General features: G+C 39.5%; 1 protein-coding gene, 1 long non-coding RNA gene and 1 other non-coding gene across 4 annotated transcripts; all 3 read left to right on the top strand.

Annotated features, from left to right (window-relative positions):
- Positions 1-21,165: 21,165 nt before the first annotated feature.
- Positions 21,166-71,813, top strand: LOC131219511 (uncharacterized). The gene is made up of 3 exons (XR_009158229.1): positions 21,166-21,256; positions 24,532-24,572; positions 71,496-71,813. It is a non-coding gene; the product is annotated as an uncharacterized LOC131219511 (long non-coding RNA).
- Positions 31,875-71,813, top strand: LOC131219510 (disease resistance protein RPS5-like). 2 transcript variants are annotated; one of them, XM_058214683.1, is made up of 5 exons: positions 31,875-31,975; positions 38,830-38,874; positions 53,788-53,858; positions 65,481-68,588; positions 71,499-71,813. In XM_058214683.1, exon 4 carries the CDS (start codon positions 65,486-65,488, stop codon positions 68,447-68,449), a length of 2,964 nt encoding a protein of 987 aa, XP_058070666.1. In that variant the 5' UTR covers positions 31,875-31,975; positions 38,830-38,874; positions 53,788-53,858; positions 65,481-65,485; the 3' UTR covers positions 68,450-68,588; positions 71,499-71,813. The 2 variants fall into 2 exon arrangements, with proteins under 2 accessions (XP_058070666.1, XP_058070665.1); XM_058214682.1 differs by lacking the exon at positions 53,788-53,858.
- Positions 49,527-49,633, top strand: LOC131219714 (small nucleolar RNA R71). Its single transcript, XR_009158360.1, has one exon. It is a non-coding gene; the product is annotated as a small nucleolar RNA R71 (small nucleolar RNA).
- Positions 71,814-72,089: the final 276 nt, after the last annotated feature.

Below are 72,089 nucleotides of genomic sequence, written 5' to 3'. Positions count from 1 at the left end.
CCTTCCAATCCGCCCGGCTAAACGGGCCCTAAATTGGATCCTTGCATGAAATTTATCGAAGCAAACATTAAATCGAGCATAGCATGATATTGGGGCAAAAATTTAATCGAGCGAACATGATATCGAGCTAGGCAAACATTAAATCGAGCAATCCTAGATGAAATTTATCGAGGCAAACATTAAATTGACCTTATCTATCATGAAATTGAGCTGGAATATTAAATTGAGCGACACTAGCATGAAATTTATCGAGGCAAACATTAAATTGAACTTATCTTATCTAGGCATGAAATTAAGCTGGGCAAACATTAAGGGCCCGTTTGACCGGTCGGATTGGAAGGGATTGGATGGCACTGGAAGGGATTGGAAGTTAAATCCCGGGATTGGCCGGGCGTGCCAAATCCGATCCCAATCCCATGGATCTTAAGACAATCCACCGAACACCATCATTACCTTTAAATCCCATCCAATCCACCCTAGTCCGCTCAAATTTGCCGACGTGTTTGGTTGGAGGGATTGGAAGGGACGGGAAGGTTTAATCCCGGGATTGGTCGGGCGTGCCAAACAGACTGGATATAGCAATCCAGGGATAGAGGAATCCCATGGATCTCAAGACAATCCACTGACAACACCATCATTACCTAAAAATCCATGTCATCCACCTTAGTACCATTCAATCCCTTCCAATCCGCCCGGCTAAACGGGCCCTAAATTGACTGATCCTGGCATGAAATTTATCGAAGCAAACATTAAATCGAGCTGGCATAGCATGATATTGAGCGGGGCAAAAATTTAATCAAGCGAGCATAGCATGATATTGAGCTAGGCAAACATTAAATTGAGCAATCCTAGCATGAAATTTATCGAGGCAAACATTAAATTGACCTTATCTATCATGAAATTGAGCTGGGCAAATATTAAATTGAGCGATACTAGCATGAAATTTATCGAGGCAAACATTAAATTGAACTTATCTTATCTAGGCATGAAATTAAGCTGGGCAAACATTAAGGGCCCGTTTGACCGGTCGGATTGGAACGTATTGGATGGCACTGGAAGGGATTGGAAGTTAAATCCCGGGATTGGCCGGGGGTGCCAAACAGGGTCGGTAATCTGATCGATCTTAAGACAATCCACTGACTACACCATCATTACCTTTAAATCCCATCCAATCCACCCTAGTCCGTTCAAATTTGCCTGGGACGTGTTTGGTTGGAGGGATTGGAAGGATGGGAAGGTTTAATCCCGGGATTGGTCGGGCATGCCAAACAGACTGGATATAGCAATCCAGGGATAGAGGAATCCCATGGATCTCAAGACAATCCACTGACAACACCATCATTACCTAGAAATCCATGTCATCCACCTTAGTACCATTCAATCCCTTCCAATCCGCCTGGCCAAACGGGCCCTAAATTGACTGATCCATGAAATTTATCGAAGCAAACATTAAATTGACCTTATCTTACCTACCATGAAATTAAGTTGGGCTAACATTAAATTGAGCGATGCTAGCATGAAATTGAGCAGGGTAAACATGAAATTCAGCGAGCATAGCATGAGATCAAGTGACCTCTAACATGGAATTGAGTGAGCTTCAAATGGAATTGAGTGAGTTCCACATGGATTGGACCGATCAACACATAAAATTAACTAAGCCTAACACATGAAATTGAGTAAGCCTAATACATGGAATTGACCGAACTTCGCATGCAATGCAATTGTACGAGCCGATCATTTTTTAAAAATATTTGTACCACCGACTACCGTAGTACAGGTCAAATGTAGGTTGAAGAGAAGCCAAGAAAGAAAATGGCAAATGTAGAATGATGATATCTACATGATTCACTAAGATTCGACGAGGAAAATGAGAAGAATAACCTCCGTGCGTCGGTTTATCGTTGAAAAGGAGTGAAAGACTGTTATTTTGAGAAGGGAGTGAAAGCAACAGGGGTTTAAAGGAAAGGAAACGGATTGGCTACTCACCCTGCCACCACCCAATGGCTGTGGTCGGTGGTCTGTGAGGCCCACGATGATGTATGTGTTTCATCCATTCCGTTCATCCATTTTTTCAGTTCATTTTAATCCTTCGTCCAAAAAATGAGAGGGATATAAATCTCAGGTGGACCACACAACAAGAAGATAATATTGATTGGATATTGACAATTACATTTCTCCTAAGGCCCAATGAACTGTTTAATTGACATCTAATCTGTTGATTAGTTCATACAGGCATAGATGAAGGGAAAAAACAAAAATCAAGTTCATCCTATATTTTTATGGCCCTCTAATGGTTTCTAGTGGTTGATGCTCATTCAACACTGTTTCCTGTAACGTGGTACACTTAAGATTTGGATGTACCTCATTTTTGGTCTCATACCATAAAATGATGTGGAAGAATGTATGGACGGCATGGATGAAAAGCATACATCATGGTGGGGCTTACAGAACACCGACAGTCCGCCATTAGGTGATGGCAGGGGGAGTACCGAATCCGTTTCCGTCAGGAGGAGGGGTATTTTCGTCCTGAAATTCCGACTCCGTACGAGGAGGTCCAACTGCGTATTCTAAGTTTGTTTTGCTTCCAAAAAACCGCTGGATAAAAGGTGGGGTCCACAGTCGTAAATTTCTCCCTGTTAATGGTTTGAGTACCGATTGGTGGCGTGAGTGTGTAGTGGTGTGTGTGTGCGCGTGTGTTTAAAGAAATAACAATTTCATTTGAGCCGTTCGTACAACTCGGAGATCGAGGAGCGTCAACGCTCATCATCGCACGACAGGTTCCCACGCCAGCCAAGTCGGTGGTGTATGGTACATCAGCCAATCTGATTGCTCTGCAGTTGTCGTGTATGAAATATTGTGAGAGGATTCTATTGCTAGGCGATTCAAATTATTAATGTGATGGCCCTTCATCCTAGCTGCTTTTGTTTTTGTAGTCCAAAAGCACTTTCCTTTTTCTTTCTTCTTGCCAGGAAGGGAGCAGATTATGTGATACTCGGGTAACACCTCACTGGGTGTTATCTTTATTGTGGGGCCCACCTTGATGATGTGTTGTTTATCTTATCTGTGTCATTCATTCGTATTTTACAGATCATTTTAGTAGGTAGTAAAAAAAAAAGTAGTATATCCATATATCAAGTGGACCACAATTAAGTAAACAATGGTTATTGGACAACCACCGTTAACAAGTTACCAGGTTCTATCGTAAGCAGATCTTAATTTTTATTTTCCATACAACCTATTGATAAGGTTAAACAGGCGTAAATGAAGGGAAAATACAAAGATCAGATTGATACAAAATTTTTGTGGCCTGCAAAAGTTTTTAATGGTCATTCACCACCTTTTCCAGTGGTGTGGTCCACTAAGGATTTTTAGATCAACTTAAATTTTGGTACATCTTAAAATGAGTTGAAAAAATAAATGAATGGCATGGATATACAATGTATTTATCAAGGTGGGCCCCACATAATAAGGTTAACACCCACTAAGGTGTCACCCGGGTAACAGCTAATCCTCACCGTGGACAAAAGTATACAGTAATTAGAGAAATTGACGACTGTGTACCCCACCTTTTATCCAGTGGTTTTCTTGAAACAATAGGGACTTAGAATAGGCAGTTGGACCTCCTCGTACGGAGTCGGAATTTCAGGACGAAAATACTCCCGCCTTCCTTACGAAGACGAGCGCTGACGCTCCTCCAACCGAGAGTTGTACGAACGGCTCAAAAGAGATCAAAGTTACGTGGCCCCACAGCCATGTATTTATTATATCCACAACGTTCATCCATATTTCGAGATCATTTCGGAGCATTATCCCCAAAAAAAAAAAAAAAAATCATATCCAAAGATCAACTGGACCACACCACAGAGAGCACAACGTGAAAATTGATTTTCACCATTAAAAATTTTGTAGGCCCACCATGACATTTATTTTCCATCCAATCTATTCATAAGGCCAGAAAGGTCTTTATGAAGAGGAAAAACAAATTTCATAATGATCCAAAATTCTGTAACCCCTAAAAGGGTTTCAATGGTAGACGTTCAATTCCCCACTGCTTTTTACAGTGTGGTCCACTTGATAGTTAGATCTATCTTATTTTTCGTCTCAAGCTTTAGTATGAGCTCGCCAAATAGATGGGCGGTTTGGATATAACACAGACCTCATGATGGGACCTACAAAAGTAATATTGCAAAAAAAAAAAAAAAAAATCACATAAGGCCACGGCACTACCGCCGGTTTGGCGGCAGGTTCGACGGCAACCGGCGGTAGTACCGTGGCAGTCTGACTTTTTTTTTCTTTTTTACTTTTACATGGAGAACTTTTTCTCCCTTACATTTTTCTCTGATACATAATTAAGTAAATATGTATATATGAGTATATAAAAATATTTTTTTGTCTTTCAATTCATTTCTTTGGCTATTTATTTAACAAGCATATCTCTTAAACTAGAATAATTTACTTAACGTACCACATATGATTTTGGGGTAGGAGAAGCTAATTAAGCCAACTAACCTAATTATTTTCTAAGATTCCATCGGGTCGATGGTCGAAAATTCATTTCATTCAGTTCGTGGTCAATTTCAATCACTTCGCGGTCAAACTGGAAATTCAACGGGGCAAACATGAAATTAAGCGAAGCAAACATGAGATTGAGTGGGGAAAATTAGAAATTTAGCGGGTAAAACATGAAATTGAGCAGGGCAAACATGAAATTAAGGCTGAAAGTCGGGCCGGTTGGTTCAGGTTGGTGCTCAACCCTAACCCAACCCAAGGTTCCTATACCTAAACCTTGACCTAACCTAACCCAATCTTGGGTTGGGAATTCTCAACCCAAGCCCAACCCAAGAGGGCTCGACGGGTTGATTAGGTTGGTCGAGTGTATACATGTCTATTTGGGAGAGAGAAATTCGACATATCTTGTTAGCTTAAGTCCTTGGAAATGACGTGGACAAATGAGACCCGACATCACTAGTGTACCTTCTACACATACAATCCACATTCAATTATAATTTATAAGTAACTAATATATTGATTGGGTTCGGGTTGGGTTAGGCAACCTGAGACCTCAACCCAAACCCAACTTAAGTTTTATCGGGTTGGTGTTTGTATAGCCCAAGCTTGAGATCGAACCTGATATATCCTGCCCGAGCCTAATCCAATGTCGGGTTGGGTCACGTGCCTGGTCGGGTCAACTCGCCCAACTTTCTACCGTACATGAAATTGAGGGGATAAACTAGAAATTCGAGGGACAAACATGAAATCGAGCGAGGAAACTATAAAATCAATGGGCAAACTAGAAAATCAAAGTGAGGCAAATTAGAAAATCAATGGGCAAACTAAAAAATCAACTGGTAAACTAGAAAATCAATGGGCAAACTTCAGCTCCACCCAAAAATAAAAAGCGGGGCAAACATGAAAATCAATGAGGCAAACATGAAAATCACGGGCAAACTAGAAAATCAATGGGCAAACTATGAAATTAGCGAGGCAAACTAGAAAATCAATGGCAAACTAGAAAATCAATGGGCAAACTATGAAATCACCGCAAACTAGAAAATCAATGGGCAAACTAGAAAATCAATGAGGCAAACTAGAAAATCAATGGGCAAACATGAAATCGAGCAGGCAAACATGAAATTCAACAGGCAAACATGACAGTGGGGCGAACTTTACAGATATTTTCATTGCTTAAGCCGATAAATCTAAACTTATTCAATGTTCAAATGGACCACACCAAATGAAATTTTTAATTGAATTTCTATTGTTGATCATTTCTTAGGGGCTATAGAAGTTTTGGATCAAGCTTATAATTATTTTTTCTATTAATCCATGTCTGTATGATCTTATGAATAGGTTTGATAACAAACAAACATCACTATTGGGCCCATTATGGTTTCAATGGTGGAAATCATTATGCCCATTGTTTCCCGTGGTGTGATCCACTTGATCTTTTGATATGCTTTAATTTGGGGCTAAACCGCTAAAATTAGATGGAAAAATGGATGGACGGCGTGGATATACTACATACATTCAATGTGATTTTCATGTTTTCTCTACTGATTTCCTAGTTTGCCCCGCTGATTTTCTAGTTTGCCCCACTACTTCTCATGTTTCCCCCGCTGATTTTCATGTTTCCCCCGCTGATTTTCTAGTTTACCCTGCTCATTTTCATGTTTGCCCCGCTCTTTTTCATGCTTGCCTCGCTCATTTTCATGTTTGGCCCGCTCATTTTCATGTTTGCCCCGCTAATTTTCATGCTTGCCCTCTCATTTTCATGTTTGCCGCGTTGAATTTCATGTTTGTCCCGCTCATTTTCATGTTTGCATGAAAATCATATATGGTATGTTAAGCAAATCATTCTAGTTTGGATCCTTACTCTTGCTTGGGTGGTAGACTCTTAGGAGTTTCAACACCCGATCAAGCGTTCGAGTATCCATAGGTGGTGAAATTCCACTAGTGTGAGTATGTGGGGGTGTGTGTGCGTGTGTAAAAAAAACAAATCATTCTAATTTAGGAGATATGCTTATTGAATACAAGGACAAAGAAATGAATTAAAAGATAAAAAAATATTTTTATATACTTATATATACATATTTATATAATTATGTATTAGAGAAAAATGTAAGGGAGAAAAAGTTCTCCCAGAAATATTTTTCTATCTTTTAATTCATTTCTTTGTCTATTTATTTTACAAACATATCTCTTAAACTAGAATGATATACTTAAAGTACCACAAATGATTTTGGGGTAGGAGAAACTAATTTAGCCAACCAACCTCGTTATTTTTCAAGATTCCATCGGGTTGATGGTCGAAAATCCATTTCATTCAGTTCGTGGTCAATTTCAATCAGTTCGCGGTCAAATTAGAAATTGAGCGAGGTAAACATGAAGTTGAGCAAGGCAAACATAGGTCTACGTTTAAAAGGACATGTATCAACAATCCCATGGATCTTAAAACAATCTACTAACATCACCATTATTACCTTAAAATTGATCTCATCCCTTGGTTGGACGAATTAGAAGGTAAAATCCCGGGATATGCCGGGCGTGCCAAATAGACCCAGTGAACTTGTCCCGAGATATAGCAATCCCATGGATCTTTTTCCAATCCACTAACACCACCATCATTACCTTAAAATCCATCCCATCCCTCCTAATCCCATGGGATTCTCCTGGCCAAATAGGCCCTTACTGGAACGGAGTGAAGAAACGGGGTAAAAACGGCAACAGTGAAAGCAACGCAATGGAAAGAGATGAAAGAAACGAGACTGAAATCAGCGGGGCAAACATGGAATTGAGCAGGGCAAACTAGAAAATCAGTGGAGAAAATATGAAATTGAGAGGGGGAAATTAGAAAATCAGTGGGGCAAACTAAGAAATCAGCGGGGCAAACATGAAATTGAGCGAGGGAGTTAGTACGCTTCCATTGTACTAAGTAAACTCAGTTGGGTTCACATTGAATATATGTAATATATCCACGTCGTCCATCCGTTTTTCCATCTAATTTTAGCGGTTTAGCCCCAAATTGAAGCATATCAAAAGATCAAGTGGATCATACCACGAGAAACAGTGGGGATAATGAGAGAGAGAGAGAGAGAGAGAGAGAGAGAGAGAGAGAGAGAGAGAGAGAGAGAGAAGAGGGTTTGGGGCTTCGGGGCTTTGAGGCTTAGCGAGAGGGAGAACAAGAGTTGAGTGTTTGGGGCGAGAGAGCGGTTTGGGATTTGAGGTCGAGCACGGATTATGAGAGACCTTTGGAGGAAGTTGGGATGCTAGGTGGGGCCCATTGTGATGTTTGTGAGGAATCCACATCGTCCATCCATGATTTGGACTGGTTTGTTCAGTCTCATTCCGGAAAGAGTAGTATACAAAATTTCAATAGGATAATCTTAATATTCTAATTAGTGGCATAAAACTATGCAATGGTCAATGTTCAACTAAAGAAGTGTCTAAGGTTTGAGGGGAGCAACTTTAAAATTTATTTGAGTTTGAGGTGCTGTCACAGTTAGATCCATCAAACTTGCATAGTTGGGCATGGACCTTATGATTCTTTTTGGAAAAATCGGTAAATCCTCAAGTGGGCTCAGTTAAAAGAGTCCATATTTGCAGCTTGGATTGATGTTCTACAACGGGTTTTCCATGCTAGCATTCCAAGATATAGGGATCATGGTTTTGTGAACTTGTCAGCAGGTAGCTTGTTGTAATTGAGTTTGTGTATCACGGATTTGTTATATTGACGAGGGAAGAAAAAAACTAAAGAGAGCATGTAATGAAAAATGAGGTTTCTTTCCAACAGTTGCATATAGGTGTTTGTAAAATCTTAAAAGAGAGATAAGAGCCTCTTAGTATGACTCTTGGTATATAGATAATTTTGTCACTACACCAAAATTGCGAATTTAGAACGATTCTATCTTTGATTTAGGAATGTTTTGAGCTGTTCCAAATTTGGAACTGTTATAACTATTCTAAATATAGAAAAAGGGACGGTGTCGATTTCTCATCTCTTGTGTAGCCCACTTTGAGTTTTAGATCCACCTTATGTTTGGTCTCATGTCCTAAAATGATCTCTCAAAATGGATGGACGATGTGGATTCCTCACAAACATCACAGTGGGCCCCACCTAACATCCCAACTTCCTCTAAAGGTCTCTCATAATTTGTGCTCGACCTCCAATCCCAAACCGTTCTCTCGTCTCAAACCCTCAACTCTTGTTCTCCCTCTCGTTGCGCCTCAAAGCCCCAAACCCTCTTCTCTCTCTCTCTCTGTTTGCATTTTTCAGGTATTTTCTTTACATGAGCTTTGATTTGTTTTCATTTTCTCTTGAAATTGAGGGATTTTTCTTCACTATCTTCGATTTTCAGCTGATGAATTTTCTCTCATTTTCAGCCGGGTGTAGGAGATCATTACTCTCAAAGAAAAGATGTTCAAAGTTTCAAATTCATCAGCAAAATCAAATAGTTTGCCCCGCTCATATTTCAGTTTGTCCCACTGATTTTCTTGTTTGCACTGCTCATATTTCAGTTTGCCCCGCTGTTTTTCTAGTTTACCCCGCTCATATTTTAGTTTACCCCGCTGCTTTCATGTTTCCCCCGCTGTTTTCTAGTTTGCCCCGCTGCTTTTCATGTTTTCGTCACTAATTTTCATGTTTCCCTCGCTGATATTTTAGTTTCCCCCACTGCTTTTCATGTTTCCCCCGCTGATTTTCATGTTTCCCTTGCTGATTTTCTAGTTTGCCCCGCTCATATTTCAGTTTGCCCCGCTGTTTTTCTAGTTTGCTTTGTTGCTTTTCATGTTTCCCCCGCTGATTTTCTAGTTTGCCCCGCTGCTTTTCATGTTTCCCCCACTGATTTTCTAGTTTGCCCCGCTGTTTTTCTAGTTTGCCCCACTCATATTTCAGTTTACCCCGCTGCTTTTCATGTTTCCCCCGCTGATTTTCTAGTTTGCCCTGCTCATATTTCAGTTTGCCCTGCTGCTTTTCATGTTTCCCCCGCTGATTTTCTAGTTTGCCCCGCTGCTTTTCATGTTTCCCCGCTGATTTTCATGTTTCCCTCGCTGATTTTCTAGTTTGCCCCGCTTTTCATGTTTCCCCCGCTGATTTCCTAGTTTGTGGTATGAGACAAAAAATGAGGTATATCCATCCGTTTTTCCATCTAATTTTAGTGGTTTAGCCCCAAATTGAAGCATATCAAAAGATCAAGTGGATCATACCACGGGAAACAGTGGGCATAATGATTTCCACCATTGAAACCATAGTGGGCCCAACAGTGGGCATAATGATTTCCACCATTTACATGCTTGCCCTGCTAATTTTCATGCTTGCCCCGCTAGTTTAGGATTCTTACTCTTACTCGGGTGGTAGACTCTTAGGAGTTTCAACACCTGGTCAAGCGTTCGAGTATCCATACGTGGTGAAATTTCACTAGTGTGAGTGCATGGGGGTGTGTGTGCATGTGTAAAAAAAAGAAAAAACAACATTCTAATTTAAGAGATATACTTGCTTAATAAATAGATAAAGAAATGAATTAAAAGATAGAAAAATATTTTTATATACTTATATATACATATTTACATAATTATGTATTAGAGAAAAATGTAGGAGAGAAAAAGTTCTCTCCGTTAAAAAAAAAAAAAAAACCTACCAGACAGCCGCGGCACTGCCACCTGTGGCTTTTTTTAAAAATTTTATTGTTAGGTTACTTCGTGGGTCCCATCATGATGTTTGTGTTATATCCAAACCGTCCATCTATTTGGTGAGCTCATATTAAGGCTTGAGAAAAAAAAAAAAGAAGATAGATCTAACTATCAATTGGACCACACTGTAAAAGGCAGTGGGGAATTGAACGTCTACCATTGAAACCCTTTCAGAGGTTAATGAAGTTTTGGATCATTATGAAATTTATTTTTCCTCTTCATCCAGTCTTTGTGACCCTATGAATGAACTTAGACGAGGAGGATTTCTCACAAACATCACAGTGGGCCCCAACTTAGATGGGGGAGGATTTCTAATGGTTGATGCTCATTCAACACTGTTTCTAATGGTTAATGTGGTACACTTAAGATTTGGATATACCTCATTTTTTGTCTCATACCATAAAATGATCCGGAAAAATATATAGACAGCATGGATGAAAAGCATAAATCATGGTGGGGCCCATAGACCACGACGATCCGCCATTGACAGTTGGCAGGCGGAGTAGCCAATCCGTTTTTGTGAAAAGGAGGGGTATTTTCGTCCTGGAATTTATCGTCCGTGCGAGGAGGTCTAAGTGAGTATGTTAAGTTTGTATTTTTTCAAGAATATACAATGGATAAAAGGTGGTGTCCACAGTCGTAAATTTCTCCAGAAATAAAGTCGTGGTGTATGGAAAAGTGAGTGGAATCTAAAGTGACTGTTTCCCTTCTCTTCTTAAGCTGTGGTGTATGAAAAGAAAATGTAGGAGGCAAACACACCTACCAAAATAAAAATAAAAAATGGCCTAATGTCAGGGATGGAGAATGAGTAGAATCCAAGGTGATGGTTTCCCTCCACCTCTTAAGTTGTGGTGCCTCATCCACCATTAGGGGTGTACATCGGGGCAAACTCAACTTGACTCGGCTCGGCCACTAGCTGACCTAGCTCGAACTCAACTGGGCTCGGTCTTTGAGCCTGACTGGTTAGCTCGGCTCAGTTCGGTTAGTAGCTCAGGCCAGTTTAAGCCGAGTTCGCTCGTGCAGCATTTTCACAAACACATGGACTGCACCTTCAAATTTTCATTATTTTACATACAACACCAATTGTTTTACCGGTATTTTATCAAACACCTTCTAAGCAACATAAAAATCAAGAAAAAAAGGGTATTTGTTTCATATATATACTTTCCTTGTCGCCAACTATACTTTTTTTTTTTGACCGGTGCAATCCATCAGATTTGATATCTTTCCTTATGGCTTTCATACAACTTCTATCAAATTACCAATTTTCCATTCCATTTTTACCACTAAAGTAAGCGGCGTTGGCGTTCTGTTCACTTCTATCTATAAGAACCTTCATGCATGCTTGAGATACCCCTAGAGCTTTTGCATACAGCTATAGGAAAATTTCATCACAGACGTCAAGCTCGAGAGACTTCCTTGCTTGCACATTCCAATCCACCACCAGTTTTGAAATCTTAGAATTCCTAAGCAATCTGAATCCAGAAATAACTTTCTGCATTTGCTGCTCTTGCTTCCCGCTGCTTCTGATAACTAGGCAATAGAATTGTTGGACTCCTAGAAGAGGAACGCGCTTGGAAAGACTGGATTGATAGTGAGACCGAACACCCAAAACTGAGACCGAACACCCCACCAGCCACACTTCGTTTCGTTGAGTCATTTCATCAAACACTTGGTGAGCAACATCAATATCAAAGTAACTGAGTTACCGAACTGGTTCGATCCAAGTTCAATTCGAGTTGGGTTCAATCCGAATCGAGTTGAGCAGGGGCCAGCTCGAACTCGAACTCTTTTTCGAGTTCAAAAAATCAGCTCGACTCGGCTTGAACTCAGTTTCGAACTGAGTCAAATCGAGCTTTTTCGAGTTGAGTCGAGCGAGCTAACCGAGGTAGCTCGGTTCATGTACACCTCTATCCACCATGCACACATGACTTATATGTATTACCATCCATATTGCTTGTAGGTCTTTAATCAATTCCTCATTTTTTTGCATGGCCATCCAATTGTTCTAGTTTTATGCTGTATTGTGGATATAGTGCACCGGACATTTCTTACCATCAAACATATAAACATTAAATTCAATTAGTCTAAATCCTCCAATTTATTGCAATTGATTGGATGGATAAGATCTTTCATCACTGGGGTTTTCTAAATGTGATCAATGTATAATGTTCTCTAATGACTTAGATGAGCTAAATTAGTAGATTGGCAGATTGCTAGCAATTGGGGGCTATTAGAGGATTCATGAAGCCCCTGATGTGGTCCAATGAAAAATTGGGCTATTAGAGGATTCATGAAGCCCCTGATGTGGTTCAATGAAAAATTGACTATATCCCTAACTTGGTAAAATGAAAAAGCGTCAAGTGCTTCTATTAAATGCAGCTCCATAGTGGGTTCTTATCCTTGCCTCGGTGGTAGATTCTCAGGAATTTCAACATGAGGTATAGGGTTCGATGCCCATAGGTGGTGAAATCTGGCCCATATTTGGCATCTGAATATAGAAAAGATGGAATAAAGATTCGTGCACCAAAAGAATGGTGTGGATGTCATAAAATTATCACGGTGGACACTTGATAGGGTCTTTATTACACAGGGTTATGGCTCAGGATTTCCCAAGTGTAGACCATGCGATACTCCTCTGAACATTCATACCTCATGTACAAAATACCATAATTCACTAATACTCAAGAGAAATGTAAGCATATGAGAAAATGTCTTATATTTTATTAAATTTCCAAACCTAAGCTACTTGCCTAAACTTCTTTGTATCAACCTAACAATACGCCAGAACCTATGTCACATGACGCTCATCCAATAGCTAAAAACTCTATAATTAAAACCTTACTGAAGGTATCACACTTCTTTATAAAAGATTTCACTAGAATTTTTAGATTCTCTACACCCTTCTATGCTTGCTATAAAATTCTACTAATATTTTACATTCTTCTTCCCTTTCTTAAAATTTCCACAAATATCAACAAACTTCTATAGTGAATAAGGTGAGCATGGATTTGCCAATCACTTAGGCCCGTTAGAACGATGGGTCCATGAAATTGGGCTCCCTAATATTACATTGTCCATGAGCACTACATGCCAATCATTTTTTATCCAATGCCTAAAAATGAGCTCGAAAAACAAATGGAGCCGTGGATTTGTCACAAATAATCTGTTGCCCTACCAATGTTTCAATGATGGGTGTTCAACCCTCCGTCTTTCATGGTCATGTGGCCCACTTGAGATTTGTATCTGCTTCATTTTTAGATTTGTGCAAAACATTATGGCGGGCTGCACCAACCATTAGGCAACCCTCTCCCCTACACACTTAAATGTCCAACAACTCTTGTGAATATTCTTTTCGTGCTACCCTTATCATTGCTTACATCAGCCCACCTTGATGTTCATGAGAAATCCACCCCGTTCATCTGTTTTGTCAGCTCATTTAAAAGCGTGGCTCCAAAAATGAGTCAGATCCCAGGCTTAAAGTGGGCACATGATGGCCCAAGATATTTCAATAGTGCTCATACTTTCCCATTGGTTCCTGTTGTGTGTCTCACTTTAGCTTCGGATCTGCCCAAAATTGAGGTAAAGAAATAGATGGATGGGGTGGATTTCTCACAAACAAGCTTCGGCCCACTAATATTTCAATGAATGGCATTAAATTTTCAATCTTTCTTGCGCGAGTTCTCCACTTCAACATTGAAATATCTTCCGACAAAGGAAGCGGATTCACTTGGCCTTAGGACTGACTTCTCGAATCCACGAGGAAAGAAAGCAGAAAATAGAAATAAATTCTAATAAATTCGAAATTGATTGATGAATTATTAAAAACGAGTTCACAACCCTTTAAATAAAGGTATCAAGCAATGGGAAAGAAATCATAATCAAACTACAACTCAAACTCCTAGAATCCGCGACTTACTATAAATAGTAAACTTAATATTTATAGACGGTCGTGATAGTAAGTGTCCTATTTGGCTTCACCAAACCGTTCCCCTAATTATTCTAAGCTCTTTTTACGTTGGGCGCAACTCCTAAAGCCCAACGGATGAAGAGTTATAATCAAACTAAAACTTACTATTTATAGTAAAAACGAAATTAAAACAGGGAAACGACCGTCAATCAAGGGGTTTTTCGCAATTCCGGGCTGCGCAACCTAGCGTAGCTGGGTTGGTTGGCTAAAGTAGCTCGTTCTACCCCAAAATCATATATTTTACGTCAGCTAACTTATTCCGGATTGCGAGATATGCCCGATCTAAGGTCCGATGGTCTGGATCACTTCTGTCGTCGACCAGGCCTTTTCTGATCCATCTTGGCCATGAAACTGTCCGCGACCTGCTCTACATCAGTTGTCCACTTCAACATTGAAATATCTTCCGACAAGGGAAGCGGATTCACTTGGCCTTGGGACTGTTGTTGTACCGGTAATAACTTTTATTTTGATTTTCAAAGGGAAGCCTTTCACCTTTCATGGAACTTCCTGCTACGTGAGCAAGGTGGACCCCACCGTGATGTTCGTAGGAATCTATCCTGCCAATATATTTTTCCAGATCATGTTACGACATGGGCACAAAAATAATACAAATCCAAAAATCAAGTGGGTCACACAACAGAAAAATGCTGGTAAGTAAATGCTTACCGTTGAAACCTTTCCGAGTAAATGGTGATGTTTATATGCCATCCATACTGTTTATAAGGTCATTCTAACTAGGATGAACTAAAACATGAAAATTAGACTGATCTAAAACTTCTGTAATCTACGAATGTTTCATTAATTGGCCTTCTATCCTATGTCATGTGGCGCACTTGAGTTTTGGATTTATTTCATTTTTCAGACCATGTTATAAAATGATTTGTAAAAACGGATGGCCGTGGTGGATTTATCTCAAACATCACAGTGGCCCCACCCTGCTTCCCCTGGCACGAAATTTTGACTAGTTATGATGCAGGTGGATCAAGAACGGCATTCATTGCCCAATTCCCTACACATGGAAACCCTGGAAGTGAATCCACACCATCCATCAGGATAGTTATGTCCATGGCTGAAAATATTCTAGCTGATAATGCTATCCTTACAAACGGTGGCCTTTAGTGGACTGTCACCATAAAGTGAATTTATCAAGAGAATTTTGTTCGATCAACAGATAATACTAGATCCATTATATGGACTATAGGAAGCGGATTGGTTGGTGTAGCACACAAAGAGTTGGGCATCGGTCCGGATCGGATCTGATTGGGTCCAACTTGATCTGATAAAAAATTTCAATGGCTTGATCCGAACTCGATCCGATTTGGGACCGAGTTTGGGTTACTTGACTTGGGCCGATTCGATGCATGGTTGGCCTGACCCGAACCGAGTCCCATTCGATTAGGGAAATCGAATCGGATCGGGTTGGGTACGATTCGGATCGTATGAATTTAATCTAACTGTTTTATATGGTGTGGTCCACTTCAGCCTTTAAGGCCTAAAATGATATGTCAAAATGGATGAACGGCTTAGATAAAACATATACATCAAGGTGGGCCCCACATGGCTATGAAAGAACTATCCGTCTACCATATCTGCGCTTTTATCGAATATATTCTAGTGTTGACGTGCACTGCATGAAAGTGCAGTGACGTGCTTTTCACGCAAGTGCAAATGTGCACAGTGCATTGTTGACTTGCTGTATTGACGTTAGCAAGTTCTGTAGGTCTGATCATGGGATATGTGTTATATCCAAACCGTCCATCCATTTGGCGAGCTCGTCTTAAGGCTTGAGACGAAAAATAAGACAGATCTAACTATCAAGTGGACCACACAAATTGTTTAATGGTGAAAGTCATTCTCTGCTACTATTTTGGTGTGGTCCATATGATCTTTGGATATTATTCATTTTTTGGATAATGCTCTATAATAATCTCTAAAAATTTATGAACGGTGTAGATATAATAAATACATCACTATGGGGCCCATATAACTTTGATTTCCTTTGAACCGTTCATACAACTCGAAGCTCAAGAAGTGTAAGTGCTCGTCTTCGCATAACACTTACTTACAGTAGCTATATAGCTGGTGTGAGGTACACTAGTCAATCAGCTTCCTTTTTTTTCTTTTTTTTATACCACTAAATACGAATGGATTAGCTCTCGCAATAAATGGAAAGAAGAGACATGCTATTGCTAGCTGTAGCACCACATTCACCCCTTTACAACGCAACTTATACACATTGCATGTGCCACTTTGGCCAGTGTATCTAAACTCATGTGAGTGAATATAGCGGAAACTGAAGAAGATTGTCATTTGTGGCAAATAAAGACCGTTCATTCATCAGGCGTGCCATAAAACGTGTGTTAAATTTGGACCGTTGGCAGTTTTGTAAGTACTGTCCATTATTTATTTAAAGGGATGGCCCAAATGATGAGCGGAAAAGATTTAATTTTTTATGTGGCCTGTTATGGGCCAAGGAGATCTAGATGCTTCATTCAGATCTCTTAAAAACCTTTCAGTTTGGCACATGTTATGGGTGTAGGGAGGAGATGAATGGTGCTTGCAAAACATCTGATTGCAGGTAGGAGCCACGAGTTACACGACGTGAGTGGGGAATTGGAACGTACTAGAATAATCTACCACGTTACTTTTATGCAGCATGTAAAACAGTCATGCTCTGTAGGGCTCTCTTTTATCGTATTGAGTAAACTCTATTGGGGCCCATCGTGAAAATGCATGTGGTTTATCCTCTCTGAATTGGGTTGGATCCAATCGGATCAGATCAGTTCGGGTAAGTATAGATCCAACCTCGACCCGAAAAGCTTTTGGATTTGGACTGCCCTACTCAATCTTCATCGATCTAGGTCGTTAGATCGGTTCGGATTGGGTCAGGATTGCGTAGCTCTAAAAACCACCACCGACCTGGCTGGTTGGTTGACGTCACCAAGTTATGTGGGTCGCATCATTAGGTATGCATGATATCCAAACCGTCCATCCATTTGGTGAACTAGTCTTAAAGCTTGAGTTTAAAAATAATAAATATACAAAGATCAAGTGGACCACACTGCAAAAATACTAAAAATAAAAAAAATAAAATCCAGAGATTAAATGTCTACCATTGAAACACTTTTGTAGGTCACGAAAGTTTTGGAACAATATGATATTTATTTTACCTCTTCATCCAAGACCTTACAAACAAATTTAATGGAAAATAAGCATTATGGAGGGCCCTGCAAATGTTTTTAATGGTGAGAATTATTGTCTCTACTACTATTTTTGGTGTGGTCCATTAGAGCTTTTATACTGATCGTTTTTTGTCGATGCTCTAAAATGCCCTCGCCAAATGAACGAACGGTGGGATATAATAAATACATCAATGCCAAGCTCTGATATCCTTTGAACCGTGCGTACAAGTCAGAGATCAAGGAGCGTTAACGCTCATCTTCGCACGACAGGTTCCCACTCCAGCCAAGTCGGTGGGGAAGCGAATTGGCTGGTGTACCTCACATAGCTGGTGTATTAACAGCAACAAGTTTTGTGAGTCTGATCACGAGGTATGTGCTATATCTAAATTGTCCATCCGTTTGACGAGCTCGTCTTAAGGCTTGAGACGAAAAATAAGACAGATATAACTATCAAGTGGACCACACTGCAAAAAGCAGTGGGAGATTGAACGTCTACCATTGAAACTCTTTTTGGGGTCACAAAAGTTTTGGATCAACATGAAATTTGTTTTTCCACTTCATTCAGGTCTTTGTGACCTTATTAACAAATTGGATAGAAAATAAACGTCATGGTCGGCCCTGCGAATTGTTTAACGGTGAAAATCATTATCTCCGCTACTATTTGTGGTGTGGTCCATATTATCCGTGGATATGATTCATTTTTTGGATAATGCTCTAAAATGATATCTAAAAATAGATGAACGGTGTAGATATAATAAATACATCACTGTAGGGCCATATAACTTTGATCTCCTTTGAACCGTTCGTACAACTCGGATGTCGAAGAGCGTCGGTGCTCGTCCTCGCACGACTTCCAGTCGGTGGTGTGGGGTACATCAGCCAATCTGATTGCTATGCAGCTGTCGCGTATGAATTATTGTCAGAGGATTTTATTGCTAGGCGATTCAAATCATTAATGTGGTGGCCCTTCAGCCTGCTACTTTTTGCTTTTTTTTCGTGTGGTCCAAACCCACACTCCCTTTTCTTTTCTCTTGCCAGAAAGGGAGCAGATTAGGTGATACTCGGTCACACCTCACCTGTTGTTATCTTTCTTGTGGGGCCCACCTTGATGATGTGTCATTTATCCCTTTTTCTGGGATCATTTTAGTAGGTTGTAAAAAAAGAAGTATATTCATATCTCAAGTGGACCACACTAAAGTAAACAATGGTTGTTGAACGACCACCGTTAAAAACTTCCCAGGTTCCATTGTAAGCATATTCTTAATTTTTATATTTCCTACAACCTGTTAACAAGGTCAAACAAACATGAACGAAGGGAAAATACAAAGACCATATTGATACGAATTTTGTATAGCCTACAAAAAGTTTTTAATGGCTATTCACCACCTTTCCAGTGGCATGGTCCATTAAAGATTTAGATCAACTTAAATTCTGGCACATTTTAAAATGAGTTGAAAAAATAAATGAACGACGTAAATATACAGTGCATTCATTAAGGTGGGCCCACGTACTAAGGTTAATACTCGCTAAGGTGTCACCCCCGGTAACAGCTAATTCTCTACCGACAAAAGTACACAGAAATAAAGTCGTGGTGTATGGGAAAGTGTGTGGAATCCAAAGCGACTGTTTCTAAACACCTTTTAAGTTTGACACGATTAGATATGACAGGTTAAGTAGCCAGATTGGCTACTGAAGTGACGTCACCAAGTTATATGGACCCACTATGATGTATGTTGATGTATGTGTTGTATCCCCAGCGTCCATTCATTTAGAGATATTATTTTAAGGTAGGACTCAGAGAACCCAAGCAGATCCAAAGCTTGAGTGGATCAAAACAGCGGGAGATTGATGACCACCGTTGAAACCTTCTTAAGGCCCGCCGTAATGTTTTTTTGAATTCCAACTTGTTCAGAGGCTAGAAAAGGCATTAAATAAGGGAAAATATAAATATCAGCTGGATGAAAACTTTTGTAGCCTTTAGTAGTTTTTAATGGTGGTGTCACTCTCCCTACTGTTTTCTGTTGTGGGGTCCAACGGAGCTTTGGATATGACTCATTCTTTGGATCTTACCCTAAAATGATCTCTCCGGATGGATGGACGGCGTGGATACAAAACTTATATCATGGTGGGGCCCACGGAACTTGGTGACGTCACTTCCGCAACAGTCTAGCTACTCAACGTGTCAGTAGCCAATCCGCGCCCCTTTGCAAGAAAGTTACAAGAGGTAGCAAAGGAATAGCGTGGATGTCATAAAATTATCATGGAAATTTGACCAAGTCTTTACTACACTGGTTGTGGATCAAGATTTACCAGCTACAGTCATCGAAACATTCATACCTCATTTACAAAATACCATAACCCTCTGATACTCAAGAGAAATGTAAGTATATGAGAAAATGTCTTATATTTTACTAAAATTCCAAACCTAAATTAGTCCTTGCCTAAACTTCCTTGTATCAACCTAAGAATACTCCAGAACCTCTATATGTATTATTAAAATTATGTCACATGACACTCATCCAATAGCTAAAAACTTTATAAAACCTTACTGCACATATCACACTTCTTTATAAAAGATTTCACTAGAATTTTTAGATTCTCTACACCATTCTATACTTATTATAAAATTCTCTACTTATATTTTACATTCTTCTTCCCTATTCTTGAAATTGCCACACGTATCAACAAACCTCTATAGTTAATAAGGTGAGCATGGATTTGGCTACCAATGACTTAGGCCCATTAGAATGATGGGTCTATGAAATTGGGCTCCCTAATATTACATTGTCCATGAGCACTACATGCCTAGAGGAGATGAATGTGGGCTAAAGAATTAAAATGATAAATATACACTCAGCTGAAGGGCCAAACATGTCCCATTTGTCTTTTAAAATTACAAGTTTATGCCCCTCCCTATGCCTAATTGAGGGGTAAAATGATGTAGAGTGGGTCGTAGACACTTTCATGGCAAAAATGGACCAAAAAAGTACCGATCAGAGGCAGAATTGATCAGGACTGTCAGAATATTAAAACAGTCATATCTCGCAAATCGAAATGAGTTTTTCGACATCTCATATATGATTTTGGAGTAGGAGAAGCTACTTTAGCCAACCAACCCTATTAAGCCTGATTGCTCACACTGGATTTGAGAGATTCTATCTAATCAATGGTTGAAAGTCTATTTTATTTTTGTTTTACTATAAATAATAAGTTTTAATTTGATCATAACTTTTGATCTTTTGAGTTGTAGGAGCTGTTCCCAATATGAAAAGGGCTTAGAAAAATTAGGAGAATAACATAGTTAGGCAAAATTGAACACTTACTATTTTTAGCTGAAAACCATGAAGTCTAGTAGGAATTATGATCGTCTAGAAATAACAAGTTTACTATTTATAATAAGTCATGTTTTCAGAGAATTTGAGTCTAAAACTTCATCCTAAGTTTGAACCGATTATTTAAAGGATTGTAATTTTATTCTTATTATCAACCAATTTATTAGAAATTATTTCTATTTTACTCTCATATATTCATGAAAACTCTCTAAGGAGTAGTTATCCCTGAAGAAGATGGTGATCAACCTCGTCACATCCTTCCCTGCGTCATAATATTAGCCCAATGTTGCTTACATTAGAAATAAGACATTACAATTTTGTAAAATTTCTATACGGTGGGCCTAATTGTTTAATGGTATAGAGCATCCTAAGGATTGGATATTGTGATCGGGCGTAATAGATCAACTTAACAGCAGTGGTGAACTATCAAGGTATCGTATTCCCATAAAGAGATTCCAATGCACCTGTCTATCCACTTTCTTTCCACAGTCAGTCCATTGCCTTATCATCAACTGGAATTTGGTTTGAGCATACCCACCTTCGCTTGCTTGCGTCTTTGCTTGCTGCTGCGACCCCTTCAACCACAGGTTTGGATTTTTCGTTATTTTTATTATAACTGTTTTCATGTTTTGAGGTTTTGGGTTTGGTATGTTTGGTTACCTGCAATGAAGATAGTTGGGAGAGTTCTGTCAATCTACTCAGTCCATCTAAATGGCCATGTTGATGGATGAAAACCATCCGGAGAGATGATTCCATCCTTATAAGTTGGTGGTTTTTTTTTTTCTTTTTTTGAAATAAACGGTCAAAAATTGAATATTTGACTGAACAAGAGAAACTGATGGCTGGGATCACCCTGGGAGAGCACGATCTATGGGAAGCCTATATCCAACCCCTCCATTGGCACCGGGCAAAAGTGGGGTCCACATTGTCTATGTTTCACATCCAACCCCTCCATCAGATGCATCCTTTCTGGTTAACCCAGAGTCTGAAATTCAGGTCCATCCAAAACTCTGGTGGGCCATCAAACAGGGGACAAGGTTGACGTCCACTCTTGAATTTCACTGGGGCCATCTGAATCGCAGAACATCTTGATTCTTCTCAAGCCATGAAGAGTCTAGACGGCCTGGATTCCATATACGCAATAAGGTAGGCCTCCCAGGAAAATCAACGGTGGGCTCCACCTCTCATCTCATCCTCTGTGTTGTAGCCCACCTGGGTTTCTATGAGGGCTGATTTTTGTGTCATACGAGTGCCATGAGGCAGTGCCACTGATGGATGAGTATATCACGATGGGTAGTTGACGCAGGGAAGGGCGTGAGGAGATCAATCACCGTAGATAAAATCTTGAATCCACAATGTTATTTTCAAATCCATAAGATAAAAAGAAAATTTTAAAATTTTATCATTCACTGATCTCTAGACTTCATGATTACATCAAATATATATATAAGCAAAACCTTAATTAGGAATACTAATTCGACTAAAATAGAATTCACCTTAAATAGTAAATTTTACCAAAAACAAAAAGCCCTAAATTAATTATGTTGGATGATTCCTAACATGATTATGAGTAAATTTCTAAGAAGACTGCATATGCTAAAACTTAAAAATGAAGAAGATACATCAAAATTAAAAATTACTAAACATAGTAAGTTTTTCCCAAAATCACAATTTTAAACCAGTAGAAAGCATTTTCTTGCGAAATGGATCGATGCGACCCGCTATGGGGTTGGTTGACCCCAAATGTCCCCGTTACATAAAGATCGATATAAGTCGTGCATCCCGTAACGATACTCAAAGTAAAAGTTATGACTGATATACTGTTCACACTTCAAATGACAATTTCTCCCTATCAGGAATAAGTTTCTTTGAACCGGACACACTTGGAGACAAGTTATGTCATACCCTACGTAGTTATTGGCCCAAATTTGACAGACTACGTCCGCTTCCATTCAGACTTCTTTATGTCCAGATGTGCTAAGAATAAGTCTGTAGCCCACTCTACATCAGGCCTACATCTTCTTGGTATGGTACCATTGGAGTGCACCCCTTTTTAAATTGGAATAAGAGAGATTTTCATGGTTGCCCCCTTTTTTAAATGGAATAAGAGATAGATTTTGCTGGTTGTGATGAGATGTTCTACTCTTTTGCTGCATGTATCAAAGTGGATGGTTAAAACTATGATCTCTCCTAAGCACAGGTGTGTAGAAGGCGGTTCATGACCGTGCCATAGGTTTGTCATCATGGCAAGATAGGTACGAGATTGAATCCATCCACAAGAGAGGTACCACTATCTAGATGACCTGACCTAAGAGAGGTTGGTCCAATAGTCAGGTGGCCTTAGTTTACAAAATAAATATATGGTTAGCTGTCATTTACTATTCAATTAAACATGCGACTCGTGTTAATAAAGGCCTATATTGACTCAAATGTGTGCGGTTAAGATAGTGTGGGTATGTCAGAGTCGTACTCAACTCAAGTTTGATTGATGGCATGTTTGGTTCGATATAATTACTTGTATTTTTGCGTAATTTCTCTTGAATCAGCATTAAATGCGTACATAAAAAACATCACATGCGTTTGAAAGTGAAGAGTTGCCCTCGGTCAGATTTCATTATAATTCAAACCCAAAGCTTGGTGGGCCTCACCATGATGTGTTATATCCACTCCATCCATTCATTAGGAACAGATCATTTTAGGGCATGAGCCTAAAAATGAGGCAGATTCAAGGATCAAGTGGACCACACTCCATAAAATACTGGAGATTGAATGCTAACCATTTAAATATTCTTCCCATAGTGTGGTCCACTTGGGCTTTGGATTTGTCTCATTTTGGGAGGCATACCCTAGAATGATCCAGCCAAATGAATGGATGGCGTGGATAAAACATATGCATCATGGTGGGACCTGCAGAGTCAATCTCATTTTCCGTACCTAAAAGTTACTGTTGTGAATGTCATACAACGTCCCTTCACCACAGATTCCTATAGTATGTAATTAATGTTTTAAAAGTCTAAAATACACCATAATTCCTCCCAAATACATTCAACCAAACAGGCCCTGAACACTTGGACCCCAGGCGTCGAGATAGATTGATTAAGACAGGATCAGTGGGATTGGCAGCCTTCCTAGCCACCTATTGTTGCAAGTGATAGGGTAATTTAGAACGGACGGGGTTTGCTCTTTTAGACGTGAACTTTTTACCTTGCGCTGAGAACCTATCTTTCAACAGGGGTGGAGATCCAAGAAATCCTTTTTCTTCTTTTTTTTTTTCATCGAAAAGCTTGTGTTTTTATGTTTAATGAATATGAAAAGTTTATATATTTGTGAATGTTGGCTGATGTATTGACTGACTACAAAATTTATAATTATTTATATATAATTTTTTATAACACATGATTAAGCTGCTATAAAATGAGAACTTATTATGTATAATTTGTTTTTTCCAATATTTTGATTTTTACATATATGAACACGTGTCTTTTAATATCTCCTGAATTTTGATTGAAAAATTCCACCTTTTCCCCTTCATTTTCCTAATGTTTTTCTCAAATAATGATATTTTTTTCAATATCAGCGAAAACATTGGCAATACCAATACATATTTTTGTATCCCTAGCAGTCTTCGATATATGTAAAGATACTAATACCCTGAACACTGGTTGTAAACGAGATAATTATGAATAGGTGTTTAACATGAAAAATAAAAAAGAATCAACCGCCATTTCATCATGATTATTCAACATTTTCTCCACACAATAGCGTCTTACTTTCATTAATAAGACACAAGTCATATGTGACATTTCTCGTGTGACTACATCAGATTTCACCATTGCTAATCAATAGTCTCCATATCATGCAGTTGAGGACCCACGTGCCAAGTCGGTGCTGCAGGAAGTTGAGGTAAACCTTAAAACTAATTCACTTGAGCATGTTAAACATTTATGTATCACTGTATATTGACATGTTTCAGTTATATACTTACATGATTGATTATTCTTATAGAATTATGTAATTTTTGAAAGTCAGCCCAAAAGAGTAGGCCTGCAGAATTTGACGGTCTACATGATATGGGACATTTGTAAAAGTCGAAAATCGATGCACGTCCAGTGGTCTATTTAATCACTATGGGAGTAGAGTAGTCTGATCACCCCTCTGATTCTATGGTTAAGATGGCCCCAGATTATGATTTATGGCCTGAATCATACATGGGATGGGCCAAAAGGACATAGTGTGTATAATCTCTATTTTCTCTCTAAAATTCTCCAAACTTCATAATTCATTCCACGAGAGAATTCGTTCGATTTTATAGGAAAGCATTAGCGAGTTTGGATGAGGCTAGAGGTTATTCAGTCTCATCCAATTTCACCCTTATCCAATCTAAGTTCGAAGTTGAAATTAAAATTCAAATTTAAACCACCAAGGGAAAACATATATAGGGAAAGGAGGGAAACTCTCATAGGATCCACCCACTAGTGGTTGCTCACAAGTAGCCTCCACGGGCCCATGTTCAATATTTTTTGTGTTGGATGTTACTTCATAGTAGTTCATTTAGTTGAATTTTTTTTAGTGGTTGCTACCATGCAAATAATGAAGGAAATTAACTAAAACTTATTATCCTTGTGGGACAGTCTCCAAAAGAAAAAAGAGAAGAAGAAGAATAATAACAAAATCCTAACTTTCTCTAGTTACAAAATTTATAACATCCAATACTTCAGAAAATATTTCTAAAATTCTATGACTCACTACTCATAATTCAGCCGAGTCATTGGAAAACTCTCTTTTCAGGAAGACTTGTTGAACCCATTTAACATGACTTGTGGTTGCATGAGCCAAATCACATGCTTAGTCAAATTATATATTTTTTTTCTAAATAAAATGTTGTATGGGTTAGTCTAAGAGTTGATGTAGGGCATTATTGGTCGGATCAACAACTAATTGATCCTCGATAATTTCAAGGGTCGAGCAGCTAATCGATCCCCGATATTCTGGGTATCACTTGTGCTTTGCGGAAGAGTGATCCTTCATTATATTTAACATTATATCCAAGCAATTATAGAGCTAAGCTAAGCAATATAATATACTCTGGAATAAACACATACAAAATAAATAAATTGACTACGCATGCAAAGTGTACTTATCAAGAGTGTGAGTCCACAACTGGGGCCCAATATATAGTTTCAAAAAAAGTGTCATGGTCAAGATCTCTCAATGCCCAAAAGGTGTCTGCCACAAATCGTTGAGCAATGTGCCTGGTACATCGGCTCGTCCAATAGCTGGAAGAATGAGAACTTCTCTTCCTGATCCAGGTATACATCCTCTAATGCATCCGCCTCGGTGACCCCTGCATATATAATAGTGTCTGGTTGGTGTTTAAAAATATCGTCCTAAAGTAAGATAAGTGATCAACTCAGTAGTTCTATTAGTTCTAAGTTATGTATATTATCAACCCAATCAACGCAGGCAATGATGAATAAGAAATCAATCATTTCCTAAGTACTCTTGTTAAATGCACATATGAAGATAAGACATGATGCATGCTCTTTCCAAACAACACTCCCTTACAAGCGACTTCGACACCTATTTCGCATATGCCAACGCTTCCTCACAAGCGACACCACCACTCAATCGTAACACTCTATCTAATGCAATGCGGTGAATGCGTATGTTTGCCAAGTAGTTATTTATATTCATTCATCCAACATAATTAGGGAAGCTAGGGTACCCTTATTTTATCATGGTCTCAACTGGGTCACGAGGCTCGAGGTGGCCGTAGTAGCTCCTTACCTGTGTCCCTTGATCCGTAATCGAGTTCATCACCCAAAGACAACTCTTCAATTAATGTGGGGCTAACTGTAACGCCCCGGCTTTTCAAGACCCGAGTATACGACCCGTTTCCTAAAAACTCAAGTGTTAACCTTAAAAAAATGGTCAAATTCGAGTATATATATATTTTTTCAACTATCAGAGTTAGCAGATGAGCATAGAATGGACAAATCATACATAATGAAAAATTTCATTTACGTTTAGAATGTACAAGAGGTTGCCCATAATGACTTATATCAACTAATGTCTCGATATAACAAATACAAGAATTTACATGATTTAATATATGAAAAATGACAAAAGCATATAAATATAAGCCGCAAGACCGCGCAGCTTCTCTTAGTAATACGACCGCACATCTCTGGCATTTGTACCTAGTTCCTCATCAGTCTGAACCTGAAAATCACTTAAGCCACCTGTGCTACCTATATGATTATATATTTGATGGATGAGTGGCCAACTCAGTATGAATCAAAATCTTGACCACAATAGCATGGGACAATGGATCCGATCAACCATAGATCGGAATCTTGACAACAAAACCCATGTGACGACAAATCCAATTGATCATATATTGAAATCTTGACCACAATAGCACGAAACGATGGACTCGATTAGTCACAAATCGAAATCCTGACCACCATCCACGGACAGATCTGCATCATGAAAGTCGGAGTTGATTACAGCCAACCTTCTGGATCAACACAAAAATAATTAAGTCTGATTACCTTGTGAGATGATGGAACCGACCAACCATATCTAAATCAAACTATTGATCACGATCACTAATCAGACTTGCATTAAACGAACTATCCCGAGCATATCTCAGTCCCAATTGCAATAACCAAAATCCAAGCAATAAAATACAAAATCTTCAAAATACATAATCCATAGCTAAGTCATTCATCACAACCAACATGCGCACTAGCCCCAAGCATATTTTCAATAAAAAAAAATAACATACTTGAAGTCTCGTAGTCATTCCCCGTGGAGATGACCAGTAGTTGGACAAAGTCTAAAATCATCTTGCAATAAAACCCCCACGGATTTAGTATCACTCCCCAAGGTGGGGTGACTTTCAAAACCACAAAACATTTTCATAATAAAGTGTCAGACTTCCAATGTACTAAGACATCTTCCTATCTTCCACATCTATGGATGGAGGTTAGCGCAAAATCAAATAAAATCCAATATTCCATGATTTTCTCATCCATAATTTTGGAGAGCTCGCCGTAAGACTTGAGTAAAAATTTAAGACAAATCCAAGGATCAAGTGGACAACACTGAAAAAAGCAGTGGGGGATTGAACGTCTACCATTGAAACCCTCTTGGGTCGAATGCATTTTGATGTGATCTGCTGTGATGGACGAGTTCCATCCAACCTATCCATCAAGTATCAATTATATATCGAACACTCAAGTGGACCACATAATGGAGATTGAACGCTCACCATTAAAAACTTCTTTGGAGCTATATAAGTTTTGGTCAAGGTGTTATTTTTGTTTTCCTTTCGTTTTCCTTTCCTATGAGTGTATGCAACCTTATAAATACATTAGATGGCAAATAAACATCATGGTGGGCCCTAGGAAGGTTTCAACAGTGGGTGGGCTTTTCACCCCTGCTTCCTGGGGTGTGGTCCACTTGAGCCTGAGATCCACTTGCTTTTTAGGCTAATGCCTTAAAGCGATCTGGCAAACAGGATGGACAGCCTGGATTAAACACATATATCATGGTGGGCCCCCTGGAACCCCTGTCGGGGCTGAGTTACGCAATGCAATCCGCACGATCGTGACATTTATGTATGGATGCCGATTGAGTTGGTCCAGGGACTGTTGTTGTGATGGTTGTACCTTTTATTTTGATTTTTAAAGGAAGGGAGCCTTTCATTGGAACTTCTGCTACAGGAGCAAGGTGGGCCCCATCCTGATGTTTGTGGGAATCTATCCCGCCAATCATTTATCCAAATTATGTTAGTACACGGGCATAAAAATGATACAAATCCAAAACTCAAGTGGGCCACACAACAGGAAAAAGCTGGTAAGTAAATGCTTATCATTGAAGCCTTCGTGAATCCACTATGATATTTATATATATGCCATCTATACTGTTCATAGGGTCATTCCTATCTGTATGAACTGAAAGCATAAAAAGTAGCCTGATCTAAAACTTCTGTGACTCACGAATGTTTCAACAACAGGCGTTCCATCATCTGTCATGTGGCCCACTTGAGTTTTGGATTCGCATCATTTTTTTAGATAGTGTTCTAAAATGATCTGTAAAAACGGATGAATGTGGGGATTAATCTCGAACATAACGGTGGCCCCAACCTGCTTCCCTCGGCAGGAAGTTTTCCCAGTTATGATGCACGATGATCAAGAACGTGCATTCAATGCCCAATTCCCTACCCATGGAAACCGTGGAAGTGAATCCACACCATCCATCATGATAGTCATGTCCATGGCTGAAAATACTGTAGCCGATAATGCCATCCTCACATGTGGCCTTTAATCACCATGAAATGGATTTAACAAGAGAACTATGTTCGATCAACGTATAATCATTTATAGGAGGATCCATCCTATGGACCGCCGGTATCAGAAGCGGATTAGCTGGTGTAGCACACACCACCGACCTGGCCGGTGGGTTGACGTCACCAACTTCTGTGGGTGCCACCATGAGGTATGTGTTATATCCAAACCGTCCATCCATTTGGTGAGCTACTCTTAAGGCTAGTGAAAAAATAAGAAAGATACAAAGATCAAGTGGATCACACAGTAAAAAAAATGTTATGTCTTTACTCTAGGAATGTTTTAACGGTGAGAATTAGTCTCTACTTCTATTTTTGGTGTGGTCCATTTGAACTTTTGATGTTACTCAATTTTGGATTCATACTTTAAAATGATCCATCCAAATGGATGAACGGTGTGGATATAATAAATACATATTGCGGAGCTCATGTAACTTTGATCTCCATTGAACCGTTCTTACAACTCAGGAGAGGAGCGTCAGCGCTCTTCTTCGCACGATAGGTTCCCACAGCAGCCAGGTCGGTGGTGTGTGGTACACCAGCCATTCTGATTCCGCCGGTACCCAGCTCTCCAGCTGTCATGTATGAATTACTGTGGCCTCCGTCGTCATGGCTGCGTTTTTTATTTTAGTTCTTACTTCTCTGAATGAAAAAATTATGTAATGCATTTTTCTAATTCTTTCTTCTTACGAGAAAGGGAGCGGATTAGGTGATACTCGGGTAACACCTCAGCAGGTGTTATCTATATTATGGGGTCCACCTTGATGATGTGTACTTTATATGTCTCATTCATCTGTTTTTTTTTTTTTCGAGATAATTTTAGTAGGTGGTATAAAAACTAAAAAAAATAAAAATAGAAGCATATGATATCTAAGTGGACCACACCAAAGGAAACAATGGTTATTGAATGCACATGATTAAAAACTACCCAGTTGCACTGTAAGTAGATTCTTAATTTTTATTTTCCATCCAATCTGTTGATAAGGTCATACAGATCTGGATGAAGGGAAAATACAAAGATCAGATTGATACAAAAATTTTGTGGCCTATAAAAGTTTTTAATGGTCATTCACCACCTTTTCCAGTGGTGTGGTCCACTAAAGATTTAAATTTATTTAAATTTTTGGTACATTTTAAATGAGTTGAAAAGAATTAAATGAACGGCATGGATATACAATGCATTTATCAAAGTGGGCCCCACACAATAAGGTCAACACCCTCAAGGTGTCAGCCGGGTAACAGCTAATCCTCTCTGTGGACAAAATTACATAGAAATTGGTGGGAGGCGAACACTACGTCCGAAAATTAAAAATAAAGAATGGTGAGTGGAGTCTAAATTGATTGTTCCCCTCCTCCCCTTAAGTTGTGGTGTATGAAAAGAAAGTGGTGGGAGACAAACACACTAGCCAAAACAAAAATATAAAATGACCTCATGTAAGGGATGGAAAATGAGTGGAATCCAAGGTGATGGTTTCCTCCACCTCTTAAGTTGGTGCCTCATCCACCATGCACACATGACTAATATGTATTACCATCCAAGCTGCCGATCTCCTTTAATCAATCCCTCATTGTTATGCATGGCCACTCTGTTGATCTAGTTCTATGCTTCATTGTGGATATAGTGGGCTGGAAGTTTCTTACCATTGAACATTTAAACATTAAATTCAATTAGTCTAAATCCTCCAATTTATAGCAATTGATTGGATGTATAAGATCTTTCATCATTGGGATTTTCTAAATGTTATCAATGCATAATGTTCTCTAATGATTTAGATGAACTAAATCAGTAGATTCAAAAACAACACATATTGCAAGCAATCTGAGGGCTATTAGATGATCCATAAAGCCATGATGTAGCCCAATGAAAAATTACCTATAGCCCTAAATTGGTAAAATAAAAAGCTCTATGTGCTTCTATTAGAAAAGAAAGATCACAACAATTTTGCCCTTTGGATGGACTCGGTAGAACCTTTATTAGGGTCATGGCTCAGGACTTCCCAAGTGTAGACCATGCGACACTCATCTCCCAATCTTACCATGAAGCCAGCTCTTTCCCAAGTGCATACCTCACATATGATTTTTTTTTTTTATTTTTAAACATACAGACTGCATGCACAAAGTACCATAACTCACTAATACTTAAGAGAAACATAAGTATATGAGAAAATGTCTTCTAAAGAAAATGTCTTATATTTTACTAAATCTCCAAACCTAAACTACTCCTTGCTTAATTACAAATGAGGCGTTCGCCCCCTTGTATCAACCAAAGAATGCTCTAAAACCTCTACATGTATGATTAGAATTATGTCATATGACACTTATCCAACAACTAAAAACTCTCTAAAACCTTGCTAAATATATATCATACTTTTTTACAAAAGATTTCGCTAGAACTTTTAAATTCACTACACCATTCCATACTTATTATAGAATTCTCTACTAATCTTTTACACTCTTCTTCCCCATTCTTGAAATTTCCATACATTGGTGAGCATGGATTTGGCTGCCAATGACTTAGGCCCATTAGAATGATGGGTCCATGAAATAGGGCTCCCTAATATTACATTGTACATGAGCACTAAATGCCAGGAGGAGTGAAGAGGAGAAGAATGGGCTAAAGATTTAAAATGACAAATATACCCTCAGTTGAAAGTGCAAACATGTCTCATTTGCCTTTTAAAATTACTAGTTTACGCCGCTCCCTGTGACTAATTGAGGGGTAAAATTGGCCAAATGTTGGTACAGTAGAAATAAGACATCACATGAACTTAACAGCAGCGGTGAACTAACAAGAAAGAGATTCCAAGGCATCAATCTTTCTTTTCTTCTTCTTCTTCTTCTTTTTTTTTCCACACTCGAGCTGTTTGCACATCATCAACTGGCGTTTGGTTTGAGCATACCCACCTTCTCTTGCTTGCGTCTTTGCTTGCTGCTGTGACCCCTTCAACCACAGGTTTGGTTTATTTGGATTTTTCGATTATTTTTCTTATAACTGTTTTCATGTTTTGAGGTTTGGGGTTTGCTATGTTTGGTTACCTGAAATGACGGTAGTTAGGAGAGTTCTGTCAATCTACTCAGTCCATCTAAATGGCCATGTTGATTGATGTAAACCATCCGGAGAGATGGCTCCATCCTTATAAATTGGTGTTTTTTCAAATAAACGGTCAAAATTTGAATATTTTACCGAACAAGAGAAACTGATGGCTGGGATTACCCTGGAGAGCCCGATATATTGGAAGCCTACATACAACCCCTACATTGTCACCAGGCAAAAGTGGGGTCCACATTGTCTATGTTTGACATCCAACCCCTCCATCAGGACGGCGGATTGCGTACTACCCCCGCCCGTCCCTAGCTCCGAACGGGCAGTTCTGTGGGTGGGCCCACCATGATGTATCTGTACATCCAAACCGTCAGTCCCTTTTCTCAGATTATTTTAAACGACGAAAACAAAAATGAGGTAGATCCAACGATCAAATGGACCAATCCACAGATGACTCTTGCATTTAAATGCAACTGACATTTAATGCTTTGTGCATTTTAATGGAACCAAGCTTATTATTTGGTGTGGTCCACTTGAGCGTTGGATATGCCTCATTTTTGTGTTCATGCCTGAAAATAATATGTGAAAAGGGACTGACGGTTTGGATGTACAGAAACATCACGGTGGGCCCGCCCAAAGAACTGCCCATTCGGAGCTAGGGACGGGCAGGGGTAGTACGCAATCCGCGTCCCTCCATCAGATGCATCCTTTCTGGATAACCCAGGGTTTGAAATTCAACTCATCCAAAACTCTGGTAGGCCATCAAACGGGACAAGGTTGACTTCCACCCTTGATTTTCACTTGGCCCATCTGAATTGCAGAATACCTTGATTCTTCTCAAGACATGAAGAGTCTAGACGGCCTGGATTCGATATACGCAATATGGTAGGCCTCCCATGAAAATCAACGGTGGGCTCCCCCTCTCATCTTGTCCTCTGTGTTGTAGCCTACGGTTTTTATTAGGGCTGATTTTTGTGGCATACGAGTGCCATGAGTCAGTGCCACTGACGGATGAGTTGGATGTGATGAGTATATCACGTGGGTCCTTGATGCAGGGAAGGGCTTGAGGAGAACAATCACCCTAGACAAAACCTTGAATCCACGAGTTATTCTCAAATATGGGAAATTCAAAATTTTATCATTCAATAATCTTTAGGCTTCCTCATAACATCACTTATGAATAAAAAAGTAAAACTCTAATTAGGAATACTAATTTGATTAAAATAGAATTTACATGAAATAGTAAATTTTACCAAAAATAGAAAACCCTAAATTAATCATGTTGAATAATTCCTAACATTATTAAAATCAATTCCTAAGAAAACTAGGTTTGCTAAAACTTTAAAATGAAGAAGATACATCAAAATAAAAAAACTTACTAAATATAGTAAGTTTTTCCTAAAATCACAATTTCAAACCAGATGAAAGCATTTTCTTGCAAATGGATCGATTTGACCCGCTACGGGGTTTGTTGACCCCGGATAGCCCTCTACATAAAGATCGATAAGTCATGCATCCTGTAACGATACTCGAATTAAAAGTTATGACCGATTTAATGCTCACACTTCAAATGACAATTTCTCTCTATTCGGAATGAAATTCTTTGAACCGAACACGCTTGGAGCCGAGTTACGTCATGCCCTACATAGGTACTAGCCTAGATTTGACGGGACTACGTCCGCTTCCATTCAGGCTTCTTTATGTCCAGCTGTGCCAAGAATAAGTCTGCAGCTCACTCTACATCAGTCCTACATCTTCTTGGTATGGTACCATCGGAGTGCACCCCTTTTTTAAATGGAATAATAGAGATTTTCATGTTACTCCTTTTTTAAATGGAATAAGAAATGGATTTTTCTTGTCGTGATGAGATGTCCAACTCTTTTGCACCACGCATCAAAATTGATGGTTAAAATTGTGAGCTCTCCTATGCACAGGTGTGTAGAAGGCGGTTCATGAACGTGCCATGGGTTTGTCATCATGGCACGATAGGCTCGGGATCGAGTCCATCCACAAAATAGGTACCACTATCTAGATGACCTGGCCTAAGAGAGGTTGGTCCAATAGTCGGGTGGGCTTAGTTTACAAAATGAATATATGGTTAGATATTGTTCACTATTCATTCAAACATGAGGCCACACGTGTTAACGGTGGCCCATATTGAGTAAAATGTGTGCAGTTAAGATAGGGTGGGTGTGGCCAAGTCGTACTCAACTCAAGTTTGATTGAGGTCCTGTTTGGCTTGATGTAATTACACGTACTTTCATGTAATTTCTCTCAAATCAGTATTAAAATGCATACGTAAAAAAATAAAATAAAAAATAAAAAAAAACACCACATGCATTTGAAAGTGAAGACTTGCCCTCTATCATATTTCCTGATAATTCGAAGTCAAAGCTTGGTGGGTGTAACACCCCGGGTTTTCAGGGGCCGTGCAGGAACTCGGCTCCCGAATTCCCAAGTGTCACGGGTGTCCTAATGGGCTTCAGATTTTAATTACATTTGGATGATCTCAAAAACAATGGAGAGTTTAGTAAGGTATGAAGTATAAGTCATAAATCAGTATCAAGTGCCACTAATTATAAAAGTATCAAACTCACAAATCCAAAATCATCTAAATAGGGAACTAGGTCCGACCCATACATGACCCAAAGTGACTTGAGCCCTGGCCCATACCCCGCGGTAGCCCGAACTCTGACTAGAAGGATCCGTCGAATGTCTGGAAGCAGGGAAGCTCCTCTTCCCTATCCATGCTCACCTCGCTCGACTTGTCGAGCACCACCTCACCTGCATCTAGTAAAAGGGTCTGGTTGGTGTTTTAAAACACCGTCCCAAAGTGGGAGTGAGTAGCTAACTCAGTGGTTACTATTAGCCTTAATTACAACAAGCATCAATTATATGATGAATTTAATGAAAGGTATACATTCATAGATCTCTAACTAGTCTTGTTAATATATATGCATGTATTATGATATGATGCATGACCTCGCAACAACACTCCCTCGAGTGACTTCATCTCACGGTCGCGCATGACCAACACTCTCTTATTACGACCTCAACTACCGAGTCGTCAAATGCTAGCTAATGCAATGCATGAATAATGTTAGCCGAGTATTTAATTAATTCCGTTTATCTAGTAGATTGGGAAAACTGGTACACCTCACGTATCATTGCCCTCAACTGGTTGCAAGGCCAAGGCCCCTCAACGCTTAAGGCCAGGACCCCGCGATCCTTGATCCCATCGGGTTCCCCATCCCCGATTTCAAGCAAATAGGGAGTGCTGAGAAGAGGGATCGCTCGCGGTTACTACGGGGAGGCTCGTCACCCCAGCATAGGCCGACAGTTCGGACACAATGTCCCGTTCCACTATGCCCGGCTCTCGAGTTAGTGGATCGGTTTCAAATAGTTATCAATAGGCTTCAGTGGTTGAAGAGTGTTCCATGTTCTATACAGGTGTGAGCAGACATAGTTAACGAACATAGTTGGTCAGTAAGTGAATTAGATCGTGCGAGTTTAGGCGAGTACGTGACGGACGATATCGAGTACAAGCAACCCATGTAGTCCAACTACTATCGGCCATTCACATCCACCCAAACCCGCTGGTTTAGCCGCATGATGGTCCTATCAACGGGACCACCTTCTCCCACTTCAGTTCCCTGACTAGCCCAGGGGTTTATGACCTTCAATAATATTCCAATAATTCCGGATTTGCCTTCTAACACTAGTAAAGTCATGCAGTCATACATCAAATATAAAAATTCAGATTTTCTACAATGTAACTATTAACAAAAAATATGAAATTTATGTGTGTGCATGTTGAGTGGGGTTACCGAAGAGATCAAGAGCTATACATCATTCATAGTACAAACATATAACAAGGATTATTGCTAGCACAAACATACAACAAGGATTTTATGCAATCATACATGCCACAAGGAAAGTTATACTAGAATCACATATGAGATGAGCATGTCACTCCAAATAAAGCCCAATCATGTTGAAGAACCAATAACTAGTACTAAACCATTTCATGGGATTTAGGGGGACCTATCATGTAAGGTCTTGGCTAGGTTCTCTCTAGATTACTCAAGCACATCATCCTAACATTCATAATCATTAAACTCATAGTAGAATTGGTGCTAGGCCACTTAAGGATAATAGTCTGCACCTTGTGATGAACCGCTCGATCCACGGCGCCCGTAGGGTTATGGTGTTAGGAAATCATTGTTGAAATGCCTAAATAGGCATACAAGCTTGTAAGAATTGGAAAGAATTTAACCGAAGACCTAAACCTACAAATATAACTCTATACTTACCTTCAATTGTCGCCGAATCGACACCAATGAAGGACGATGTTGCTATATAGGAGATGAGAGGGTGAAGGTGCACAAACCCTCATGCTTCCAAGCTCTCCCTCTCTCTTTCTCCTTTTTCTATCTTTCTTCCTTTCTTTCTTTTAGGGCAAATTCGTATGGGGAGAGGGGGTGCCCAAATGAGGCCCTTTTATAATGCCAGATTTGGTGTAAATGGCCCCAAGGGTTGGGTTTTTAATATACTAGCCCTATGGGAGGGTCTTTCTATCCTCTAGGGCCCACTATGGGGCGTACATATTGATATACACCGTCGGATAGTTAGCCCTAACGATGATATACGTATGGATATGATCGGTCCGCCATTTGGATGCGCCGATTGACAGATATGATTAGAAGTCTGTTCAACGGTCACCGATAGTTGATCGGGGCCCTGGCTATATGAATATGAGTAGGAAAATATCCTTACTCCACGTGTGAAGTTTGGTCGTAAACCGACGGTCCGAAATCCTCAACTTTGCATAAGAGTGGACGACCCAATTCACTTAAGTTTCAGCTTCTTCCTTTAGGCTATTTACACTTCTTATGCACTCATCTTTTGGCTCAAGTTGAGCGGTTCTGGACAATACCCAGGTCCAACTCCCGCGATGGACGTCAAGCCCAGTAAGATGGACATTATTCTATAATTTTAGAACTAGTAGCTCACTAACGAGCGATCTAGAGCTTGTTCGGAAAATCGGGACATTTCTTGAATAAATTAGGTATTGAAATTTCTCGTGGGAAATGATTTGGGTTTGGATTAACTATGTTCATAGTATGACCTATTTATAAGTAGTGAAAGTGGAGATTTGGTCATGTTTACTATAAATCGTCGGTTTTAGGCTAAAAGAGTAACAGGGTTGATTTCGTTTATTAGTCAAGATCCGGGCCTTATCTGACTCAGCTTCGGTTAGATCTTTAACTTAGTTATGATTGTCTTGATTAGTTAGCGATGGGTCGGTTAGATTTGGGTCCTATGTGAGTAAATCATGGAGCTAAACTTGATGTTCAAGTGATCGGGTGATTCGTTGGCTTCCTACGATTGATTAATCGGACTTATGCAGTTCTTTACTGGTACCACCCGTGTATAAACTAACATTGAGTACTAATAGTCAGTAAGTGATATTATAAATTAATTACAAAAAAAAAATTTCAAGGATTTTTTGGAAATCCAAAACAGTGAAAATCCAAGACGTTACAGTGGGCCTCCCTATTATATATATGTTATATCCACCTTACTTATATTTTTTTTTATTTTAAATGTGTTATATCCACTCCATCCATTCATTAGTATAGATCATTTTAGGGCATGGGCCCAAAAATGAGGCAGATTCAAAGATCAATTGGACCACACTACATAAAGTACTAGAGATTGAACGCTAACCATTTAAATATTCTTCCCATAGTGTGGTCCACTTGGGGTCTAGATCTATCTCATTTTGGGAGGCATACCCTAGAATGATCCAGCCAAATGAATGGACGACGTGGATAAAACATATGCATCATGGTGGGACCCATAGCGTCCATCTCCTTTTCTGCACCTAAAAGTTGTTGTTGTCAATGTCATACAACATCCCTTCGACCACATATTCCTATGGTATGTAATTAATGCTTAAAAAGTATAAAATAAACTGTAATTCCTTCGAAATACATTCAACCAAACAAACCATGTACACTTTGGACCCCAGGTGTTGAGATAAACTGATTAAGACTGGATCCATGACATCAGCTGCCTTCCAAGCCACCTATTGTTGTGAGTGATCGATTGATTTAGAACGGGCGGGGTTTGTTCTTTTAGATGGGAACTTTTTACCTTGACTTAAGGACTTTGGAAATCCAAGAAATCCTTTTTCTCTTTTTCTGCACCTAAAAGTTGTTGTTGTCAATGTGTTCTTATGTTTAGTGAATGTGCAAATTTTATATATTAATCAATGTTGACCGATCTATTAATTGACTACAAAATTTATAATAATCTATATATTGATTTTTTATATATATAACACATGGTTAAACCCCTATAAAATGAAAATCTATTATTTATAATTGTTTTTTTTTTTAAAAAAAACCAATATTTTGATTTTTACATATGTGAACATGTGTCTTTTAATATCTACTGAATTTTGATTAAAAACTTCCACCTTTTCCCAACATTTCCCTAATGTTTTTCTCAAATAATGATGTTTTTTCGAATATCAATGATAACATTGGCAATACCAATACATATTCTTGTAATAATTATGAATAGGTGTTTAACATGAAAAATTAAAAAGAATCAACCACCATTTCATCATGATTATTCAACATTTGCTCCACATGGTAGCGCCTCACTCTCATCAATAAGACACAAGTCATGTGACATTTCTTGTGTGACTATATTAGATTTCACCATTGCTAATCAATAGTCTCCATATCATGCAGTCAAGGACCCACGTGCCTGCCAGTGCGGTGCTACAGGAAGTTGAGGTAAACCTTAAAACTAATTCACTTGAGCATGTTCAACATTTAGGTATCACTGTATATTGACATGTTTCAGTTATATACTTATATGACAAGTTGATTATTCTTATACTATTATGTAATTTTTGAAAGTCGGCCCAAAAGAGCGGGTCTATAGAATTCGATGGTCTACATGTTATGGGACATTTGCAAAAGTCGAAAATTGATGCACGTCCAGTGGTCTATCTAATCACTATGGGAGTAGAGTGGTCTGATCACCTCTTTGATTCTAAGGTTAAGATGGCCCCAGATTATTATTTAATGCTTGGATCATACAAGGGATGGGCCAAAAGGACATAGTGTGTATAATCTCTATTTTCTCTCTAAAATTCTCGAAACTTCATAATACATTTCACCAGAGAATTTGTTCCATTTTACAGGGAAGAGTTGAGGAGTTTGAATGAGGCTGAAGGTTATTCAGTTTCATCCAATTTCACCCTTATCCAATCTAAGTTCGAAGTTGAAATTAAAATTCAACTTTAAACCACTAAGGGAAAACATGGATGGGGAAAGGAGGAAAACTCTCCTACGATCCACCCACTAGTGGTTGCTCACAAGTAGCCTTCACGGGCCCATGTCCAATAATTTTTTGTGTTAGATGTTACTTCGTAGTAGTTCATTCAGTTGAAATTTTTTTGAGTGGTTGATACCATCCAAACAATGAAGGACATTAACCAAAACTTATTATCCTTGTAGGACAGTCTCCAAAAAAAAAAAAAAAAAAGAACAGAAAAAATCCTAACTTTCTCTTTTAGTCTAGTAATTGGAAAACTCTCTTTTTAAGAAGACCTGTTAAACCCATTCAACATAACTTGTGGTTACATGAGCCAAATAACTTAGTCAATTTATTTTTTTTCTAAATAAAATGTTGTGCGGGATGCCATAGATTTTTCCAGTCGGAGAGTTGATGTAGGGCACCGTCGGTCGGATAGACAATCCGTTGGTCCAACTCACAGAGTGTAATGCCCTGAATTTAAGGGGTCAAGCACTTAATCGATCCCCGATATTCCGGGTGCCACTTATCTTTGTGGAAGTGTGATCCTTTGTTATGTTTAGCATTATATCCAAGCAATCATAGAGCTAAGTTAAGCAATGCAATATACTTTGGAATAAAGACATAAAATAAATAAATTGACTGCGCATGAAAAGTGTGCTTATCCAGAGTATAAGTCCACAGTGGTGACCCAATATATGAAATTGTGCCTATGGTGTAATGGGATTACCACGGCTACGTATGCAAAAGCTTGGCGGAGCTAAGGAATGAAGGTTATGTCCTAGAGAGGGATGATTAGAATCTATTTAAAGCGTATACTCTTTTAAATTCTAATTGCCTAACTTAAAATAATTTTTAATTAAACTAAGCAATGCAATTTAACTCTAAGGCTTCCAAGCCAATAGAAGGTCCACTCACATAGACTACAAATGATTTACAAATAAGCAACTAGTATATATCAAAATAGTGTATATGTGTGTGTGGGATGTGCTAACTATTAACACTAAGCATTTATCTAATCATGCATACATGTAACACCCCAGATTTTTTTACCAGTTGGGAATTGGACGTCCCTGAGCAATACATTTGATTTATGGACTTAAGTTTTTATTCGTGTGTGTATTCGCATGTGTTTGGGACCAAAAGGATTGACCTTGGATCCACAAAAACCGTCCGACTGAGTGAAATTTGAGAATTTTGAAGAATATGGACAAAAAGGTTCAGTTCCACCAAGTGAAACTCGGTTGCACTGAGTAAACTGCGGCATTTGGGACAGCCCTGCTCGGTTGCACTGAGTAAACCTCAAGCAACCTAGCAAATCTGACCAGCAGGACTCGGTTGCACCGAGTAACTCTGTTTAGCAATTTTCTGCATGTTCAGATTTTGACAGTTTCAATATACTGACTTCAAAAAGTCATATCTATTTTTTTACAGCTCCGATTGAGGTGATTCAAAAACTAGATTGAATCTTGAGGAGTCTCTTTTCATAGAAGAATAAATAAAATAATAATAATAATTAAAGGATGTTAATTTTAGGACTTTTTAGAAACTATACCAAAACCATTAGTTTCAGGCAGCTGGTACTTCCAGAATTTTTAGAATTTTTTTATAACTCAAAATGTAATTAATTTTGGTATAGATAAAGTATACTTGATAATGAACTACTAAAAAATAATAAAAATAATCTAATAATTAAAAGTATAAAATTATTATATGAAATAGACCTATTAAAACTAAAAAATTTTGCAACTACACGTTGCCGATGAACAGCGCATATCTTTTTCATCTTAGAGTTTTTGTCTTTGATGTCTCCTTAGTAATTGCTTCTAATCATATTAGAAATCATCCTATGTAATTAAATTAATATTTTCTATTTTTTGGTATATTTTACTAATTCTGAGAGCTTCGAGTATAGTTGAATTATGGTCCTTGATTAGGGTGATTAGAGCTGAATTACCATTTTCACTAATTATAAATAAGCCAAACTATGAATTTAACTAATCTAAATCCCAATCATCATGCATGAGAAATCTCGCTGCCCAATCCATCCTAAAAATGCCCTGATTATCCGAATAAGCACTAAACCGCTCATTAATAGGCCACTAGACTCGAAACTATAGAATAATGATCGTCTTACCAGGCTTGACATCCATCGCAGATGTCGAGCCGGGATAATGTCTAGAATCATTCAACTTGGACCGAAAGCCGAATGTATGGGATGTGTAAAATGTCCTAGGCAGAAGTCTGAAATTTAAGTGAATTGGCTCTCTGCTCTTTTGCGAAGTTGCGACTTTCTGACCGTTAGGTTTCAACCAAACTTGATGTGTGAGTTAAGAATATTTTCCCACACATATCCGTATAGCTGCGGCCCCGATTGATCATTGATGACCGTCTATCGCTAGTGGGGCCCCCATGGCTAATCGAAGCATCCAATTGCTGTCCAGTTATGTTGAAATGTAGATCCCATAGTGGGGCACCTACCCCATGGTGTAGATAAGCTAGTGGGCCCTCGGAAGGACTCTGTAAATAAAAAATAGCCCCCTTCAGGGTTAGTATATGAATAAAGGGCCATTGGGGCCATTTTCATCAATTTTAGTTCTATAAAAGAACCTCATTTGCACACCCCCTTCTCCCATACAATTTTTTTCAAAGGTAAGGAGAGAAAGAGGAGGAGAAGAAGAGAGGAATGAGAGAGATGGTGGGGCCTAGTGCTGAATCGCACCGTCCAATCCCGTGCTCGCCGAATCTTAGAATATCTTGTCTCTATGCCCGGTCTCATGTCTTCCACAAATGAAATCCAAATATTTCAGGTTGGATTCTCTACTTCCTTGCTAGGTAAGAGGTTTCCTACATGTCTTTCCATCAATTTCTTTCATTTTTTACATTTTAAGCCAGTAAGATTATAAATCCCCCTTTTGTTTTCTTCGATTCTTTCAAACCCTAATGTTAGGGTTATATATGTTAGGGTTTTAAATCATAATTATCGATTGGATTGGTCCATACTCTTGTGGGAGCCGTAATCGAGCTCAACACCGTTAGGATTTTGGTCGTGCTCCGATTTCGAGTCCCGATTCAGCAAATTGAGTTGTTGGATCAATCAAATTGAGTTAATTAAGACATAATTCGTTATTTAATATTTAATTATGACTAAATTCATGTCATTAACGATAGTTATATACTTTAATTTAGATTTGGAGCTGTTTTCCCAAATTCCTGACGCTAGGGCCACATCCGAGTTTAGGATTTTGACTTTAAGGTGAAAATTTACCCCCAAGCTTCTACTTGGTATTTTAGAATAATTAAATACATTTATTTTCTATTTAATTGATAACATGCTCGATGAAATGCATGGATGACATGATACTCTTAATATTATAAAAATTCTTGGATGTTAAATGCTTAGAAATACTAGGATGATTTAATTATGCTATTGTGGTGGATCAAGCTTTGTAAATTATCTAAATATGTGAATGACCTGCTTTAGGGAGGCTATCCCCGGCTTATACTGTCGACCGAAGTTGAATAAGGACGATCGACAGTAGTTGGAGCTAAGTGGGATGCTTTGCACCTAATGACGGTTTGCCCTGGGTCCTCCATAGTCGATCGCATCAGATACCAGGCGGGCCCCAAATCATAGATTTATGGGCTGATCTGTCCGTTGGGCCACTTCCAGAGGGATCCAATGGCTGAAATTTGACGTGTACGGTTAGTTTTTGGTCCTCGAGCCATGTATAAAGTTTCGAGCCAAACAGATGATGGAAATCCAGTGATCTTGCATTCTGGCTGACTTTCAGGCCGCTTGAGCTTCAGTTTCTCAATTTTCACGGATCCCTAGCGTGTAATTCTGTCGATCTTAGTCCCCTGGAGTCCGTCCCTTGCCTTTAGTGTCATCAGAGCGTTAAATCCATGCTTTAAGCTTCCTTTTCAGTCCATGCTCGTAAATACACTCTACATCACAAACATGATTAAAGCGGGCCATTAAACGGTATCATATTCGTAAATCCAAGCAATAACTGGGGTCTAATATGCAATATTTAACCCTCAACATAACCCCCAACTAGCATTTTGCTAGTCCCGAGCAAAATATGCGAAAAATAAGTTGAGAATTACAGGACAATTTCTATAAACTCGAGTGATTTTTGAAAAACAATCCAGATACGAGAATTCTAAAATTCATGAATGTTGGGTTTTCTTTCTCCTGGAATCAAGCACACGGTGAACTTCATAATCAAGTTCAAAGTATTAATCTATCAATTAGAAAAGTTCTAAACATCGAGTTCCGTGTGTGTACGGTGTAATCTCGGCTTATCATCATTAAAAGATCCAATCGTCAATTTCATGATAACATTGATAATCAAAACGGGTATTTAGGACAACCAAAACTTGCCTCACAGATCATCCTTTCTTCATTCTACCAACTTTTGATTTTTTTTTTTCATTAAAAATAACGCCAAGGAGGGGAATCAAATCTTCACCTTTAGGGAGCAAACCTATGGTGAAGACTAGTTACCCAACCCTTTCCGAATGTCAATCATGAGTAATCGAACCTTCACCTATAGGGAGCAAACCTATGGTGAAGTCCATTCGCCCAATTTTTTTAAAGGCAGGCTGGTTCCTTTCATACTTAGTGATTACCAAGTTAACCCTTCAATATCGACTAAAACCTTAATGTGTAAGCTGGATGTGACATGTGAAATCATGACTCAATCATTATTTACAACTTCTAATCCTGGATTATCCATTCAAACTGAAATATGAAATCTAATAGATAACTGAATCTAAGAGTCATAAATCCAACATTACTTATCTTGTAATTCTAAATCCAAGATGGCCGTCAAAATCACTTCAAATTCATACGAAATTCCAGAAAAATTTAAAAATTTTCACAATTTCTGCTCAAGACCAAGAAAACACTGATTAGGTAGCCTAATCTCCCACCCCCAACTAAAAATCTACATTGTCCTCAATGTAAAAGAAATAAGCATGTAATGCACATAGGACAACGAAAATATAAGAGGAGTGATGGAAAGATAATACCTGGACGAAAGAATCAAGAGGCGTTCCAAAGATATCTATGAAAGAGCGGGTCAACAAAAGAGAGAAATCAATAGAAGTAAAATAAAAATAAAAAAAATAAAATCCTACCTACACCACTTTTGCAGGTACTCTCGATTGCATTTAGCGTATGCAACAAGCCTTTAAACCCCTAGGTTGCCCCTAGTGGACGAGTTGTAGTCTCGTGAGGGTTTGCAGTAATGTTACCCACAAACATTGAACCAACTAACTAGGAAAATGAAATGAAATGAAAAGATGGGTTGCCTCCCAGGAGCGCTAAGTTTACCATCTTCAGCCAGACAAATAAAGCAAACCCTAGTCCTATTAAAGCGATAAACCTACCTATACCTCCATCAGACTAGGAGATCAATCCTGGTAAACAGGAGCAGTTAGAGGCATGGACATATCCTCTGAATCAAATTTCTCGACAAATGGTTTTAATCGATGTCCATTTACTTTAAACTCCTTACCATTGTAGAGGTCTCTTATCTCAACGGCCCCATGAGGATACGCAGTGACCACAATATAAGGGCCAGTCCAACGAGATCGAAGCTTACCTGGAAAGAGATATAATCGAGAATTATATAAAAGGACTTTCTGACCAGGTGTGAATGATTTTCGTAGAATACGTTAGTCATGAAATGCCTTCATTCTGTCCTTATAAATTCTTGAGTTCTCATATGCATCGTTCCGGATTTCTTCGAGTTCATTCAACTGAAGTTTGCGTAGCGAGCCAGCGTTATCCAGATTGAAATTCAATTTTTTTATTGCCCAGTAGGCTCTATGTTCCAACTCCACAGGCAAGTGGCAAGCCTTCCCATAGACAAGTCTAAAGGGAGACATTCCAATAGGGGTTTTAAACGCAGTACGGTAAGCCCATAAGGCATCAGTCAATCGAATTGACCAATCCTTATGGTCAGGGTTAACCGTTTTTTTCAAAATGTGTTTGATCTCCCTATTAAAAATCTCAACTTGCTCACTTGTTTGTGGGTGATATGGGGTGTTCGCCTTATGAGAGATATCATATTTCTTCATTAAACTCTCGAATGGCCTATTACAAAAGTGTGAGCCCCCATCACTAATGATAGCTCGAGGCGTTCCGAATCGGGAAAGGATGTTCTCTTTTAGAAATTTAATGACCGTGCGATGGTCATTATTCCGACACGGAATCGCTTCAACCCATTTAGTGACATAGTCTACAGCGAGCAAAATATATAAATTTTCAAAAGATTGGGGGAATGGTCCCATGAAATCAATGCCCCAGCAATCAAATGCCTCGATGATAAGAATGGGATTCAAGGGCATCATATTTCGACGGGACAACGCTCCCAATTTCTGACAACGCTCACAAGCTTTGCAAAACTCATGAGTGTCCCTGAACATAGTGGGCCAGTAAAAGCCACACTGCAAAATCTTGGCCATGGTCTTTTTAGCAGAAAAGTGACCACCACAGGCCTGTGAGTGACAAAAGGAGATGACACTCTGATGTTCATCATCTGACACACATCTCCTCAGGATTTAGTCTGGGCAATATTTAAACAAATAAGGATCATCCTAGAAAAAGTTACGTACCTTGGTGAAAAATTTCTTCTTATCTTGCATAGTCCAATGTGTCGGTATGGAACCTTTGGCAAGATAATTAGCAATATCAGCGAACCAAGGTAAATGGGAGACTCTGAACAATTATTCATCAGGGAACATGTCATTGATATGTGTCGTTTCAAGGAAATCAGAGGGATTAAGGCGAGAAAGATGGTCAGCCACTACGTTCTCTACTCCCTTTTTATCTTTTATTTCTAGGTCAAATTCCTGGAGTAGGAGGATCCATCGTATCAGGTGGGGCTTAGCATCATTCTTAAACAGAAGATACTTGAGCGTCACATGATCAGTGTAAATAATGATTTTGGATCCAATCAAGTAGGACCGAAATTTTTCCAAAGCGAACACTACGGCTAAGAGTTCATTTTCCGTAGTCGAGTAGTTCACTTGGGCAGGATTTAGAGTCTTACTCACATAATGAATAACGTAGGGTTTCTTATCTATTCTCTAGCCTAAAACCGCCCCAAGAGCATAATCAGACGCATCGCATATAAGTTCAAAAGGAATGCCCCAGTCGGATAGTTGTATGATGGGTGCACTAGTCAACATGCCCTTAAGCTTAGTGAAAGCTTCCTGACATGGCTCAGTCCACTCGTATGGTGCATCCTTTTGAAGAAGATTACATAAAGGACGGGAGAGGAGACTAAAGTCCTTTATGAATCGCCTATAAAATCCTGCGTGTCCTAAGAAGGATTGTACGTCTCTAGTGTTCTTGGGTGGAGGTAGGTTAGAGATAAGATCGATTTTTGCCTTATCCACCTCGATTCCTTTGGACGAGATAATATGTCCAAGGACAATTCCCTTATGAACCATGAAATGGCACTTCTCCTAATTAAGTACCAAGTTCTTTTCTTCACATCTTCTCAGCACACATTTAAGACTCTCCAAGTACTCGCTGAAAGATGAACCGAAAACAGAGAAATCGTCCATGAAGACCTCTAGATATTTCCCCACCATGTCAGAAAAGATACTTATCATACATCGCTGAAAGGTGGCAAGGGCATTACATAATCCAAATGGCATCCTTCTGTAGGCAAAGGTGCCGTAGGGACATGTAAATGTGGTCTTTTCCTGATCCCCAGGAGCAATTTCAATCTAATTGTAGCCCGAATACTCGTCAAGGAAACAGTAATAGGAATGACCAGCTAGCCTTTCCAAGATTTGATCAATGAAGGGTAAAGGAAAGTGATCCTTCCTCGTGACGGTATTCAACTTTCTGTAGTTAATGCACATTCTCCAACCAGTAGTAACTCTTATTGGTACGAGTTCATTATTGGCATTGGCTACGATGGTAATCCCGGACTTCTTAGGAACCACCTGAGTTGGACTCACCCATTGACTATTGGATATGGGGTATATGATACCCACATCCAATAGTTTAAGAACCTCGACCTTAACCACTTCCCTCATGTTTGGATTTAGTCTACATTGTGATTGCCGAGCGGTGTTCGCATTATCCTCAAGATATATGTGATGAGTACAAATCGAGGGGTCGATTCCCTTGAGGTCCGCTATCGTCCATCCAAGGGCTCCCTTATGCTCAATGAGAGTAGATATAAGCATACTCTCTTGTTCTTTCTCCAGGTGGGCAGAGATCACCACCGGGTATGTCTCATCTTGACCTAAATAGACATATTTCAAATCAGAGGGCAAAGGTTTTAGGTCAAGCTTCGGCGGCTTGAGGATAGACGGTAGAGGCACTACATCAGTTTGGGGCAACTCTTCAAATTGTGGCCTCCACCGGTTAACTTCAAGTACCGGTGCAGTATCAAGCAAGGCACGCGTCTTCCTAATCATGTCATCATCAAAATCATGGGAGTGGGCCAGGCACGTCTCTAAAGGATCAGAGGATAAGGTCAGAGGTGTCGTATCTTCCACTAAAGAGTCAATCATGTTAATGTCGTGGAAATTGTCATCATCCTCTAAGTTTCTGCCGTTATTAAAAAAAATGTTTAACTCCAATGTCATATTTCCAAAGGACATAGTCATGACACCATTCCTGCAATTGATAATTGCGTTTGAAGTGGCAAGGAATGGGCGACCAATAATGACGGGAATCTGAGTGCTCATGTTATTGATGGGTTCGGTGTCCAGGATGATAAAATCTACAGGGTAGTAAAATCTATCAACTTGGACCAACATATCCTCAATTATCCCTCTTGGTACACGAACAGAGCGATCAGCAAGTTGTAGTGTGGTTAGGGTGGGTTTTAATTCATCTAAACCTAACTGTTTGTATACCGAGTAGGGAATCAGATTGACGCTCGCTCCTAAGTCAAGAAGTGCATGATCACTTCGATGGTCCCCGATTACACATGATATGGTTGGGCTACCGGGATCTTTGAATTTTTATGGCACGTCTTGCTTTAGGATGACACTCATTTTCTTGGTCAAGAAGATCTTCTTTTGAATACTCTGCCGTCGTTTGGTCGTGCATAAGTCTTTCAGGAATTTGGCATATGAAGGTATCTGTTTTATGACATCAAGTAGAGGAATGTTGACTTTCACTTGTTTCAACACCTCTAGGATATCCTGAGAGTTAGAGAGAGGTTTTGGTGCGACCAACCGTTGGGGAAATGGAGCAACTGGCTTTTCTAGAAGTTCTGGTTTTAATTTTTGTGGGGCCTCACTAGATCCATTATTGTTGTCCTCTTCTGCTTCTTGAGGCTTTTCGGGCATAACCGGAAGGGTTTTATCAACGATCTTCTCACTCCTAAGAGTGGTGATGGATTTAGCGTGCCCCATTTGATTTGAAGAGCTGGGATCACTTATCTCGTATTGTGGTTTAGGATTGGGGAGCGGTTGTGCAGGAAGCATCCCCTTTTCTATAACCGTCATACGTGAATCCATCTTTTGCATAAAGTCTCGCATTGCCTGGGTCAGCTCTTGCATGGAAGTTTGAATCGGTTCTTCTTGAGGTTTTCCATTATTTGGATTTTAATTGAAGGAACCTTGAGGGGTAGCAGTTTGTCCATTTCTCCAACTAAAGTTTGGATGATTTTTCCAACCAGGATTGTACGTATTAGAGGTTGGTCCATTGAAAGGTCTTTGATAATTATTTACGGCATTGGATTGTTCATTCAACACTTCTCGAAAGGCGGGTATCGTAGGACAATTTTCAGTTGTATGAATGTTGCAATCACATATACCGCAAACACTTTCATTAACCTTATCTTTCTTTCCTTCCATGGCCTCAACTTTTCTTATGAGCGTAGTCACTTTATACTTGAGATCATCCTCTTCTTTCAAGAGATGCAATCCACCTTTCTCCTTAGATTGAGTCAACCTATATGTGGTGTTCGATTTTGGATAATAGTCTCATGATTGTGTTTTTTCAGCAAGACTATCGAGCTAATCCCATACCTCGTCAATATTTTTATTAATGAATTCTCCATTACACATTGTCTCGACCATTTGGCGCATGGAAGATGTCAGTCCATCATAGAAAAAATTTGTGATGTGCCACGTTTCAAAGCCGTGTTGTGGGCATGAACTGACCAAATCCTTGAACCTTTCCCAACATTGGTAAAATGTTTCATCCTCCTTTTGGGTGAAGTTCATGATTGCCTTTCTAAGGGTAATTGTTTTATGATGTGGAAAAAATTTCTTTATAAATTCCCTTTGCATATCATTCCATGTGCCAATGGATCTAGGACGCAGTGAATGTAACCACGTCTTAGCCTTCTCCTTTAAGGAAAAAGGAAAGAGTCTCAGCCTGACTGTGTCCTCAGAGACATTTTGAAAATATAAAGTGGCTATGATCTCATCAAAGTCTTTCAAATGTAGATATGGTTCTTCAGATTCAAGCCCATGGAATTTAGGAAGGAGTTGGATAACCCCTGGCTTGATGTCCATATGTCCTGTATTTTCAGGAAAAATCATGCATGAGGGCGTACTCACCCCCGCTGGTTGTAAATAATCTCGTAAAGTACGAGGCGGGGGTGTTTGGTGCACCTCATTCTCATCTTGAATGTCCTCCACCCTAGGTTGGGGTAGAAGAGGTTGGTTTTCAGCCATCACTTCAATTAACTCAGGGGATTTTGAGTGGTGTTTAGTCCTGCGATGGATAGTTAACCCCTCAACCAATCCTCCTTCAGTCAAGAGACGTCGAGTGTTATCACGGGCCCACTTGGGCATAAAACACTCGCAGCCCTCAATCTAATTTGAAACCTAATCCTAAGAAAGGAAAAGAAAATCTAGAAAGAAAGAGAGGGTTGGAAAGAAGTTACCAAATTGGAGTCCCTAAGTTAAAAACCTACAAAAGAAAACAAAACACGTTAGTTTCTAAACAAAAATTCTACAAGTAGAAAATTTCTAAAAATAAATTAGGAAATAAAGTTAGATTCTAAAAGAGTTAGAATTGGAAAGTTACTAAAAACAAAAATAGAAAGTTAGTTTCTAAAACGGAAAGTTCCAGAATTAGAAAGTTTCTAAAATAGAAAATCTAAATCTAAAATTAGAAAGTTTCTAAAAATAAAATAAAGGAAAGATGAGTTAGTTTCTAAATTTAGAAAGAATTTCTAAAAAGGGAAATAACTAACCTAGTTTCTAAAAACAAAAGAGAAAAGTTTCTAAAAATAAACTATTTCCTAAAAATATAAAAATACTAGAATTAGAAAATTTCTAAAACTCAAACCCTAATTCTAAAAATAGAAAAAGTAGAGGAATTAGAAAAGGATTACCAATTTAGAAGTTTATGTCAGGATCCTACAAAACAGGAAAACAAGTTAGTTCTAAAAATCAAATAAAAATCTAAAACTAAAGTTAGTAAAATCCTAATCTTAAACTAATTCTAAACCTAATTAATTTCAGAGAATCGCAACATGATATGAGGGTTAGGAAAGGTTTCGTCATCCAACCATGCCCAGGAGACGATGGTGAACAACAGGGCTTCCTGACATCATAATCAAAAGAAGGAAGGGAATATGCGCAAAGCTATCGCAGACCCATTGTAATTTTAGTCATAACAGACCATTAAAAACTGAAAACATTTCCTTAATTAAACTAGTATCAAGTTTAATTCAATCTAAATAAAAGGCATAAACAACAAGTCTCCCCATCACGCTACAAGCTTCACCTCTTAGCCCTAACTAAGAGGTTAAGCTCAACATGATGGAGCTAGATCTCTCAAAAATAGAAAAATAAAAACATAATCAAAGAAATTTCTAACAAATACTTCTCTATTTCTCTTCCTCTCTCCCTGACGTCCCAGCTAACTGCATGCCTCCACCGCAGATCGGATAGAAATTGAATTCCCTCCTCTTCTCTCTCTCTCTTTTCCTTTTACCATTATTGGCCCACAGAGTCCAGGCGCTATTCGGACGCACGGCCTGCGCAAAGGCTTCCGCTGTGTTGATGGTGGAGCCCATTATTGATTTTAACAGGAGAATCCAAGCCGTCCATTGCGTTCCTCTCGAAAAACCGGTTGGAAAGGGGTATTTATGTACGTCTTTTGATGCGGCCCATTGAATCTTTGCTTCCATCGTTCATCCTACATTTTAACGGTTAAAAACCGATCTTTGTTGTTCTCTGGAATTACATCACCTAGGTTAGGATGATGGGGAGCGTGGGCTTCTTATGGACGGTCCAGATCCGACCGATGAAGCACGGTGGTGGCCCACAAGATTCCTCCGCAGGCTCTGTTCTTGCGTAAACAGAGAAAAAACAGATTTCTTCCGCTGTACTGCTGGTGGGGCCCATGATTAAATTCAATTGGGAAATCCACACCGTCCATTGAAATCCTGGCGAAAATCCAGTCAGGAATGAGTAGTTTTGGTAGGTTCTTGTGTGGCCCACTGTACTAACTCAATTCGCCATTCATCTTATGTTTTCTGACGATTCACATGTGTACATGTGCATGGGCCAAAAAGGAAAGTTAGGTGATGGTCATGCCCCCCTTCTGGGCACGTTAAACGGTCCAGATCTTCAAAATATGATATAGGTGGGACCCACTAGCCAAAAACGGACGGACAACATCCGTTCGCTGTCCCTGCGTAACAGGAAGATGGGTTAGCCCGTCTTTGACCGGGCTGACTGTCTGGTGCATGGCCGGTGCGTGTATACTATGTACACACATTGTACACGTAGGGTCCACTGTAATGTTCGTGAGCATCTGCTCTGTCCATTTGATGTGTCACTCCATTTAAGGCATTGAGAACAAAATTGAAGTATTTTCAGATACCAGGCGGGCCCCAAATCACTGATTTATGGACTGATTTGTCCGTTGGGCCACTTCCAGAGGGATCCAATGGCTGAAATTTGATATGTACGGTTAGTTTTTGGTCCACGAGCCATGTATAAAGTTTCGAGCCGAACAGATGATGGAAACCCAGTGATCTTACATTCTGGCCGACTTTCAGGCCGCTTGAGCTTCAGTTTCTCGATTTTCGCGGATCCCTGGCATGTAATTCCGTCGATCTTGGTCCTCTAGAGTCCGTCCCTTACCTTTAGTGTCATCAGAGCGTTAAATTCATGCTTTAAGCTTCCTTTTCAGTCCATGCTCGTAAATACACTCTGCATCACAAACATGATTAAAGCGGGCCATTAAACGGTATCGTGTTCGTAAATCCAAGCAATAACTGGGGTCTAATATGCAATATTTAACCCCCTCAACATCAGGCATGGTGGTATGGACACCGTGTCCGACCTGTCGGCCTACGCTGGGGTGACGAGCCTCCCCATAGTGACCAGTGAGAACTAAGACTTGAGAGCCGGACATGGTGGTATGAGACACTATGTCTATGCTGTCGACCTACGTTGGGGTGAGGAGCCTCTCCGTAGTGACTAGTGAGCACTAATGGAAGTGATAGGTCCTTGTTCGAACGGCCCCCGTCAAATTACCTGGCCGATGGTTCCGTGCCAGAGTACCATTCAAAAGACCGAGCATGAATAGAATTGGGTGACAAGTCATTTCCTTTGTATTGATTTAGCTTAATGTGATAAACCCACACCTCTGTAACACCCCAGCCACTGTTTATCCGGGTTGTGGTCCGAGCGTGGGTTGAGGTGAGCCGATTGATCCAGACCCCCTTTGAAAATAGCGCTCCAGTCGGTCGGGGCAGCGTACTGTGGGCTGTTACAACCTTGGAACTGAGTGATCATACTCAATTTGGGTGGCGATCCATTCTGGGTTGATCTTCATACATTTAGGTATCATATCGTACCTTTAGAATTGTTGATTTGTGAGATAAACAGGTGACACCTTAATTTGGATCAAGGGACACTGGTGAGGAGCCGACACATGCCACAACTAATCATGTGATCCGGATAATGACTCGTGATATAATAGCGGTATCCTAGCTTTGCCAACCTGCTATATAAACTGGGACTAATAATCACTTGGCTAATCATGCATTAGAATACGATATTGCGATTTGGTGTTAGAGTCACTTGTGAGGGAGTGTTGGTCATTTGTGAAATATATGTAGAAGTTGCTTATGAGTTAGTGTTGGATTGTGAGGAGTATGCATCATTTCATCATTACGTTAATATACTTACCAAATAGAATAGGAAAATGTTTGTTTACTATGTAATCATTACTTGCACTTTGTTGTGTTGGTAACATGTGTAACTTGTTTAATAATTATGTATTAAAGATAACATGCTTGAGTGGATAATACATATTAATATGTATTTGTTGTGAACTTACTAATCACTAAAATGTCTCAAGTAATAATCTTGGAAATATTTCTTCACTATGTTGTCATTTGACGCCTCCTATTTGACATATGCAGATAACTCAGCAATAGGATCATTCAATGGTGCGCTTGAGGCGGCCAATAGATCTCTAGCTTCTTCCTGCTAGGTAGTTGTTCTTCTGTTCCTATTGCAATTATTGTAATTTGTATAATTCTCATTTGGGCGGATATCATCTTTTAAATGTATTTTTATTGTTAGCTCCGTATTTATATATTTTTGTTATCTTTACCTTGCTTTGGATCTGCTAATTTGAATTGTGCTACTCTGATTGATCATGTGAAAAATGAGTGTGAATATGTACGAGGTCACATGCATTTCATTAAGTTAACACTTGGAAACTCAGGACCAGAATCTATATACTCAAGTTTTTGAGGTGTTACAATACATAATTAAGCATTAATTCAAATACATAAGTATAATTAAACATGTGAGCAAATGACAATCCCAAATACAATCATATATAGTGGTTCGGCTACTTACTTACTGTACTCCTGACGGACACACTCAACCCATAAGTGTACTAGATTTTACTATCGGAGGTTTTAAATTAGATTAACCTTTAACCTTTACAGCCCTACACAATGACTCTAGACTTTAGGCTCTACACGAGCGAAAGTCCTACGCAAGAGCCCAGTCATTTAGGCCTTATATAAGAACCAAGGTCTTACACAAGAACTTAGTTCGAGTTTAGATCTCAAACTCTTACTCTCAATCCTATACACAGAAAGAAAGTAAAAATGGACTCTTAAATATGACAACTTACTTATCGGATTAAGTCCTTTTTATAGCGCCTTCTTGGATATCTTGACCGTTGCTCTCCTGTGCTTCAATCGGCTCCCCGATGCTCCCTCGATCAAGATGTCGTTGCTTTGCCAAGGTTTCAACTCTAAAAGATCAAACACCCTACATTTGATGCTCCTCCAAGGTAACCAAGGTGATGGGAGGTTGGTTGAATCTCCTACAACTAGGGGAAAGTTGTTTTTCCTTGAAAATTCACATAGATAGGTCTTCTAGACGATTTGGACAATGGTATGCCAAGATAGCTTAAGTCCAATATCTAGAAAATGGAAGAGTTTAAGCACATCTTCAAGGTGGAGGTTGGAATCCTCATGAGAGTGTTAATCTTAAGGAAGATGGCTTAGAACTCAATGGAATAGAGGCTTAGGATGAGGGATGTGAACATGTAATCTCCTAAGCTTCTATTATATCAAAAATTCATGCAAAAGCCCAAGAACCAATTGTCATCTATAAAAAGTTCGAGCTCCAATGGTAAAAAAAAAAATTGGGTAGAAAACAGCTCGTCCTTCGATGTCATCGGTAAAATCATATATGTGAGGTACCTTCGATACCATCGAGCTTACCCTTTGATGTCATCGAAGGTGTCGAGAAAATTATAATTTCAATGTATTTCTTGCTGACAATTCTGACTCTCAATCGATGCGATTGAGGGGTCATTTGATTCCATCGAACTTAACCTTCGATGCCATCGAAGGTGGCCTCGATGACATCGAGAAAATTAGAACAAGTGTCATTTTGTTACTAGACAATTCTAACTATTGATCGATGTCATCGAACAGGCCTTCGATGCCATCGAATAACCATCGAAAACTACTGTTTTAGGCTATCTTTTACACAGCAGCTTCTCAAATCTACTAGCCTTATTTATCATGTTTCTCTTAGTTTTCTAAGGCTAAGGAATGATCAATTAGGTATTCCTATTAAGCCTAGATCATCTAGAGGTCTAAGGTTGTTTTGTATCAAGGGTTAGGGTCAAAGCACCTCATTTATCTATTCTTTGCTCCTTGATGATTCATCTTCGCTTGTGTTTTTGGTCTTCACTTTTCAAGGGCTTAACCAACTACTTGACACAAGAATTCATGTGATTGACAAATAGGGTGCAAAAATCATTGCACTAACAATATACAGTTCCAAAAAAAAATGTCATGGTGAAGATCTCTCAATGCCCCAAAGATGTCTGCCACGACTCTCCAAGTGACGTGCCTGCTACATCGGCCCGTCCGACAGTTAGAAGAATGAGAACTCCTCTTGATCCAGATATGCATCCTCCAACGCATCTGCTTCAATGACCCTTATATCTATAATAGTTTCTAGTTGTTATTTTAAAACACTATCCCAGAGTGGGAGTGAATGATCAACTTAGTGGTTTCATTAGTTCTGAGTTACGCATGTTATCAACCCAATCAGCACGGGAAATGATAAAATAAGAAATCAATCATTTCCTAAATACTCTTGTTAAATTTTTATTTGAAGTTATGACATGGTGCATGCTCTTTTTAAACAGCACTCCCTCATAAGCGACTTCAACACCTGTTTTACATATGCCAACACTTCCTCATAAGTGACACCACCACCTAATCACAACATCTTATTTAATGCAATGCAGTGAATGCATATGTTAGGTAAGTAGTTATTTAAGTCCATTCATCTAGCATAATTGGGGAAGGTGTAGGGTACCCTTATTTTATCATAGTCTTAACTGAATCACGAGGCTCGAGGCAGCCGTAACAGCTCCTTACTATGTCCCTTGATTCGTAATCGGGTTCATCACCCAAAGACAACTCCCCAATCAATGCGGGGCTAACGCTAGCCCGACTGATCTCAAAGGACCTGGATGACACAGCTTGGAAGCACAGGGTTAGGCATCCCATCGATGAGTGGAGAACGTCCATAATAAATGTAAGAGTCGTCACCCAAACATGATTGTGCAGTGGTCATGGTACGATTCCAATCTGATGAACTACGCTCATAGCCTTCTTGATTATTCATTGGTCACTACAGGGAGGCTCGTTGTCATACGCCAAACTCGAAAACCGGACTCACAAAATTTTCAGTCGCCGAATCCAATGCTGACAACTTCCATAGTACCCTATTCTCAGCTCTCAGCTCCCATATACCAGATTCCGATCCTGGAATCCTACAAGGAGGATTTTTAGGGTGATTTTGAATTTTTTTTTGTAAAGGAGCATAACCACAAGTGTACCCAAGTTGCAAAACATCATCAACATATATCCACTAATATAATCTTTGAGTACAATGCTGAAAGGAAAATACATGATATAACAAAACTCCAAAAGATCGGGCACATGCTCCTGCCTCAATGTTGTTACAGTCTAGCATAACCTGCACATAACGAATGTGCATAAGCTTACTACGAAGCTTAAAGAGTGCATGCGTGTGTGCGTAATACATGTGCCAAGCATACAAAAATCAGAATACGCGAAAATGATAGAGGGTTAAACTGGCAAGTCTACAAATGCCATCAGGCATACCCAGGCTATGCGATGTGAAGGCCTACATGGCCAAATGTCATATGCTAAATATACAATGCAATGTGTCAATCTTCAACTACTCCACATGTCAGAATAATTCTCAATTGGATCATCATCAGGGTCTAGTAAACTTCTGACACTGGTTGTTGCTCATCACGCACAAGACCAAGCAAGTGCAAAAGACCTCACTATCCACCTCCTTAGTGGTACACAAAAACCACCCGGTCCGTCGATAGCGAACCCATTTCAAGAGTTGGTCAAACTCAACATATTATATAACCCTTTGTACCTAGGCGGATAAAGTCAAACCCCATTCCAACCGGCCCCGACACAGTGGGAGACACGGACTACCGGTCTCCATTCATCGCGCGCTCATGAATCCACTCAGTTTAGACGATGGAGCATCCTACTGGTACCACATGGTTTAGGGACTTTCACCTAGGGATGCCTGTGACACTTTATAACCTCAGTAATTTCCAATGTCCATCATGTGCCAGCAACAATAAGGCTACGGGATCACCTCCCTGGTGTCTCTAGGGAGTAGATGTATGTGTCACACAGTGCAAAATTCATGAATCACACTATCTAAGGCATGCATCAAACCTGCGCGTATCACGCGAATCATGCGAGGCGACCCTATCTCATATAGAGTCCTCTTAAGTATCTCAAGTCGAACGGCATATACTATGAACAATCATCATCCACGACATGCATACAAATGATGTGTATGGGCATATAATTGGGCATGATATCAATTACAATAAGCATGTTATCAGTACGTCCTACCAGGCTAAATACATGAACATTTTATCAAACATTCATGAGATAATCACCCTTAATTGGCACATCATATTTAAAGAGTTGGAACCGAATGACAGGCCTCACTAGAAATGTAAAGGTCCATGTGGCATGACCCACTTGAGACTAGAATCGGCTCCTCATGTAGCCTATAAGGCATAGGTAAAATACATACACCAAGGAGGGGTCCACTGGGAGTGACCCGAATGGATACCCACACGTGCAACATGTCCCACTATGCTATCAATATATTTGGGTACATGGCCCACTAATGATATCCCAAAACAATCGGATTATCAACGACATCTCTATAATTATTTTATTAGGATGATGTGTACCATCTGAACATTTCTGACATAAATCGGCAATTATAGATCGATGGTTAGTCACTAGGATGTGATCCTATGCTCATGGCCCATATGAGATCTGGATCAGCCTCAATTTTGGGCCCATAGCCTAACATGATTTGACAAGACGTATGAACAAAGTGGATGTGATACATACATCATGTAGGGTCCTACGTGTGGACCCAACTTTCACACCCCAAGGTGGGGGTCCGCCCCCCCAATTGGGCGCTGGCAGCATGCTGTGTTATATTATTTTATTTGTGTGTTTTGGTCACACGATCAAAGACATCCACACTTACATAATCTACTCCGTTCACTGGGTAGACCAGCGTGAGAAGGGCCCAATAAGCTCTTACTGGGGACTGGTTTGGATGAACAGGGACCCCATGGTGGGCCTAGGAAGGTTTTAACATACAAAAATCGTTCCCCTCCATACAGTCCTCTCGAATATTGAATCCGCCTCATATTTTATCTTATAGGCTAAAATGATCTGGAGAAGTTGGTGGGTGACTCATATCAAATATATACATCAAGGTGGGTCCCACTTGTGAGACTCGAATTTGGCCAGGGTTACCGCCCACATGCATGGCCTCCCTTCTTATTATTATTATTATTATTATTATTGTTATATACATATTTTTTATACACTATCAAGGTGTGCCCCAAATGGATGATCCACTTCGTCCACTGTCTTGGCCAGCTCGAGCGGGGTCTAATAGACTCTAATTTGGGCTGATTTGAATGATTAGAGACTCCACAGCGGGCCCCAGAAGGTTTCAACATATGGACAATGTTTCTCTTAGTACGACCCACTCGAGTCTAAAATCTAGCTCGTGTTTAGGCCAACGGCCTAAAATCATCCATAGAATCTAGTGGATGACATGGATTAAATAAATATATTAGGGTGGGTCCCATAGTAGGCCACTTGCTCTCGCTCAGGTTAGGCTTCCGCCACCATCATGCGAACCTCCCCCCCCTCTTTTTTTGTTTTGACGGATGGGGCCCATACTGAGGTGATCCATTCCGTTCATCGAATTTTTCAGCTTGCCGGTGACCCAAGGAGATCAATATTAGATAGGTTCGGGGACACATCACAATGGGCCTTAGAAAGTTTCAACAGTGGAATTTTGTTTCCCTTAGTGCAGTACACTCGGGACTCAAATTTGTTCCATTTTCAGCCTATAATCTAAAATAATCTATAAAAAAATGTGGACGAAGTGGATCTAATATATACATGAAAATAGGGCCCACGAGTGTGGCACCCCCTCCACATCTGAATGGTTTTAACTTGGAGTGCGCCAGCCCACCATCCCTTCTGGTGTGGTGTGGTCCACGTGATGATTAGATCAGCCTCATTTTGGGGATCTACGGCCAAAATAACGTGTTAAAATGGATGGACAGCATGGATGGAACATATACATTATGGAGGGGTCCATGAGTGGAGCCATTTGCTCTCATGGTTACCCAGGCAGCAATAGAGTCCAGGCACGCTATTTGCACACCAACGGCAGCCGCTGAACCCCTCTTTATTTTTATCCTATTTATTTATATGTGGGGTACATGTGAGAGATCCAAACCATCCATCAAGTTGGCAAACTCATGGTGGGCCATGGGGCTTTAGATCAAATTGATTTTGATTCCCTTCCCACCATCCAAATCCACATAAACCTACCAATATTATTAGATTGGAAATAAATATCACGGTGGGCCATACAAGATGGCTCATGCTGTGATAGTATACGAGACAAGCTCTCCAACAACATGACCCACTGTTCACTCCACAAGTATAGGGTTGTGATGTAGTAATAAACTCGGTGAGACCGAAGTCGAATCCCAAGGGACTGAAACCTGTACGTTATCTAAAACTAGGTAGAATTAGAACTAGACTAAGATGAAATCTAAATTGATTATAAATTGAGGAATAATGGTGAAGTATTAATGTAAAACTTAAGAAATTTAGAGGTAGGAAATTAGGGATTCAGAGGATCCACTTATAGAGATCAGGGAGATCTTATGCCTGTTACAAGAACTCAACTGGACTTATAGTCCCATCTTCATGAAAATCAAGACTGAACTTCCTTTAATATAGTTTTTAAGAGATGAAAGGTATATGAATTAGAATGGATTCCATCACTAAACCATGCCCATGAGACAAAGTAAACAACAGAATTAAACTAATTACTAACCAATCAACAATGTATGAAGGTTAGGAAGGGTACCGTCATCCGACCATGCCCAGGAGATGATGGTGAACAATAGGGTTTCCTAACGTCATAAACATAAAAGGAAAGGAACATGCTCAAGCTATCGCAGACCCATTGTAATTTTAGTCACAACAGACCATTAAAAACTAAAAACATTCCCTTAATAATCAAACTAATATCAAATTCAGTTCATAAATTAAATTAAAGGCATAAAATAGAGTCTCCCATCTCCTACAAGCTTCACCTCTTAGCTACCTCTTAGCCATAGCTAAGAGGTTTAGCCCTACATGATAGGACTAGATCTCTCACATATCATTTGAAAATAAATATTAACTGAAACCAAAGAAAAGCTCTAAATTTCTCCCTTTCTCTCTCCCTTTTACGGACGTCCATAGCAACTCCTTGAATCTGATGCCCAACTTTCCAGCCGTGGATGATGATCCACTCTCTCCCTTTCTCTCTCCCTTTTATAAACGTCAGCAAGGTCGGTGGAGAGTTTCCGCACTCCATGCGGAAGTTTTACGCAGCAAGCGCATGAAGTCGGTGCGAAAGTCTTACGCACTCCCTGCGTTAGCTTTGTTACGCAGTCAAGAAAACAGTCCAAGAAAATGGTATTTTCCTTGCTTCTGTCAAAAAGAACAGCATACCCTTGGGCGTTTTTGGACGAGCAACATGATGGACGGTTTGGATCTTTCAACTGATCAGCGATGGTGGCCCACCCTTGTTCGTACGCAGTTCTGTTTCGCAACAGAGCATCATACGTATGACGCTGTGAAACTCGTGGGCCAGTGATTGGTATCAGACAAGGGATCCATTCCGTTAATTGGAATGCTCTCGAAAAACCATTCGGGAAGGAATGTTTTTGAAATGAAATCGATGTGGCCCATACGATCTTCTGAGCTACCGTTCATCTTGCGTGCAGCTGAGATCTTCATACGTCTGCTTTCATGGTGGAGAAAGGACACCTAGGTGAGGTTAATACCCCCCTGTACAATATTAACGGTCCAGATGGCTGATCTAGATGAGGTGTGGGCCCCACTGCGTGAAACCGACGGACGGACGTCCGTCCGCTGTGGCTTTTTCTAGGTTTAAAGAAACTGGTCGGTCAGCGTGTGTTGACCAACCTTAGGCGTAGTGGTGCACGACCTGTGCACGTGCACGTTGTGCACGCACAGTGTACATGTGAGGTCCACTGTGATGTTTCACTGAATCCGCTCCATCCATCCTGTTTTCCATATAATTTAAGGGTTGAGAACAAAATTGGAGCATTTCCAGATATCAGGTGGGCCCCAAATCAGCATTTTATGGGCCGATTTGTCCATTGGGCCACTTTCACAAGGATCCAACGGTTCAAATTTGATTTTTACGGTTAATTTATGGCCCTCAGGCCATATATGAAGTTTCAAGTTGAACGGATGGTTCGAACCCTGTGATCTTACATTCTGGACCAATTTCGGGCCACTTGAACTTCAGTTTCTCGATTTTCTCAGGTCTCTGGCATGTAAATCCGTCGATCCTAGTCCCCTAGGGTCCGTTCCTTGCCTTGGTGATTCTGGAGTGCTAAATCAACTCTCTTAGTACCCTTTTCCAGTCCAAGCTCCTAAATATACCTTGCATCAAAAACACGATTAAAGCAAGGCGTTAAACGGTAGCATGCTCGTAAATCTAGGCAATAACTAAAGTTTAGCATACAATATTTGACCCTCAACACCCACCCTACAACATCATAATCTTAGGACAAATAAGGAAAAAGAGAAACAAATGAAAAAGGGGCAAGGGAAGGACCCAGCCATCGAGGTGGCCCCCTATGACTATGGGGTCCACCATACAAGTTATACATGATCAAGGTGGGTCTCACTCTTGTGGGCCCACTAAAATATAAAAATCACAATGAAAGAGAGGGTTTTAACCCTCTCATGCAGTCACTGTGAGGATGGACGGTCGGATCGGGCCGGATCGTAGATCGAACGGCTTGGATGGTCTACCAAGCTCGTTTCCACTCCTAATCTCCTCTAATCACTCTTTTCTCTTTTCTCTTACTCTCTTGATCCTTTCTAATCCTCTCACAGGCTCTCTTTCTTTTCTCTGAATCTCTCCCTAATCTTTCTTTCTTTTCTCTCTTTTTCTCTTAATCTTTCTCTACTCTTCCTAGAAAATGGTAGAAATGAGAGGGAGTTAGGGAGTTTTTATGGTAGAGATTTTTGGGTGGATATGGAATTATGAAAAGAGGGGTAAAATGAGGAGAAAAAGAATGAAATAATGATGGCTAGCATAGGTAGGGGTATGAGTTGTATGAGAAAGGTATGGGCTTGTTTAATTAATGGGGAGAGAGTGACATGAGTGATGGATGGTTTGATTGATGGATTGATTAATTTGACAACACAGAGATCTATGAAAGTGCGACCCGCGTGCGTTGCGCGGCCCACTTTGGATTATGCCAAAAACTATGACTTCTAAATTAGGAATCGCAATGGGGCGTACTGCGTGGCGTTGGAATCGCGACGCCTGCGCGGTCGCTAGGATACAAGTCTCGGAGTGTTGCGGTACTAAAATAGGGTCGCGATCAAAACTCATCGATCTAGTGCACCGAAAATATGCCGGCATCGAAAATAAAACATACAGAGGGTTAATTAGGGTACGAGTTTTACACTCGTCATCCCATCGTAGGCCGACAGCTCGGATACAATGTCCCATACCACCATACCCGGCCCATGAGTCTCGGGGTATCCTAGATTTTATTCGTTATTGTCATACATCACAAACATAAGTGGTCAGTTGACTTTTAGGATGGTTCGATCGACTTGGAGTACACCAGCTCGACCGGCATTGGGTGCGAGCATCCTATGTAGTCTAATTACTATCGGTCGTCCGTGTTCGACTTGGGTCATCCAAACAAGTTTGGGGTGGTCGACCTAACTCGAGCCACTTCCATAATCTTGGCGGTTAGTCAACAGACCAAATATTGTAACAATCCTAAGTATCGCTACGGATTAAACAATGTATCATGCAATCGTAGCATAGGTTCCACCGCATAACCACTTAGGCATTTCATCATGTGAGCATTCATAAAGAAATACATTCAATAAAGCATTAAATCAAACACGTGAGCATACATAGAGTAATATGATCACTTAAACATTAAATTAAGCATGTGGACATCGACAAGCAACACATTCCACCACTTAGACATTTCAATAAATATGTGATCATCCATATACAACTAAAAGTATATATTATCGCTAAATCAAGATGTAGACATACTAGCATGCACACACTCATCTATAAGTAATTAATCACTGACTGAGACCCTCAAGGGTCGATAAAAGATAATCTAAAGATTACCTTTACGATAAGTCGCTCGGCTTAGCATTCTTAGGGTTAGGGTTTTAGGAGAAATCACCAAGACCTATGCAATACAAAGGGGTTTATAAGTATTTTGGGGAAAAACTTCTAATTTCTCTAGGGTTTGGAAGTAAGGGTCGGATTTTATCGTATCGCTACCAAGAGGATCCAAAAACGGCTCTGGTTGCCGCAAAGACCGCAGTCGAAAGAGGGAAGAACAGTCTCTCTCGATCGACCCTTCTCTCACACCCCTTTCTCATCTTTTCTCTCTCTCTCTCTCTCTCTCTCTCTCTCTCTCTCTCTCTCAATTTTAGGACTAGGGCACCAAAATTCGTATAAGGGGAGGGGTGTAAGATAAGATGGTATTTATAGTGCTAATTTATGCCCAAATGGCCCTAATGGCACTTTGTCCATCATACTAATTCTAGGGGAGGTCGTTTCAGACTAATGGGGTCCAAGTTGAGTGATCTTAGGCACCATCTTGGCTCAACATCTACGATGGACATCAAGCCCAATAAGACTGACAATATTTTATAGTTTCGGGTTTAGCGGACCACCATCATGCGGTCTAGATCTAATACAACGAATCAGGGCACTTCTGGGAGAAGTAAATCCCCTGTACTAGTCACGGGCCTCGGTTAGTGTTGGGATCAGCTAAGTTCGTGACGTTAACCAGTTATGATTTGTGGAAACGGTTATTCGACCCTAAATATCCTAAATCTGCGATCTTAGCATGGTTTGTCCTTTTAGTTTGACTATTACGGTCCCTTCACAGCTCTGCTTGTGGACATACTAGAGTTTTAGTATGAAAATTTCCAACAAATTACACAGAGTGTAGGTTTTCTCAAGAGTAGAGAATGTTGTGTCGGTTCGACCGATAGGTTCCGATGGTGTTACGTGGTTTAACATAAATCAGGGTATTTAAGTTCGATTGCGATTAGGGCTTAATTAATATGAGTATTTTCTCTCTAAGGGCTAGAGTTTTGCAAGGTAAGAGGATTCTATACACTTGTAAGGGCTTGGGAATGGAATTTCTTAAGATGATCACTATGAAAGCAGAGATTACAAAAAGAAAGAGCTTACCCGATTCGAACAACCTCAAATCTCACCCTTGCTACACCCCTTTGAAGCCCTAAGATGATTTAGAAACCCTAGTAATACCTCTCAATCCCATTTACACCCATATATATAACTTTGGAAAGAATCTCAAATGAAATCGGAAACAAATTTCGCAAATCTGGTGGATTCGCAAAATTCTATGCGAAAACGTTCGATGTCACCGAACACCCTTTGATGGCATCAAACAATTAATAAAATTGTCCAGCGACTAACAAAGGAAATTCGGGAAATACTCGATGACATCGAACTTGTCATCGACAGGCTGTTGATTTAACAAATTTAAGACATCTATCAACAACATGCTCCCCTGCTACCAACAATCCCGCCATTAAGAACCACTAGCAATAGACCCACAACCTGACTTATCAGATTGCTAAATGAAATGAAAATGGTTTTATTTGATATATTATGATAAACCGAGCTTAAGAACATATATGTATGAAATGAAAATGATTCTGTTTAATGACTTACTATGTCAATTGCTAAAAACAGTTTATAATCAAACTCATTTCTTTTTTCTTTTTTATTTTCTTTCTAATTGGAATTCTTTCTTCATTTTTTTTCCAATTTATTCTTGGTTCTTCTAACTTTCAATGTCTGATGTGTCTGCTTCCATTGTCCCTTGTAGTGACCATGGTGAATTATTTTACGGCTGTTCTCGATGTCGTGAAGTTATTGTGGGATCCTCTTGCTCGACAGATAAGTTACGTGAAGAATGTAGAAAAAAATGTGGAGAATTTGAGAAAGGAGAGAGATGTACTTACTCATGAAGAAAGTGACGTGACTAAAGAAGTTGAGAGGGCTAAGTTGCAGCGGAGGGATCCCAAGGCTAAAGTGAACAGTTGGTTGAAAGACGTTAATGATGTTAAAAATGAAGTAAGTGACATCGAAAAAGAATTCAAAGAAAACATGAGATGTCTCAAAGAATGCCTACCCAATTATTATAACCGAAGAAAACTAAGCAAGAGAGCTTTAGAGACAACTTCCAAAGTAAAAGAGCTCAAGGGGAAGGTCATTTCTGAGGATGCGATTGCCGTTGATCAGTTACCGCCAACCGCACATACTTTACCCACCCCATCTTTACGAGCTAAAACATCGGCTGAAATAATTTCAGAGCAGATTTTGGGTTGGATAAAGGATGCAAAGATAGGAATGGTAGGCGTATATGGGATGGGCGGGGTAGGAAAGACGACCATCATGATGAACATTAACAATCGTCTCAAGGATGCCAAGCTTTTTCAAAGTATTATCTGGGTGACTGTGTCTGAAGATCTTAACTTGAAGAGGCTACAGACAGATATTGCAAAGAAAGTCCAACTGAACTTACAAGAGGGCGATGATGAAGTAAACAGAGCAGCAAAGTTACATGATGCATTACTAACTAGGCAGAAGTTTTTGCTCATCCTAGATGATTTGTGGAAGTCATTTCCACTTGAAAAAGTTGGAATTCCTGAACCTAACGAAGAAAATGGTTGCAAGATAGCATTGACATCTCGGTCATTGGATGTTTGCCGTGGAATGAAGACGGATAAAAACGTTAAAGTAAAAGAACTTTCCAAAGAGGAAGCATGGGATTTATTTAAAGACCATCTTGGTAGCAACGTGGTGCTGGCTTCAAATGTACAAACTATCGCAAAGCTTGTGACCGAAGAATGTGGAGGTCTACCACTAGCGCTCATCACGGTTGGCGAGGCTCTTAGAGATATTGATGATGTTCATGAATGGAGTCATGCATTAAATCAATTGAGAAGCTCAGAGTGTGAAATCGAAGGCATCCAGGACGAAGTCTTTAGGCGGCTACAGTTCAGTTACAATCGCTTAAGTAATGAGAAGAGTCGTGCTTGTTTCTTGTACTGCTCGTTGTATCCGGAAGATTACAAGATCCCTGTAGAAGAGGTGATTAAATATTGGATTTGTGAGCAGTTAATAGATGAAAGGGGGGATATCCAATCTCAAATTGACAATGGACATTCGATAGTGAACGGGCTAACACGTGCTTGTATGCTAGAAAGTTTCATTGATGAAGTTGGCATTAAGTATATAAAGATGCATGACTTACTTAGGGACATGGCGATCGACATAACCAAGCATAACCCTCGGTTCATAGTCAAGGCTGGGACCGGAATGGAAGAGCTTCTAAAAGATGAGGAATGGGTGGGAGATGTGGAGAGGGTTTCATTGATGAGTAACAGAATCCATAACCTCGTAGCAACGCCCAACTGCCCTAAACTCACTACCTTGTTTTTACAAGGTAATCCTCTTGAAGGTCATATCACTCCATCCTTCTTTCGAAATCAGCATATGTGTGGCCTCAAAGTTCTGGATCTATCTGATTCTAGAATCGAGTGTCTGCCTGACTCACTTTCTAGTTTGGTGAACCTCCGTGCACTGGTGCTAACAAAATGCTGTTATTTGTCCGCTATTCCTTCACTAGCAAAGCTGAATGAGCTGAGGCTGTTGGACCTTTCTTTCACAAACATCGACCAACTTCCGCAGGGGATGGAAAGATTAGCAAACCTAAGATTCCTTGATTTATCGTACATGTACAAATTGGAAAGGATTGATGCAGGAGTAATATCTAAGCTTCCCCATCTTGAACACTTTACAGCATGGCAAAACAAATTGATTCTGTCAATCATATTAGATGATCAGATGGAAATTCTAACTCGATTGGTTCATCTTAGACTCTCCTTTTCTAATCTTGTGACCTTCTCACACTATGTCCAATTTGGGCAGTCGCATAAGTTGAAGAAATTCTCTTTCTCTATAGGAAATATTGTGTGTAAGGAATCTTACATCAAACTAGATGAAATCAACTATTTATATGAGTTCGAGCGTTTAGTATATCTTGGAGACCTGCAAGTTGGCACTAGAGAAAGTCTCCACTTGTTGCCTGCCAACACAGTGGACTTGATCATGATCGAATGCTCAAATTTCACCCGACTCTCGCTTCTCTCCTTACAGAATGTGGAGGGATTGAAGTTTTGTCGCATTACTTGGTGCTTCAGCATGAAGTCTGTTTTATCAGTCAAAGATAATGTCTCTTTCCTCACAGCCTTAGAGCATTTATTTCTTGAGAGTCTACCAAATCTGCAAACTGTTTGTCGAGGAGTTGCTACACCTGGCACCTTTCAAAGCTTGAATTCCATAATCATCTATGACTGTTACAAGTTGAAGAATCTATTTTCAGTAGGGTGGTTGAAGAACCTCCAAAACCTTGAAAAAATTTCCATAAAAAACTGCAATGAGATGACAGACTTGGTGACCGAGGAGGAAGATGAAGAGATAAGTGCAGCATATAACATCACATTGCCTAAGTTAAAGAATCTCTATCTTTTACGTGTAAATAAATTGAAGAAGATTTGCAGCAAGGTGCTTGTGTGCAGTTCTATGGTCTTAATTCAAATTGAAGGTTGTTCTAAGCTGAAGAAGATCCCTTTCTCTGTTGGCACCTCATCTATGGCTTTTCAAGGAGAGATTAGGGGGACAAGAAAGTGGTGGAATACATTGGAATGGGATGATCCTGCCACCAAACCTCTCCTCCACCCCCTTTTCAAAGAAGTGGAAGGAGATGATAATGATGATGATGACAACTAGGACAATAACAGCGGTAACAACAGTAATGAAGAAGAAGAAGATAGTGATGGTGATGATGATGATGATAATGATGATGATTGCCATGAAAAAGAAGCATATGAAAAAGAAGAAACAACTATCGCAACAATAAAAGAAGCAGGTACCACCCTAATATGATATTTCTTACATGTAAGTTGCCAATTCTTTCATTTATATTTTGAAATGTCCCAACCCTATAAAAAAACACTATAAACTATTTATCTTACTTGCATTGTGGGACACTTTCTAATAATCCAATTCATCAATTATTAAGTCTATATAGTACCCATTTCATGAGCTGCCATGCAAACATCATGGTGGTCAAGTGATCCAAACCATCCTATAAATGTCTCATAAATGGACAGTCAAGATCGCTTACAAAAGAGTAGGTCCGATGGTATGCAGTAAACGTGGCAAACATGCGTGCCGATCACAACTGTTGATAGGCGGGACACCACTTTAATAGGCTCTATCAAGTATTAGATCGAGACAGAGAAATGGTGGACATTGTAATGTCAAAATGATTGGATGGTCAAAGTTCTCTAATCACTGCCTATTTTGATTGAAGCATCGGGCCCTCCAAATCGACATTCTCGATCTCCGCATGTTTTTGCCCTGTGAGTTGTACGGGCCTTGCTTCCTTTATATATATATATATATATTACTTTCAAAAGTTTGGACGGTCCTGCTTATTTTTCTCTTTCATGACTGACAAACGAACAGATGGCGAAATAAGGAGGTTATAGTGGATGGAGTGAGGATTCGGAGGGGAAAAAGGCTAGCAATCCAATGACCCAGATCATTCAACTACATGACATACATGAAAGAGTCCACCAGTCGATGAACTGGTCAGGTTAATTCGATCTTAGTATTTCAATTAGGGTTTTCTTAATGCTATCAGGTGAGGCCAAATCTGTTGTTTGTGATGAACGATGAACTTTCCTATTGTGCACCTAATTTGTATACGTGAGGCCGTAGCTCTTTCATCCATGCCAGTGATCTGATAGCCCCTATCATGGATGTATGAAGTATTTGCAATTAGTCAGTTTTAACATTTGCATTGTTGACATATAAATACATGGTTAAGAAGAAATGCAGGGAAAGACGAGAGATATTCAATGATTAGGATCTTTCCCTTGTTACAAACTTGGTGCATCATAAGGAAGTTCCCTATTGGTAACATAGGAAACTCAACCTCTTAGACACACATTTGTGTATGTGTATATATAGGAATGCTCAGCTGAGCATGAGTTCTCCTTTAGAACTTTTTGAGAACTCATCTCTGATTATATATATATATGAGCCCAAAATCTAAACCATCCACCTAATGCATCACCCCATAAAACTCTCAGAGCTCAACTTTTACCCTGATTTAACTTTGGTGGACCATGGTAAAAGGAAATAGTTTCTTCCCTTGATTTGCCTTTATCTTTCATCATGGCATAAAAATTGAGCCCTAAAGGTGCTGCATCAGGTAGACGGTTTAGATTTCAGGCTCATATAACTAGAAATGAGTTCTCAAAAAGTTCTCACGAGCTAAGCATTCCTCTCTCTGTATATACAAACATATGGATATATTTCATTGAAGAGTTTCAATTGATTGACTCTTGCACTCAATTTTTTTCACTCTTCACTCTTACTAACATGGATAGAAAGGAAGAGAGAAATGGGTAGGACAGTCAGAAAAACACTTCGGTACCCTATGAAGGATCTTTTTTCTTTTTTTCACTAACCCGCATAAAAACTACACTTTTCAACAGGTAAGCACACCTTGTTTACAAATTTTGCTGATTCAACTCTTAGGTGGGCCACTCTATAAACTCATACGTAAAACCTCTAAATTTATGTAGCATGGCCCAAATCTTTGAATATTGTGATTTTTGCATAATTCTTTCATCATGAGAAGGCACATCAGATAAATGGATTGGATGGTACGTGAACACCAAGGGAAGCGGGTTGCATCGGCTAGATCTGTGTGGGAGCCCACCATGATGTATCTGTTTATCCACGTTGTCCATCCCTTTTTTTAGACCATTTTAAGGTATAAGCTGAAAATACGAGGCAGATTTAACGCTCAAGCAGACCACACCAAATAATAACCTTAGGTTGCATTAAATGCACAAAGCATTAAATGCGAAAGTCATTTGTGGTATGGTACATTTGATCGTTGGATCTGCCTCATTTTTAGGCTCATACCTTAAATAGTACCAAGTGACATTTACAAGTGAAATATTAACTACATATTAGTACAACATGTATTTTTTATTTCACAAAATACTTGTTACTTTAAAAAAAAAAAAAAAAACTATTTATTCATGTCCCTAAATGCACAAAATTATTCATTATTGGAAATTAACTATAGGGGCAAAAATTAGTCCCCACCACTTGCATTGTAATATATATTTAGAGTATTAATATTAAATGCTTAAAGTTTTTATAATTTATTATCGTCCGTCAGTGTCGTTGTGGTTCTTGTTGTTGAGAAATGATATTTATGGACCAGGTTTTCTGTTGTTACTACTAGATTAGTGCTTAAGCTTTACCATTCCAATGCTAAATGTAGGAAAAAGGTACATCCGGCAAAAAGAAATTAATGTGAAGGAATATGATATTACGGGCCCTTATTGTTTTAATACTCGCAACTCGGACTCGGTGACTCCCAATAAATATGAATCACCCCCCAAGTCACCCTACTCGAGCGAGTCGGGACTCGATCAAGGCCAAATGAGTAAATCCGAGTCATAAGAGTATTTTAACCATGGCTCTGATGCATGGGATATGAATAGTGTCCTAATTAGATGATGGGAATGGACAAATTGTGGATAGAGATGCCATCACTAATCTCTCAAGATGGAAGATCCTAACCCTCGGATTAGTGTCCAAGAAATAGACAGTTACAAAATAATTCAACAAGCTAGTGCCTATAAAAGGAACAAATTCGACGGCTAGGAACTTCCATCTGGTAGAGTTTTAGGACAACTTTTTATAACATTCTACAATTTAACTGTTCTTTCCTTTTACTTTGTAGCAGGTATGCATAGATGGATCCTCAAGCATAACTATCTATGGTGTGGACTTCAAGTTATGGTTTTGATTTGTTATGGTAGATTGGGATATCTTTTAGATTAAGACATTTTCTTTTTTCTTTTTAATTCAGATGTGTATCTCTTAAGATCTTTATAAATTTCTCTTAGGACACCCCACCTCTCTATATATTCTTCACATTGTTAATGGGATAAATATAATATTTTCAGGTTGGCCATATCAGTGGGAGCCATGGCTTGTCTTTAAAGAGTGATAGGGCTGGTTGGATTGTGAATGAATGAAACATATTTTTCAATAGCTAGTGCTCTGTTCATGTGTGCGCATTTGGAGGATGTGTGTGGTAGTGTCACGCCCTAAAATTCGGAATTGTGAAGTACTTGAAGTGGAATGTGAATTTCATACATATATATGACTTACCATACCATCCATCCATTCTCTAAGATGATTTTAGGGCATGAGCCCAAAAATGAGGAAGATCTAAAGCTCAAGTGGACTACATCATAGGAAATAATGAGTATTGAAGGCCTACCAAAAACTTTTTGAAGGCCCCAAAAGTCATGGATCAAACTTATATTTG

Source organism: Magnolia sinica, chromosome 11, assembly GCF_029962835.1.
Source record: "Magnolia sinica isolate HGM2019 chromosome 11, MsV1, whole genome shotgun sequence".
NCBI lineage: Eukaryota > Viridiplantae > Streptophyta > Magnoliopsida > Magnoliales > Magnoliaceae > Magnolia > Magnolia sinica.
This window is presented reverse-complemented; position numbering and strand designations above follow the sequence as displayed.

Excerpts from the sequence above, each read along its gene's own strand:
- LOC131219510 (XM_058214682.1), top strand. The coding sequence starts at position 65,486 with ATGGTGAATTATTTTACGGCTGTTCTCGATGTCGTGAAGTTATTGTGG.